Below are 60,948 nucleotides of genomic sequence, written 5' to 3'. Positions count from 1 at the left end.
CTCAGTTCCCCCCCTCCCCCGCCATCAAATGGATGGAAAGAGAGAAAGATGTAGTTCCCCACAGAAAACAGGTATTTCTTTTTTTTTTTTTAAATATTTTTATTTATTTCTAGGAGACAGAGAGAGAGAGACAGCATGAGCAGGGGAGGGTCAAAGAGAGAGGGAGTCACAGACTCTGAAACAGTCTCCAGGCTCTGAGCTGGCAGTCAGCATAGAGCCCGATGCAGGGCTCGAACCCACGAACCGCGAGATCATGTCCTAAGCGAAAGTCGGACGCTTAACCGACTAAGCCACCCAGGCGCCCCGAAAACAGGTATTTCTGGCAGAAGGGAAAAAGATTTGGAGGCAGGTGAAAATCGTAGATAAAGCTGTGTAAACATAGATAGCCTGGTGTACTTGGCTTCAGTGAGAAGGCTGGGCTTGGGCTGATGATGTGATGATGATATGTCAAGTCTTTAACAGTCCAGCAGGTAGGAGGGGAAGGGTAAGGCCAGAGGAGGAACTGTCTTCATTTGGGTTCATCCAGGTAAAGGCCAGAAACAAGGCAAGTAGTTTATTTGGGAGGTGAAGATAAACACTGGCAATGGGGCGAGGGTCTGGGGGAGGGGTGAGACAGAAAAGGGAAGGCAGCCAACAAAGGGTGTGCTGTCAGGTGAGCTCAAGCTGCAGAGCACTGAGCTAGATCTCTCACTGGAAGATGGGGAGGGGAGCCTATCTCAGAGTAGCCCACTGAAGGGCGAGGAAGTTGGGGCATTTATCCACCAAGGCCACCTGGTGAGGGCTGTCCCCGCAGGCTGATTCTCTAGCATGGCTGGACTGCTCTGCTGGTGGACACAGGTGAGTTCTGGAGCTTTGGAGAAAGCCCACAGGTACATGGATGCAGAGTATGGCTGTTGGGCTTCAAGCTGCCCTATGTGGGCAACACACCAGTGGTGTCTGCTGCAGAACTCATGATTAGGCCTCTACCATGTGCTCCACAAGTAACCTCTCTGAATCCTTCGAAAGCCCCTTGCTGCAACCCTCACCCTCCAAATTCACCGAGGAACCCCAGGAAGAGGCCTACAGCTGGCAAGGTGACTTGGACTCCAGAACACTGACTCTGGGGCCACTGCTTTCCCCACAAACACCCAGAAATCCAGCAGGGTATTCTAGTATCCACTGGGCCCTGCAGCTTCTCAGAGAAGGAAAGCAAGTGGCCAATTTGGTGCCTTCCAATGGCATGCCTTTGGCTATGGTCACTCTCTAGGGGCTCCCATTTTGGGTCCCTCAGGTGTCCACTGTGGTCAACAGGCACGACTTCCCTTCCAAGGCAGCAGCTTCTTGCAGACTGTCTTGTCAGGAATGTTTTTCTGCAGTTGCTAATGAATGGCCCTTAGTTTCCCAGGAAAGCCTCCCTCTTTTGAAGTGGCTTCAGATCTCCACTCTTGATTGCAATCTTCCCAGAGCTGATTTTGGCCACTTGGTTCTTGTTTCTGAAGTGTTGATGGATGTGAGAGGAGAGGAAAGTGAGAAGCAGCACATTTGGGGCTCAGCTCCCCTGTAGAAGCCGTGATTCCAGAGGCAGTGTTTGGGTTTGGGCTATCAGAACTGTAATAGACAAAAGAACTCTATCTTCTTTTCAGTTCTAAGCACAATTTACCCCCAGTTTGTGCCCTAATGTAAGCCACACTCATTCCTGCAGAAATCATGACTTGTCATGTAAAGATTGGCCACTGTTTCTTCCTGATTTGGGTTTACCACAGGCACAAAATTTTTTCTAGAAGGCTCACCCCTAATTTTTGAAATTAAAGCCTGTGGGAAAATGTGAACTGAGTTGGAGTTTAGATGTATGAAATTTTTAAGAAGTCACATGCACATGCTCACAGGCATATGAGCATTTAGGAAGCCCTTGCCAGGCACTATTTTGAGTGCTTTGCACATATTAGCTAACTTCATCCTCACCACATCCGATTAGATCAATGCTATCGTTCCATTCTGCAGATAAGAAAACTGAGGCCAAGAGGGGTTAAGTCACTTGCCCAAGTGAAGGGGGGATTTGAACTACAGCTTGGCCCCAGGGTATGTGACAAATATGCTGACACACGGAAACCCTTGCCTCTGCAGACACACACTGACCTTCCCCCGCCCCACACACCTGTCAACAGCATTCTCACACGCACGCGTACAAACACTCCTTTTTGCTGGCTCTCCCTGAGGCTCTGCACCCACTGTGAGTCCTGATACACAGGGGCAGGAGATACCTCCCTTCTTGCAGCCTCTCCTGGGAAGCTGGGACACTTGTCTCCTTGCTTAAAACCAAAAGCGCACCAATACCATCTTCTCATACCCTGCAAGCGACTCTGGCGCCACTGTCCATTCTGATCCCCTCATCACCTTGTGGTGCAGGTGGGGTCTGTCCCTCAAGTTCAAGTGAGGAAACCAAGACCACAGTCATCTTGGGAATAGTGGGCAGGTAACCCCAAGGTGCAGATTGTTCCTTTCTTTACAAGGGCCAAATCAGGGGCTAGGTGGCACTCCTGGCCTCTCCAGCAGTCCTAGACAGGTTGATGAAGGCCCTAATTAGGTAATGGCATTTTGGAGGGTCCAGCACAGCCCAGAGCAGCCATACCAACACCCTGGGTCAGGGGCTGAAGGATGACATCGCTTAAAAAACCCAGGTGTCCTGCCCATGCACCTGTGTGCCGTAACCCCTCACTCCCTAAGAACCCGGCAGGGCCCAGCCGCACAGAACAGTTTTCCATTTAATGGAACCCTGAGCAAGCGGCAAGGTGGCCAGCTCAGCAGCGGAGCTGTAAATCTCAACCTCCTCTCCCAACTCCTGAGTTTCTCCCTCACCCTTTGTGTGGCGGGCGGTTTTATGGGAAGACAAAAAATAAAAAAATAATAAAAAACAAAAAAATAAATTACTCAGGAATTTGTTTTTAATTAAGCAATAAGGCTCGATGGGGCCTGGCTGCTGCCTCATAAAGCCGCTCCCGGGGTGTGGGGAGGCATTTGGTCCAGATGAGTGCCTCAAATCAGCCTGGAATGTGATTAGATGATTACTCCCCGGAGTTAATACAAGATGATCTTCCCCAGAGTTGTCTTATTGCTATTATAAAAAGTCTGCAGGCAGGAGGGGAGCTCTGCTGCTTGGAGAAGATGAAAACACCGATTCTGGCTGTCAGGGCAGCCATCGGGGCTGAGTGCCTGAACCCCACACACACCTGCTCCAATGGTGGGGCCCACGGCTGGCCTGCAGGGCTGGGTGGATGCCAGCATCTTTCAAAATAAATGGGTCCCTGTGCGCAGGGAATAGAATGTTTCCATAGAGAAGCAAGGGGGCAAGAGGCAAGGAGATGTGACTCTGAGATACTTCCTCCTCTCCTGTCAGAAGCTACATACCATCATGTTCACCCCCAGGGCAGCTCAGTGCATCTCACTCATGCTACAGACACTAACCATATTTTCAGCCTCCTAAATCTCTCTCTCCTCTCCTTTCTCTTTCTCTGTAGCTTCCCAGGGGAGAGGATTCTCACTTTCTGAGTCATGCGCTGACCTATGACTGGATGTGCTGGATCTGGACAATAGACGAAGGAGAACAGAAAACTAACGACACGAGAGAAGTGAAGTTGGTCCACATAATAAAAAGCTGAGGTGGGAAAAGATGAGGAAGAAAAGGAACAGGCAGCTGCCTGGCTGTGTGTCAGGGAGAATTTGGAGGCCGGGAGACCAGAGTAGGGGAGGAAAAGAAACCTTGGAGAGCTGCCACGGTCTACTAGGAGGCGGAAATGAGCAGTGATGGAGAGAAGGAGTTTTGAACAGTTGCTGAACCGGAAGACTGTGTTTTCTCTTGTGACATTTCCTCAAGAGTCTGACTCTATATTTGGAAGTTCTCTAAAGTACTTCATGGCTGTGGCCATCTTTCTTTGACCGCCACACACACACAGACTGAGCCACGTGGGACCTCAGTTACATCTGGGTTACACTAACAAGGCTGAAGGCAAAACTGGAAGACCTAGGGATTGGAGGGTTAGACATAGGAATCCCTAGGACAAGGATTTGGACCTGCTTCTATACAGTGTAGACATGAATGCTACTGCAGGATGCAGCCAGAAGGAGGCGGAGGTAGACCCGGTGAGGTAAAGGTTCATTCGCACACATAAATAGCGAAGAGCAAAAGCTTTGGAGCTGGACAGCCCTGGATTAGACAGTCAGTTCTAGTACTTTCTAGGAGGATGGCTTGAGAACGTCACTTTTCTCGTGTGCAAAATGAGATTGAATATGACATTGATAGTGGAACTAACTTTGTTGGGATGTTTCCAGGCTCAAGTGGACAAGAGCCCTCAGCCCACTGCCGAGCACATAGAAAATGCCCAGCAAGTGCTCACTGGTATCACTATTGTTAACTGAAAGCTGCCCATGCCTTATGAGGATCCCACTCAAACACCATTTTTAAGGGGCTCCTAACTCAGGCCTGTAAGTCAGAGGTCACTTTCATGACCTCTAAGTCCACAAGATCTGTTCGGGACTCCCCTGAAGATGGATGGATTTCAGAGGAGTCTTCTCCTTGGTAACTGTGCTCTGGGATACTAAAGCAGAGGCTGGGGATAAAGAAGGAGGATTTTAGATGAGAAATTCACTATCTTTTCATGCTAGAGAAAAATATTAAATTGAAGCAATGGAAAAAGATTGTTTTGGCAATATTTGTGTGCCTAAAGATTGTTTAGCAAACACTAATGATATGAGGAGTGGATGTAACGATATTATCATTAAAAAACAGAATTCAAGGGACACCTGAGTGGCTCAGTAGATTAAACATCTGAATCTTGATTTTGGCTCATGGTTCATGAGCTCTGAGTCAGGCTCTGCGCTGTCAGTGCCCAGCCAGCTTGGGATTCTTGCACTCATTCATTGTCTCTCTCTCTCTCTCTCTCTCTCTCTTTCTTTCTCTCTCTCTGAAAATAAATAAATAAACTTAAAAAGTAGAATTTAAGGCAAATACACTTAAAATAGAATTTAAGGCAAAATGTTTTTTAAAAAAATGTCTTGGGGCACTTGGGTGGCTCAGGTGGTTGAACACCTGACTCTTGATCACAGCTCAGGATATGATCTTGCAGTTCATAAGTTTGAGCTCTGCATCAGGCTCTTCACTGAGAGCTCAGAACCTGCTTGGGATTCTCTCTCTCCCTCTCTCTACCCCTCTGCTGCTGGTGCTCTCTCTCTCTCAAAATAAATAAACAAACACTTAAAAAACTTTTAATTTTTGATTTTGATAAAATGCATAATAGATAACATTTGGAGAACATCAGCTAGGCTAATGAAAGGGGCTTCAAAAGAGAATGATTTGAATTTTGATGGGTTAAGAAAAATTGATAAAATAATTAAATGTTTTTGCAGAACTAACTCTTATGACCAAGTAACAAGAATCAAACATTAAATGAAGGAAATCCTACCGAGTGATCAGACATTGTGTCTGAAAACATATGCCTTCTCCAAACCAACATGACTCAAGATTTGTTCACTCTAAGAATGTTCAGGCAGTTATAAGCATAACCTACGTTTTGTTAAATGGAAGATAAACACTCTCATAATTTTATTTCATTTTTGAAAGTCAAGTCACTTTTTTTTTCCTTTTTTATTTTCTTATTGTGAGTTGACTCACTTTCAGGGATTTGTGTCTGAGAGTCGTCGTCCTCCGTTAACAAGGACCCCGTGCATGTATAATGAACCGAGGTATGGATGTTAGGTTTCTTTCTCCATCAGAAAATCTAAAGGGAAACAGGTCCCATAAACAGCAGACACATGCAAGCTCTTACAAATGCAACTGTGATGCCAGAGTCCAGAGATCCCTCTTACATAGAACAGCCTCTGCATATAGTGAGTGTGGCTGAGGCAGTTGGCCTCAGAATATTTCTGTGAGCACAGCTAACTCTAGCTGTGCTTCTAAGGGGAAACTCAAATCAACACAAACAAGTATTGAGCAACCACTGTGGGTGTGCACATGGGGAGTGAGCCCAAGGCCTTGATCCTCAGGGCCTCAGTTTCCAGGGAGGAAGGGTCACAGAAAGACTCAGGATGCTGAGTGACAGAGCAGGAATGGACTCAGCAGGGGTGCTGTGGGGTATAAAGAAAAGTAGATGTGCCTCAGCCTCAATATGGGATCCAGGGGCACCTTGCAGCCGGAGAGGGGTGGAGGGTTGGGGGAGGGGAGGACAGTCCTCCTGAGGCCTGAAGATAGGTGAAATTCACAGGGAAGAGTGTTCCAGAAAACAACAAAAATCCAGATATGAGAGAAAGACAGACCACCTGTAGGCAGGAAGCCGGAAGACTGCCCATTGAGAAAGAATGGATGCTGACAAAGAACCACTCCCAAATCCAGAATCAGACCTTTGGGCTTCAAAGCCTCTGAGGGCTCAGGGAGGAGCAGCTTTACCAGCCACAGGTATGTGTAGAAACCACAGCTTTCCCTGACTGTCCAAACCTGGCTACAGGGTCAAGGGTGGGGGTGGGGCGGCCACAGAGCCCTGCAGCCCCTGCCCCTGGGCTCCTCTTCCCCCAAGGGGCCTCACTGACCTCTGTGGCCCCTCTGTGCAGGGATGGAAGTAAAAAGGGCCAGGCTTACCCGCTGCACTCTGACCTGAGTAAGGATGCAGGCCAAAGCTCCAACATGGAAGTGAGATCTTCCCAAGAGCTGGGCAGGAACAAACGGGAACACAGATGCAGTCATCATGACGGTTGTCAGGTTGCCATCATGTGTCTGGAGCTGGCAATGAGCCAGACACTTGACAGAACTGCTACAGGACAATCTGCTTGAGTTGGTGGTTTTGCTATGTTCATTTCAGGTAGAGTTTCTCAAGAGTGGCACTGTCGACGTTTGGGCTGTAAAATGTTTTAATATGGGGGCTGTCCTGTGCATTGAAGGACATTTAACAGCATCCCTGGTCACCACCCACTAGAAGCCAGGAGCATCCCAAGTTGTAACCAAAATTGTCTCCAAACATTGTGCAACCTTCCTGGGAGCAAAATTGCCCACAGTTGAGAACCATGGATTTTAAGCATGAATCTCATGAAGAACATCTCCCGATTCTCCAAGAGACCCAGAAGACTGACCTACCCACAGAAGCATCAAGGTTGGTTTATATGATGAGAGATCCTATAATAATTCATGGGGGCTGTATTGTGGATTGAAAAAGAATCTCCATCATCTGCAAGTTTCCTTTCTAGACTGACAACTTAAAAAGGTGTCCCCTCTAGACTGGACACAACTTGGAAAGTGAAGTGAAGGTTAGATTTTGGCTGTCTCTCATCTCTGCTGAGCACTTTGTGCAGTGAACAACCTGCTCAACTGTATGCAATGACCTTGTAAGGAAAACTGCCTTCTGGGCTCAGAACTGGGAAATATTCCAAACCAAAGGCAAATAAATACATTCCGGTTTTAGTTAGATGCAGTGCTGCCCATTGGGAAAGCCTGTTCTATGCTTTACGTGATGAATTCAGGAAAAAATGTAAATTGAGCAAGAAAGCTTGATTCCAGATAGTCAAACGCTCTTTGGCCAAGTGAAATCCTGTCCCTAATTGACACTGACAGTAGCCAGAGACCCCATGTAACTAGTACTTATTTCAGGGAGGGGGTGGGGGAAGGGTACATGGGTTCAAGGCAGTCTCAATACCAGAGAATGAAAACCAGAAGGGACTCACTTTCTTAAACAGGAAACCAATACTTCAAAACCACTCCCTGGTCACAATGCAGACAGCTGCTGTGTGCTTGCATTGCCCTGGAACGCCTCTGGAGCACTAATCCACACACTCTGAGCGTGGCTGATCCCTCCCAGGGAGAAGCTGCAAATTCAGTGTTTGACCTCACACACAGTGCCCTGGGCTCGAGGTGCTGAGGAACCCCCAGCCCCTGACTGGGAGGGGCTACAAAGCTTTGAAAAGCCTGAATGGTGGAGACAAATCAGCTAAAAGAGATCAAAGTGGCTGGCTGGGGGAGGACAGGAGGAGGGAGAGATCCAAGGTAAGCCTTTGAGTGCTGTTTTGTTTGTTTTTTTGAACCTCCAAGATTTAATTTGATGAAGCATTTGGGAGTTTTTGTTGCAACTGGGGGGAGGGAGCTGTTGTTTGTTTTACAGTAAATATTTTAAAGTTTTGTTAACACACGTACACTCACACATACTCTTTAAAGGGCCCTTATGACGCTGGCTGTTTCAAGTTCTCTGTACTTTCTCCTACTAATACCAGACTTTCAGGACAGCCCTGTGAGCTGTTACAGCCTGTGAGAGGGAGCTTAGGAGAGGGGTCAGTGTGTCTCCATTTGGTGGACATTTTGTTGCCCCATAGTTCCTGCAGGGGCCTGGCCATAGGCTCCAGACAAAACCCTTGGGTACCAAATAGGCAATGCCTACTCTGGATGGCAAAGCAGTTGGGATGATGAAATACCCTGATCAACACGTCGGCAGGAGAAGGGGACATGGGTCCTGGGTACAGCTTAGTAGTGACTTTGATGGGAAATAGGAAGGGTCTTTGCCTTTGGGGTCTAGAATTGGGTTTTTTTGTTTTGTTTTGTTTTGTTTGTTGTTTCATTGCAATCAAAGGAAATCAAAGCACAGTGCGGTTCTAACTGGGAAGACATTCCTACATTTTGTCAAACCCAGAAGCAGCCATCCATTTCCTGAATCCCTATGGAATTTGTGGCTGGAGAAAATTAGAGCAATGGTGACATGATTGTTCTGTCTTCTGTCTCTAGCTGTGCTCCCCAGCCAGGAAAAATCAACACAGGGCCAGGTGGTTTGACCCGCCTCTGTAAGACCCTGGGGACCATGGGGACAGGAAAGCCACTAATAGTTTCCATGTCTCTTCCCAAAGCCACTCCTGACCTCCATCTATTTGTCTCTGATTGGAAGGTATTACTGAGCTGTCCCCACAGGATTCTGTCTTCTCCCTCTCTCCCCACTGCAGCGTCAGGGGTGGGGTGAGGGGTCAGGGCAGCATTAAGAACGAAGCTCATTTCAGAAATCTTGTTTCTCTTAACTCCAGTTACCCCTTTAGAAAGATTTTTGGCACGATATTTTCCCCGGGGGCCTTTGTAAGGCCGTTTCTAGGCCTAGATTGGTTTTGTTTTATTTGTTTCTTTCTAGCTCTATTTTATTTCATCTGGTGTGGGAGATTTTGTGTTTTGTTGTTATTGTTGTATGTCTTTGATTTTGCTGATTTTTTAAAAATTTATTCAGAGCTCTGATTATTAAGGTTTGGGTGAGGGAAACTGTGGCTCTTGGGAAATTCCCACTTGTTGACTTTGGAAAGGGGAGGGGAAGTTCTGACTCTGGCCTCCCAGTCAGGAAATGGGCTGAAGAATTCCTAGCACAATGTAAGAAAGACCTTTACCTAATGCATTTAGGGAAAGAACTCTTGACAATGGAAAGTTGAGCGTGCTTTCTTCTTTTTTTTTTTTTACTGCTCTCTAACAATAGGTAACTTGCAAGTTTTCCAGCATGATTTTCTTTTTTTTTTAGTTTAAAGTAATTATTTGTTTATTTCATTTGTTTTATTTTATTTTATTTTTTAGATTTACATCCAAGTTAGTTAGCATACAGAGCGATAATGATTTCAAGAGTAGAAAGCAGTGATTCATCCCCTACATATAACACCCAGTGCTCATCCCAACAAGTGTCTTCCCTAATGCCCCTTGGCCACTTAGCCCATCCCCCTACCCACAACCCCTCCAGCAACCCTCAGTTCTCTATATTTAAGAATCTCTTATGTCTTGCCCCACTCCCTCATTTCATATTATTTTTGCTTCCCTTATGTTCATCTGTTTTGTATCTTAAATTCCACATGAGTGAAGTCATATGATATTTGTCTTTCTCTGACTCATTTTGTTTAGCATAATACCCTCTAGTTCCATCCACATAGTTGCAAATGACAAGATCTCACTCTTTTTGATTGCCAAGTAATACTCCAGTGTGTGTGTGTGTCTATGTGTGTGTGTGTGTGTGTGTGTGTGTGTGTGTATACATACCATATCTTCTTTACCCATTCATCCATCAGTGGACATTTGGGCTCTTCCTGTACTTTCACTATTCTCGATACTGCTGCTATAACATTGGTGCATGTGCCCCTTTGAAACAGCATACCTGTATCCTTTGGATAAATACCTAGTAGTGCAATTGCTGGGTCATAGGGTAGTTTTACTTTTCATTTTCTAAGGAACCTCTGTACTGTTTTCCAGAGTCGCTGCACCAGTTTGCATTCCCATCAGCAATGCAAAAGTGTTCCTCTTTTTCCACATCCTTGCCAACATCTGTTGTTGCCTGAGTTGTTAATTTTAATCATTCTGACTGGTGTGAGGTAGTATCTCATTGTGGTTTTGATTTGATTTCCCTGATGATGAGTGATGTTGAGCATCTTTTCATGTGTCTTCTGTTAGCTGTCTGGATGTCTTCTTTGGAAAAGTGTCTATTCCAGAATGATTTTCTTTAATACCTAGATGGCCACCAAACCCCTAATCCCAGACTTGGCCATTTTTTAAAATCTAATACATTAAGCTTTTGCAACACAGACAAATTCCAATGTAATTGGCAACCATATGATGAACAAATGTAGGAAATACCCTACGTGTTAGGAGATTCTACATTACAGATTATGTAATTATGCATTTGACTAATATTTGTTTTCATTTTTAAATTCACGTTCTTTTAGGTTCCATGTGTTTTGGCAAATGTGTACAGTGCAACCACTAGCACAATCAGAATACACAAGCGCTTCCATCACCCCAAAAGTTACCCTCATTTTGCTCCTGTGTAGTAACCCCACACCTAACCTGAAACAATGCTGGTATGTTCTCCATCTTATAGTTTTGCCTTTTCAGAATGTCATTTAAATTGGAACATGCAGTATGGAGCCTCTGAGTCTGGGATTCTTCTAGCAGAATGCATTTGAGATCCATCCTTGTTACTGGGTCTGTAGTGGTTTGTTCCTTATTAGGACTGAGTTCCTTTTCATTTCACTGTATGAATATACATACTTTGTTCATCCACTCAGCACTTGAAGGACATTTGGGCCATTTCCAATTTTTGGTTTTTATGAGTAAAGCTGTTATATGCATTTGTTAACAGGTTTGGTGTGAACAAAAGTCTTTATTTCTCCTGAGTAAGTACAAGTGAGGTTGCTGGGCCATATGGTGAGAATATGTTCAACTTCTTCAGACATTGTCAAACTACTTCTCAAATGGTTGTACCATTTTGCAATGTGTTAGAGTTTTAGTTGATCTACATCCTCACCAGCACCTGGTATTATCATTTTTTGTTTTGGTTTGGTTTTAATAGCCATTCAAATAGGTGTGTAGTGGTATCTCATTATAATTTTAATTTGCATTTCCCTAATGTCTAATGATATTGATCATTTCCTACGGGTTTATTTGTCATCGATATATCTTTTTTGGTAAAGTATCTACTGGGATATTTTGACTATTTTTAAATTGAACAGTTTATTTCCTTTTTGTTCAGTTTTGGGAATTCCTTATATATTATATAAAAAGAATATATATGAATATGTATCTGTTTGTCAGATATGTGATTTGAAAATATATACCCCTATCCTGTCAGTTTTCTTTTTATTTTAAAAGTGTATCTCACAGAACAAAAGTTTAATTTTAATAAAGTCCAATTTTACCTTTTTTTCCTTTCTGGATCATGCTTTTGGTGACTATCTAAAGACTCTTTCCTTGACCCAAGTTCAAAGATTTTCCCTAATGTTTTCTTCTAAAACGATTATACTTGAGTGTCTTACATTTCAGTCACCAATCCATCGTTAGTAAATTTTTGGATAAAACGTGAGATCTATCTAGAAGTTCATTTTTTTTGCATATGGACATCTAGTTATTCCAGCACCATTTGTTAAAAACACTGTTTTTCCTCATCCTCTTTATGGAATCTAAGCAGGGAGGTTTGGTGAGGCATTTTTTGAAGATGCTGCTGCAGTTTGTCTCAAGAAACAGGAATAGAATGCATCATGAAAGGGGCGCCTGGGTGGCTTAGTCGGTTAAGTGTCTGACTTTCGCTTAGGTCATGATCTCACGGTTCATGGGTTCGAGCCCCACGTCGGGCTCTGTGCTGACTGCCAGCTCAGGGCCTGGAGCCTGTTTCAGAGTCTGTGTCTCCCTCTCTCTCTGACCCTTCCCTGCTCATGCTGTCTCTCTCTCTCTCCTAGAAATAAATAAAAACATTAAAAATTTAAAAAAAATGCATCATGAAAGAGATGATGAGTTTTCTGTTTCAAGAAAACTTCCAATAGCCAACACAATCTCGAAAAAGAAGAACAAAGTTGGGGCATCACACTCCCAGATTTTAAACTATACAAACTATAGTCATCAAAAGAGTATGGTATTGGCATAAGAACAGACACATAGATCAGTGGAACAGAATCAAGAGTGCAGCAATAAGCCCGCATATATATGACCAATTAATTTACAACAAAGGAGCCACAACATGCAATGGGGAAAAGGCAGTCTCTTTAATAAATGATGTAGGAAAACCAGACGGCCACATGCAAAAGAATGAAACTGGACCACTATCTTACACTATGTACAAAAATTAATTCAAAACACAATAAGGACTTGAACATGAGACCTGAAACCATCAAAGTCCTAGAAGGAAACAGGTGCTAAGCTCCCTGACATCGGTCTCGCTGATGATTTTTTGTTTCTGACACAAAAAGCAAAAGCAACAAAAGCAAAAATAAACAAGCAGGATTTTTTGTGGTGATCATAATATATACAAATACGGACTTACTCTATTGTATACTAGAAACTAACATAATATTCAATGTCAATAATATCTCAATTAAAAATAATATTAGAGTTAAAAAATAAATAAATAAAGGAGGCACCTGGGTGGCTCAGTCGGTTGAGTGTCCAACTTCGGCTCAGGTCATGATCTCATGGCTGGGGGATTCAAGCCCCATGTCAGGCTCTGTGCTGACAGCTCAGACCCTGGAGCTTGCTTTGCAGATTCTGTGTCTCCCTCTCTCTCTCTGCCCCTCCCCCACTCCTGATCAATCTCTCTCTCTCTCTCTTAAAAATAAACATTAAGAAATTAATTAAAAACTAAAAGGGAAATTTTCTATTTCTTTTAATTGAAACTAAAAAATTTTTTAAGATGTGAAGAGAGGGTGAATCAAAGCTCTTCAGTCACCTCAGCTGAAGAGGAGAGAGCTAAGGGTTTGGGAAACAGGCGATAAAGGGAGGGCAGAGCAGAGGCAGGACGTCTGGAGTCTGGGGTCTCTGGTGCCGGCAGTACCACCAGTACATCCTTCCAGGAAGCAGACAGCGAGACGGGAGCAGACATGCAAATGCATGAACTGGAGGGAAGACCAGAGAAGGATAAAGAAGAGGTTTCCAGAAAAGGTGGGGAGAGCCTATGGGCTACTCTGTCCTGAGACACCTGGACAAAGAGAGGGAGCTGGAAGAGCTGGGTAGAGAGTCTTAGAATGCAGAGCAGTTCCAGGAGAGCTTGGGTCAGGCCAATAGGGAAAACCCCAGCCAAGGCCGCCTGTTGGGAACTGAGTGTGTCCCCTCTAAAATTCCTATGTGGAGACCTAACCCCAGTGGGATGGGATTTGGTCCTTTGGGGGGTACACAGGCCACAAGGGCAGGGGCCCTCAGGAATGGGCTTCGGGCTCTTATGGGAAGAGGTCAGAGAGCTAGCAAGCTCACTCTCTCCCCTGTGTGAGGACACAGGAAAAGACTGTCTACAACCGAGAAGAGTGCTGATGCTGGGATCTCAGACTTCCAGCCTCCAGGAGGGTCAGAAATAAATTTTTATTGTTTAAGATCCCCTGTCTATAATCTGTTATGGCAGACCCACTAAGACGTTGCCCAGGGTCCCCATCTCACAGGAACAGATCATTACCAGGACCCTGCACATGCAGACATTGGCTGGGAGCAGCCCTCAGGAAGTAGAGCCTTGGCATGGAAGGAGTGAATTGAGAAAGACAGTCTACCATGACCCTTGAGCAGGAGGAGGAGGGGCATCAACATTCTGCACCCAGTTCCAGTATGTGTCTTTCTCCCTGACACACCCAAGAAATTCTCAGACACTAGCCCCGTGTCCCACAATTTTACTCAATTCGGACACCGTCTAGCCATAGACAGCATCAGATCCAATGGCGTGAGGGCTCAGTCCCACGAGATCACCCCTCCCACTGCAGACACCAGGCACGGGTCCAGGCTGTCACCTGTGCTCCTGGCTGATTGGTTGGGGATCGGAGGTTTCAATGAATCCCTCCTTGGTTTTGCTTAATTTGTTATTATAAATAACATTTTTCTAACATTCTTGCACACTTACTTTGGTGGGCACATGCCTTCATTTCTCTTGGATATACACTTAGGAGCAGCATTTCTAGGCCATGGGACAGCATATATTGAGCTCAGTAGAGCTTTCCAAAGTGGTTGTAGATGGTTTTCCAGATGGTTTTCCAAAGTGGTTATATCAAGTTATACTCCCTCCAGAACACACTTAGTCTATATCTTTGCCGACATTTGACATTGTCAACATTTATAATTTTAGAAATTCTGGTGGGTGTCAAGTTCAGATTTTAAAATTCAGTGCACTGGCCAAACAGAGAGGGCCTGTGAGCCTGCAGGCAGCTAGTATGAAACCTTTGCACCTACAGGCTATCCATGCCCTGCACAGGTACCATCCCTTACCCCCAACACACACCTGGAAGTCAGGCTCATCTTCTCCTTCTATGACCACTCATGGGGAGAACTGCTTAGTCCAGGGCTGATTGCCCTACACTGGTTCCCACTGCTTTGCCCCATATCCACCAGTGGTAATATTCCTGAATTATTGCACACATAGTCCATGGTGTATATTAGGTTATAATTATGATTTTCATCATCATCACCACTATTTGGATATGCACAAATGCAGAAGGTACAAAATCTAGAAGAAATAAAAGGATGTATTAGTTATCTGTTGTTGCATAACAAATTATCTCAAAATTGGGTGGCTTGAAATAATAAACACTTAGTGAATCACGTGGTTTCTGTGGGTCAGGAGTTGGGGAGGGCCTTAGCTGGATGGTTCTGCTCAAGGTCATTCAGAAGTTTGCAGTTAAGATGTCAATCTGGGCTACAGCCACCTCAGGGCTTCCCTAGGACTGGACAATCCCTTGTGTGGCTGGCAAGCTGGTGCTGGTGTTGGCAGGAGGGCCTCAGTCTCTTACCACACGACCTCTCCACATGGCTGCTTGGCCATCCTCATGACTAGGGAGAGTGAGTGACCCAAGAGAGCAAGGCGAGTTGCGTAATGCCATTTCCACAATATGGCGTCTGGTTGCTGGTTGCACAGGTGCATCTTTCCAGTGTGGGAGGGAACCAGACAAGGGTAGAAAATGCTACTCCCCCTCCCCTGGGTCCATGCCACGCATCTGCCCTTCCAGAGGCCACCACTCTGACCAGTTTCTCATGAATTCTGCCAGCAATAATTTTCACACACATGCAGGAGTTCACACATACAGACACACTTTTGCACCTTACTTTTTTTGCTCAATAGATCTTGGAAATCCTTCCACATCAGGATATTCTTCCCTTTTGACTGTGATAAGCCCGGCCACTGTATGGATGTGCCATAATTTATTTAACTAGCCCCCTGTTGATGGACATTTGGGCCATCCCATTATTTCCCTGCCGTAAGCAAAGCTGCAATGAATAAATAGGAGCATATATCCTTTTGCACAAATACAAAATAATGTCTAAGAATAAATTTCTAGGAGTGGACTAGCTGGACAGAGGATCTGTGCCTTTCTCAGTGTGATAGATGTCACCACATTGCCCACCATGCAAATTGGATATAATGATAAAGGTATGGATTTCATGAAGTTTTCAAGGGGAATGGCCAACAATGTGGGGCATCCTAGGCAGGTCAGCAAGTAATTCAAATGGAATATCAGCCACTCCCATCCTTTGAAGCTTTTCTTGGCTTTCTCAGCCAGAGAGCCTCCCTTGTCCCTCTCCCACAACACATGTTGGGCCTTTTTCTCTCTCTAGTTTGCATGCTCCTGGTCCCTAAAATTCCCATTCTTGCCTTAAATGCAGCAGATGAAGAATTCTTTGCCAGTCAGGCCCCAAAGGCTGAGTCCTTGGTGCCAAAACTGTGCTCCAAGATGTGTTATCCAACGAAGACAGTTCTCACCTGAGATGACCTCTGCCCTCTGCCCTGGGTGAGCGGCTCTCACTTCTCATGGATGAGTGTTTGCACAGCTCTGCCGCCTGCTTGGTTGTGAGCCTCCCGAGGGCAAAGGTAGAGCCTCCTTCATCTCGGGCTCCACTGCTCGGCAGTGACACAGCGTCCAAAGACTCTTTGCTGAATGAATGACCCAGAGGGAACTTTGTCACACCAGTGCTGTCAGAGGCCTCTTGCGTTACCCCATTCTGGAAACTAGGTGTGCCTAAATCATTCTGAATATTATCTTTAGATTCAACATTTATTTTATCCATCTGAAGCATTTTTCAAAGGACAATGTTTCTCTTCTCATTTTTCCTCATTTTTGCCTTTGGTCTGGTCAGGGCCTCATGAGGACACCAGTGATGGGAAGCGGGCACAATAATGCCTGCAAACGTGACAAGGATGTGTAGACTTGTCACACCTGGGCAAACACACACACACAAAAAGGGATAAATATTGACGCTGCAGAGGCAGGGATGTGGGGGAGGGGAAGCCAATGCTCTTTTGTGGTTTCAAATCCAATACTTGAGCAGTTCCAAATCCAGCAATCTGGAGAGAGTTTCTTATGAAATCAGTTTCTAAACCTTTCAGGGTCTCCTCTCTTAAAATCAATCTTCATAACTATTCAAATAGAAATCTTTCCCCAAATGTCCCACATTTCCATGGCTTTGAGACTCTGTCTCAGGTGTTTTATGTGTATTACTGATAAAGAAAGCAGCATGTAGAATCATGGGAATTGAGCCAATTTGAAGTTGAGTTCATGACCTGCCCATTATAAGTAGCACAACCACTGTTTCCTTTTTTTCCCTTTACTTGTTTCCCCAACTTTCTGTTTTCTTTTTTTTTTTAGTTTCTTTATTTTTGAGACAGAGGGAGAGCACAAGTGGGGGAAGGGCAGAGAGAGAGAGTGAGAGAGACAGAAAGCAGGAAGGAGACACAGAATCTGAAGCTGTCGGCCCAGAGCGAGACGTGGGGCTCAAACCCACAGACTGTGAGATCATGACCTGATCTGAAGTCAGATGCTTAACTGGGCCACCCAGGAGCCCTGCTGGTTTGAGTATTTTCAAACCATCAGAACAGTTGTAAGAAAGGCATGATGAACATCTGCAAGTCAGGGGTCTGCAAACTCTTGTCTGTGGCCTGTTTTTTCATGACCTGTGAGCTTTTATATTTTTAAGTAGCTAAAAAGAAACTCAAAAGGAGAAGGGCGTCTGCATGAGCATCCACTTCAGCTCAGGTCATGATCTCACAGTTTATGAGTTCGAGCCCCACATGGGGCTCTCTGCTCTCAGCACAGAACCTGCTTCGGGTCCTCTGCCTCCCTCTTTCTCTGCCCCTCTCCAGCTTGTGCTTGCTCTCTCTCTCTCTCTCTCTCTCTCTCTCTCTCTAAAAGAAATAAACATTTAAAAAGGTTTTTTTTTTTTTTTTTTAAAGAAAAAAGGAGAATAATGTTTCATAACACAGGAACCTGATAGGACAGCCAAACGTTAGGGTCCCTAGGTCAAGTCTGCCCACGGGCCTGCGCACTGTCCAGGGCTGCTCTCACTGCGCAACAGCAGAGCAGAACCCCTGCCGGGATCTTGGCTCACAGACACTACAATATTTACTATTTGACTCTGTACAGAAAAAGTCTGCTGACCTCCTACCTAGAGTCCTCACCTGTTAATACTCAGCCCCATTTGTTTCCGTCTCTCTTGCTGCAACACTTGTGTTGGTCTTGATACTTTGCCCTAAATGCTTTGTGCCTGCCTCACTTTCTTAGACCCAAAGTGGGGAAGGGCAGGTCCAGCCTGAGTAGAGATAAGATTAATATGAAGTATGAAGTATGTAGCATACAGTGCTTGGCACTTAGGCAAAACTTGAGAAAAAGATCTGAGATAAATTCCTGGCATTTTCCACTGAGGTGACTGCCGGAACTCCTAGCTTGAAAATCATAAGCCTTGGCAGTTTCCTGAAAGCCTGGCTTCTGAAGTCTGGAAGCCAGCTTTCCCTCAGAAAGGGCTTCTTACCCGAGGAGCAAAAAAAGCCTCAGGGAGACCTCATTTTTTCCACAGCTTGTGGCTTGGCTGAGTCAACTTCTGCCTTTCCCTGAGTCACGAGTTTTTCCTCGTATTTGGAGGAGCACGGCCCTCCACCCAGGTCCTCTCCACCCACAGCTGGTCCCTTTTGGGAAGGGGTGGACGACTAGCTGGTCAGAGTCTGTGCGACATCCAGGGGATTTCCCAGCACGCCACCCAGATCCACACAATGGCAGTGCTGGAAGAATGGACAGATGAGGAGATTGAGGCCCCAGTGGGCCCTGGACCAGCAATGAGACAACGATAGCTGGGGTCTCCCAACTCCGGGACTAATGGGTGTGTCTCTTCCCTCTGGTTTTGCAGAACCAGGGAAAGGCCTCCCTTCCTGGACACCTGCCCCATGCCAGGTGCAGTGCTGGGTGCCAGGCCACTATTGTAAACAAGAAAGCCTGCCTTCAAGGGCTTTCCAGCTCCCTTCCCATGGCTACCTCACTCCAGGCAGGGCCTACTTTCCCCAAGAAGCCCTTCTTGCTAGGATGTGGGGACCTGGTGCTGAAGCAGGCATGGAACATGGCCTTGAAGATTCACCTCGAAGTCCCCCTTCAGCACCACTGTCCCCTGGCAACCATCAGTGTGTACATCTGAGATGGCATTTCCCAGTGTCTCCATGTCCCAACCCACCTCCCTGGTTATAAGTCAGCCTCCGGGATCAGTGGGCCTTGTCTCCTTCTCCTCTGTACTGTATGGAGGCCTGCCTATACCCCCAGGGCTCATCAATTCAAGTGCTTATTCAACTGGAGGCACATAAATTGGTATAGTGGGGCAAGAGGGGAACCACAGAGAGAGGGGGGACTGCAGTGAACTGGGTCACATGCTCCATCTAAATCCTGAAGGTGAAAACCTGATTTTTATATGAAATCTTTCAATATGAAATGTTGGCAATGCAGTTTATAATGTTTAAATACGTTTATGAGGCCTTAGCTTCTGTCAGACGCTCAGTAAACACTGTCCTTGCTGAGAAGGTAACAGCAGAGAAGGTGGTGGAGGTGGGGATGTGGGCTCTCCAAGGCCACATTGGTGGCCTACCACCTCCACCCTCTTCTTTCTTTAGGCCTCTCCTTCCCTTCTCCTTCCCTGCCTCATCCCCTTCCCTTCTTAGTCCAAGTCCTGGCCTCACTCCTCTTGGGCTGGGAGAGGTACTTCCTCACCTCACAGGCTCCACGCACACCACCCAGGAGAGCAGGTCACCAGGTCACCACTGATCAGCTCACGCCTCCGTGCTCCAGCCTCCAGGCAGATCCAGTCTGGCTCCTGCTGCTGTCTCTTGCCTTGGTCCTGGCCCGCAGATTCTGCATGGGCCTGAGCCAGCTCCTCTCCAATGTGCCTAGGGTCTGCACTCTTTGGCAAGACAAACTGCATCAGACATTTACTGTGTTTCTACTAAGTGCTGAACTCTGTTCTCAGCACTGGAGACAAAGGAATGAAGAAAGTGAGTATAGTCCAGCCCATGGGGCTCACAGCCTAGGTGAGAGAGACCAGCCATGGACATGTAAACAAGTGATCTAATACAATGCCTTCGGGTTGGAGAAATACTTTACAAAGTAATAAAACTGGGTGAGGTAGTTGAGGGTGATGGGATGGAGGCAGGAAGCTGCTCTGGGTGGTCAAGGAAGTCTCTGAGGACATGGCAGTTTGAGCTGAGACTTGATCGCCAAAAATGCAGCCATGGGAAGATCTGGAGGCAAGGGAAGTGCAAAGGTCCAGAAGTGGCTTAACAGCCTTGAGGTGGGAACAGTCTTCGGGTTCTGAGGAACAGGAAGAAGCCAGTGTGAGATAAACTGCCAGGAGGGGACCAGCGGGAGGCTGAGACGGACCTCCTGAGTGGTGAGGCTGGGAATTTCTGTCCAGTGTCCTGGGCTGCACGCGAGGGCCTGGGCGGGGAGGTCCCTGCTGGTAATGTTGGAACGTGTGGTGGGTGAGTACATGGATCCCATTAAACTGGACTCGCTGTATGTTTAAAAGTTTCCACTATAAAAAAGTTTACATTTAAAATAGATTAAATGCTGCTGATTTTTAATATTATGGTTATTAATTTATCGGTGGCTGAGAGCAGATGACTGTGTCAGCTAGCAGCAGGGAGGCCAGCCCGAGGCAGCACACTGCACGATAATTCCGCCTCTCCCCTCCCTCCCCCAACTGTTCGGGTGCCCGCAGCTAGGACGCGTAAACAGCGGGGTGTGAGCAGCTAGGGTGCCGAGCTGCGGTGTGCGGCTTGCTGCAGGGGAAACTGGTAGCAGAGGACTGGGGAATTCAGACTGGAGAACCAGCCCCAGGAGATTCCAGAAAGTAAGTTCACGAAGGTCCGGCCGAATCTCGCTCGGGACACCCCGCCCGCGCACCCTTCCAGGGCACCCGGGAGGCGTCCAGGCTCCGCCCCCGCCCTGCGCGCCCGGGCTCCGATTGGTCGGGCCGCAGCGGGGGGCGTGTCCGGCTAGAGAGGGCCAGCAGTCGCGCAGGCCCCGGGGGCGCTGGAGGACCCAGACCCGGAGGGGAAAGCAGCGCTGGAGAGCGGACTGCAGGACAGCCGCTGGGCTGGGTGCAGGCGCACGGGGACCCAGCGGAGGAGGTAAGGGACCCCCAGCCCGGCCGGGGCGTGCGGAGCGAGCGGGTGCGTACCCGCCGCCTCCAGTCTCTCCGGGCCGCCCTGTCCAGGTGGCTCCGGGGCTCGGGAGCGCGGCCAGGGCCGTCTAGGACCCTGACCCCGAGCAGAGGCGCGGAGAAGGGCGCGTACTGCTGGTTGGGGGTGCCGGACAGGGATAGAGGCTCCAGGGAGAGAGGGGTGAGCTCAGGCAAGGGAGCTCGGCGGTCACAGCAAGATCCCCGGGCATGCACGACGGGTGAGCGGAGGAGATCCGGAGGCGCCAGCGGTCCTGCCCGTTGGGCGATAGGGATCTCCGCACGCCCGTTTTCCGGTGATGGTTCGGAGAGAAGTGGCCTGACGCCGTCGTCGTGGTCTCACTTCTTGGTCCCGGTTTTCGGGGTCTGCACAAGTGGATTGAGACCACTGTCCAATGGGGTGGGGGGGTGGGGGAGGGTGGCAGTGCTTTCCGAGTGGCCTAGGTCCTCTCTGGCCACTCTCACAGAGGAACAGTCTGGCCCCCGTAGCGTTGGAATTTGTGACTTCTGGTAGGAGTTGTCAAAGGAAATGGCTGGCTTAATCTCCCATTTCAGAGAAAGTCACTGAGGCAGGCCCATAGAGATGGCAATTCCTTCCCACCCTTGGAATGAGCTGGAATCTCTTTCCCTCTCTCTCTCCCTGAACACGGAAGAGTTAAGCAGGGGAGTGGTGTCATCAGCCCCTTTTGCAGGTGAGAAGATGAAGGTTCCAAAGGTTCCAAGGTTTAGAGTCACTCTGAAACTTGATCTCCACAGTCCAAAGAAAATACTCATTTGCAATCTGAGCAGAGCTGTTATCTCACCCCAGAGGGTCAAAAGCCAGCAAGGAGGGGAGGATCCTTGCTGGGGTCATTCTTGGCACACAGTTTCCACTTAGTACTGGGGTGTTCCTGGGCACACAATTTCCACTGGGGGCTGTTTAACTTCAGCCTGTGTCACCACCCGTCAGCCCCTGAACAGGAGGTGAGGCAGCCCAGCTGAGCTAAGGGACCTGCCTAGGCCACCCCAAGGGATCCCTGGGTTGGGGCTGGAGGGTGGGCAGAGGATCAGGCATCTGGAGAGGGGCCCTGCCCTCTGGACTTCAGGATTTATGATTCTGTCTTCCGTCAAGAACAAGAGCCTTCAGCAGCTCATGGTTATTTTTGGAGCTAGGCCCTTGGGTAGTAATTTTGATGATGGAGGTGTTACTTTCCCCAGTGGGGCTTTTGTGAGGATTAAGTGAGATAAGACTTATAATGTGCTTACTATTGTACCTGGTGAACCCGTAAGCTCCTAGTTAATGGCACCTCTGGTTTATTTTCCTTATTACTTTTTTTTTTTTTTTTTTTTTTTTTTTTTTTTTGAAGGGCCTCCAGGAAGCACAGGGCTGGACAAGGCTGAGGGGCGGCCCCTTCTGGAAGGAGAGAACATTTGGATCATGGCACTCTCCTCAGTGTATTTGGAGAAAAACTCAGACCCTCATTTTGGCCTCTGGACCTCCAGGACTGGCTTCTGCTGGCCCCTTTGACCTTACCTCATACCCCTCACTCCTTCCTCCATGGGTCAGATTCTTGAGCTGTTCCCAAGGCCCAGAACGTTCTTTCCTCCAGCCTTCGCATGACTGACTCTGTCACAGTATTAAGGCTGGTGCCAGGTTAACTTCCTCACCAGGCCTTGACTCACCCCCACCCCTGCTGTGCCAGGCAGGTCCTCTGCCTTTTTCTTCATGGCACTTAGCACTCAGAATCAGAAATTACCTGTTGATTTACTTACTAGTCTGGCTGCCCCACCAGGAAGTCCATTACTAAGGACCTGTCCCTAGTTCCTCGCTGTAACCTGGTGCAAAGCACAGTAGGACTGTGTCTGGCACATGGTAGGACTTACAGTACATATTTGGAAGGTGAAATCAAGGAGGTGTGGAAGCACAGTGGGCCTGCTTGGGGCTGGAGGGAAGGAGGGGCTGGTGATGAATCAGCCTGGCCCCAGTCAGAAGCCAAAGGATAGTCCAAAGGGGCAGTATCCAACCCCCCCTCTCTGTAATCTTGGCCGGGTACCTCCCTCTCTTACAAGCAGTGTCCCCAACTGTAACTCTAACAGAAAGGTGGAGCTGGTGTCCCTCCTAGGTCCTGCTTTCCAGGGTTCCCAGGGTGGGGCCCCAGAGATCTCCCTCAAATCACAAAGGCTGTTTCTGAGTGGAGGAAAGGAGAAAACAAGTTCCTTCAGGCCACAGCCCTGTGTCAGGTGAGTCCCCGGAGTAGGTGCGTTATGCATTTAGCAGCATGGGGTGGTACAGATCAGGGTTCTGCAAACCTTTTCTATACGGGGACAAATGTAAATATTTTAGGCTTTGCGACCAGCCTCTGTTGCCATGTTCCAATGAACTGTATTTAGAAAAGCCAGCAATGGGTCAGAGTTGAGGTAGGTTTGACAGACACCTCGCCTGTCATGCACAGAACCCTGGCCATCCAGCAACACTTGGGGCATGGTACCTTAGACCTCAGTGCTCACCGAGCACCTTCAGCCTAGCTCAGGTGGTGGGATCACTTGTGTTCAAGAGGGCCAGCCCAGGAGCCTGGTACCCTCCCAAACCTTCCAAAAAAAAAAAAGCAGGTCAATTCATTTCCCTGCTGTCAGACACTGACCCTTCAGGAGCATCCACCCTCTGTCAGTACCCTGGGTACAGAGGCAGCACAGGCACTATCCCAGGGCCAGAGGCTAGAGGCAGGAAGGTCCCAAGAGGACTGGGTCAGCTCTCTGCTGCCCTGTCCTAAAGGAGAGAGGTTCACTTCTTTGATGAGAACAGTAAAAAGGAGGATTCCCTATCTGCTTGGGTGAAAGGCTGCCATATTTACCACGAAAAATGTCTAGGCCATGTCAAACCAGGCTGTGACATTATGGTTGTGGGAAGGGTGGGCAGATATGGAGGGAACCCCAGGAGACAACAGTCTGCCCAGCCCCTCACTCAGCCTGGGACCCGCTATAGGCTCATGGAAGAGAAGGGCATGCGAGCCTTCTGGATACCCCAGTCAGCGTGTGGGATCAGCTCAGAGCCCAGATCCCTTTCACAATCACCTCCACCCTCCCTGGGCCACATTTTGTTGCCAGCAGCTAGACAGGGGCCATGAGGGCCTGGAGAGGGTCTGTGAGTCATCAGCTGGGGACGAGCAGTATGGGGGTCTTGCGTGAGGCATGCTGACACCCCCACAAGGGACAAGGAGACAGTGTTGTAGGCCCTCCTCTGCCTGAACCTCTCCCCTCCCTGGGTGCTTCCCTTCACTGCCTCCACACCCCCTACCTGGCATGGTCAGAGGGGGTACCTGGCTGGCCCCTTAGAACTCACCAAACCCCACGGGGCCAAGTGGGGGCCATCTGCTGTCTTCTGTCTTGGCACAAAGTCTGTCTGCCTCAGCTGCCAAATGTGTTAAGCCTCAGTTTGTGGTGGTAAGATTGGGTTTTCATCCAGTTCTGCCAGACAGCCTGACACACAGGTGTGCTTGGAGAGAACAGGCAGCACCCTTTGCTCAGGGCTTCTGGCCTCTCCTGTGTCCCTGGACCCTGACACTGTGTGGTCCCCGCCAGGTGACCCACTGCACATGCTGTAGGGCAGAGCCCACAGCCAGTAAGCTCAGAGCTCCTGATGCAGACACTGTCCTGTCCCTCTTTTCTTTTTGAGGACCTTAAATTTAGAGAAAGAAAATGAAGCTCAACTTCCCACTTCCTGGAATTGGCTGGTTTTGTGATTTTATCACTATGCTGCTGCTTTTTTTTTTTTTTTTAAATAAAAGAAAGAAAATATCATAAAGGTGAAGTCCGACTTGATCCCCCCCATTCCTCGTCACATCCACGTCACCCTTCCCCAGGCCACTTTCTCCTGACTTTGGTTTGGGTCCATCATTTTTTTTTTTTAACCTTTAACATTTTTAAGTGTACAGGTCAGTGGAATTAAGTATATTTCCATTGTTGTGAAACATCTCCTGGATTCTTTTCATCTTGCAAAACAAACTCTATACCCATTAAATAACAACTCTTCTTCCTTCCCCTCCCCCCAACCTGGGCAACCACTTTTCTACTTTCTGTCTCTATGAATTTTACTACATGGCAATGCTTCGTGTAAGTGGAACCAAACTATGTTTGCCTTTTTGTGACTGGCTTATTTCCCTGAGCACAAATGTCTGCAAGCTCCATCCATGTTGTAGCAGGATTTCCTTCCTTTCTATGGGAGTACGGTCTTCTGTTGCACATTCTGTTCAGCCATTTGTCCGTCGATGGACATTGGGTTCTTCCATGTCTTGACTGTTGTGACGACCACTTGGAGACCCTGCTTTCGTTCGTTCTGGTATCCACCCAGGAATGGGATTCCTGGATCATGTGGTATTTCTATTTTTGATTTCTTGAAGAACCCCCATACTCTTTTCCTTAGTGCTACACCAACTTACATTTCCAGCAACAGTGTGCTGGGGTTTCAACTTCTCCACATCCTTGCCAATACTTGTTATTGCCTGGGGTTTGGGGGCTTTTTTATTTTTTTAATAGAAGCCACCCTCATGAGTGTGAAGTTCCATCCTGTCCATCTTTATTCAGAAATCTAGTTCTTGAACACTTTTGAAACGCTGTGTGATATCTGCATATAAGTGTCACATACCACTCGGCAGGTTGCTTTTTCCACTCAGTGCTGGATGTCTGTTTTCACTCCATGTTGACCCACATAGATTGGGTGAGTCATAGTAACTGCTGACAGTCTTCCCTTGTACGAGTGGACCTGGTTATTTGACCCGTTCCCCTGCTGCTAGGCATCTCTCTTGTCTCCACTGCAGGTGCAATAGTCCCTGGTCTTGGTGGTCTCCCTCTATTGAGCTCTGAGCTTTTCCAGTGCAGCCCTCATCCAGCCCATCTCAGGGTCCCAGCATGCAGGCCAGGGGCCAGAGGGTGGCCCCTGGAATTTTGCCAGGTTGTCCACAGCAGGGACCCAGTGAGCAGTCCTGGCAGGACAGCCCCAGGGTGTCACCAATAATCAGCTAGATTTGCAACACACAGCCAAGGTTAGCAACATAAAAATAGTTGTTCTTTCATAAGGTGGTGTGGGCAGCACTTCTCAGGATGCCTTGTGGTCTGAAGGGGGCAGGTGGTATGTGACTCAGGGGGCCGAGCACCCGTCTTGTGCAACGTGTTCAGCCTGCACACGGGGCCTTGCTCTGGCTTCTCATAAGCGGTCTAACTTATAGAACTGCAGTGTGGTGACCCAGAAATACCACATGTGTGATCAGCTTGGCCAGGGTCATGCTCTGTGTGCCTGTACACATGGTGTTGGCAGTGAGATCAGCTCTTACCTGCTTCCTCTTCAGAAGTAACAGCTGACTCACACATGGTGGGCCCTCTGGGAGCTTTGGAAAGGTTCTTTCATTCACTAGCGACTTACAAAACACCTACTCAGCACTGTTCCAAGCACTGGGGACACTATAGCAAACAAGAAAAGGCTCCTACTCTCATGCAGCTTACAGCTGAGTGAGGGAAATAGGACACACGTAAGCTAATGATAGATAGACAAAATATTAAGTCCTGTAAAGAAAAAACAAAACAGGATAACATCTTAGAGAAAGGGTCACCAAACTTTTAGTGTGAAAGACCAGATACAGCCCGTGGTCTCTGTCACCACTCGTCATCCCTGACATTGGCAGCATGAAAGCAGCCACAGACAATTGTAAATGAATGAGAGTAACCGTGTTCCAATAAAACTTTATGTACAAAAAACAGGCCATGGGCCAGATTCGGCCCTCAGGCCATAGTTTGCCAACCTTGTCCTGGGTTTGGGGAGAAGCCACCTGAGCTTCAGAGACCCTTTCTGAAGAGAGATGAGAGCTGAGAGCCGAGTCACAGGAAGGAGGCAACATGGGACAGCCTACTTCAGGCAGGCATGATGGTGCCTTGCTCCAGATTCAATGGTGTAACTGTGTGGTGAGAGGTAGGCAGCCTCTGGCTCAGTGTGAGAGATAAAAATGGTGGAGCTTGCTTATGAGTTGAATGCTGAAGGTACAGGAAAGAGGAAATTCAAGGATGAGTCCTAGGTTAGGGTGAATGGTTCTGTTTATGGAAAAGAAGAAGAGCTGTAGGAAAAAGCTGGGTTTGTGTTGGGCATGTTGAATACAAGAACTGTCTTAGATGAATGGGTGAGAAATCGCATGGGCAGATGGACACCAGTGCCCATAGCTCAGAGAGAAGCCAGGACTAGAGGCTTGACCTGGGGAATCAGTAGGATTTGGGTGGTCTTCAAAGCCATGAGTCTGGAGGGTCAGGGGCCTACATAAAATCTGGGCCACCAACATTTTGTGCTTGGCAGAGGAGGACAGAGTGGGCCTCACACTCCATGGAGGAAGGCACTGTCTCCCAGGGTACAAGCTCTGGGCCCTCTGCTTACTGACAGAGCCTCAGTTTCCCTCCTGTCAGTGGGGGATTCTACCTCCTAGGATTGATGTGAGGGGTAAATAAGATAGTCATGTTTGACACAGAGAAAGCACTGAGCACATGATACCTGTGATGATGGCAGTGGGGACACTGAGCTCACCGCTGAGTGAGTAGGTTGCAGGTCTGTGATGGTTTGGCTTGACGGATGGGGGAGATAGTGATGGGTTAGGTATGCAGACACCTGTTGCCTGGCACTCAGTGTCCTGGTACATGTACTTGCACCCTTCCACCTGGGGCAGGCCCAAAGTGCCAGGTCCTTGGGGCCCCTGTAAGCCTGTGATGGGAGTTGGGGCTCAACTTGGGTGAACAGCATTGAGACATGTCCTACCTTGTATCCCAAAGCTCCCCAGAGAGTTGAGCCCCTACTGCCCACAGTGGTAACCTGGCTCAGCCACATATCCCATCCCCAGCTGGTTTCCTCATGCCCCTTACTGCGGAATCCCCCTTCATCTCTCTGAAGCTCCTTGTCTAAGAGTTGGCTTCTGGGACCCTGAGTGTGTTTGGTTGGGTTACAGTAGGGTAATGAGTGGTTTGTCTGGCTGGGTGGGTTCAGTGAGTTGGGGGTGGGGTGGGCAGAATGGCCCCACCACCATTCCCCCCACAACCCACCCCCCCCTCCACCACTCCTCCCACCTTCCACTCCCCCCCACCCCCTGGCTGTTCGCGGCAAGCTGCTGCCTCCCTCACCTGCTGCTCCTCCCACAGCCAGGCTGCCAGAGAAGATGGTGGATTACCTGGCCAACACGGAGATCAATAGCCAGCGCATCGCAGCGGTCGAGAGCTGCTTCGGGGCATCCGGGCAGCCTCTGGCCCTGCCGGGCCGGGTGCTGCTGGGTGAGGGCGTGCTGACCAAGGAGTGCCGCAAGAAGTCCAAACCGCGCATCTTCTTCCTCTTCAACGACATCCTGGTGTACGGCAGCATCGTGCTCAACAAGCGCAAGTACCGCAGCCAGCACATCATTCCGCTGGAGGAGGTGACACTGGAGCCGCTGCCTGAGACCCTGCAGGCCAAGAACCGCTGGATGATCAAGACCGCCAAGAAGTCTTTCGTGGTGTCGGCCGCCTCCACCACGGAGCGCCAGGAGTGGATCAGCCACATCGAAGAGTGCGTGCGTCGGCAGCTGATGGCCACGGGCCGCCAGCCCAGCACGGAGCACGCGGCGCCCTGGATCCCCGACAAGGCCACGGACATCTGCATGCGCTGCACGCAGACGCGCTTCTCGGCCCTCACGCGGCGCCACCACTGCCGCAAGTGCGGCTTCGTGGTCTGTGCCGAATGCTCCCGAGAGCGCTTCCTCCTGCCGCGTCTGTCACCCAAGCCCCTGCGTGTCTGCAGCCTCTGCTACCGCGAGCTGGCCACCCAGAAGCGGAAGGAGGAGGAGGAGGAGGAGCGGAGCGCGGGGTCGCCCCGGCAGCCGGCCTACCTGGCCGGGGCCGTCTGCGGAGCATCCAGCGGGGACGATGATGACTCTGACGAGGACAAGGAGGGCAGTGGGGACGGCGACTGGCCCAGCCAAGTGGAGTTCTACGCCTCCGGGGTCTCCTGGTCTTCCTTCCACAGCTGACCCGGATCTGCAGCTGTGTGGGAGGGTCTCCCCATCCCTGCTGCATCCAGTCAGACTCCATTGCCCGGGCCCCTGAGGGAACAGAGTTCCCAGGCTGCCCAGCAGCCCCCCGGGACCCTGCCCCATGGGTGGGAGGCTCAGTGGGAATGGCTCTTTCTCTCTGGGACCCCAGTGCCTTTGTGCTAGACATTGGCATCCTTCTGTTCCACTTCAGGTAATTCTCTTTCCTTAGCAAACCCAAACACTCCGGCCTCTTGAGAACAAATTTATTTCTCAGCGCTGTGAGCTGTAGCCCCAGATGACCCCTTGACCGAGACAACCCCAGGGTACCTGTCAGGACCAGAGGGAAGGTAGGACTGGAGGGAGGTCCCCTGTTGTCTGAGGACTTGCACCACAGCACCTGCCCTTGGGACAACCATACCCCCAGGGAAGACTGGGCGTCCTAGAAACCACGGTCTGCCCATGCACCTTGCTGACCGCCTTGCTGGCTGAGCCTCGTCAGGCCAGGCATGTGCACTTACCTTGAGCCAGACAAGAGAGCCGTGCTCAGGGGACCAACCAGGTTTGGTGCAGCCTGACTCCCACGGATCCAGGGCAGCCTGCCCAGGCCTCTGGCCCCATCTCACCTCTGTCCAGTTGTCCAAGTGTCTGATGCCTCTCAGTCCAGTCCTCCTCTCTTCCTGTGGCTGAGGAAGGCTGCGTTTTCTGTTAGGATTCTTAACTGCAAGTGACAGAAACTCCCCCCCCCCCCAAGACTGATTTAACAATAAAAAGAATGTTTATGGACTTGTGTGGTCAAAAAGTTCAGGAGGGTTTTGCTTCAGACAAGGTTCAGGGAGGGCTGAAACCATGCTAGGTGGCAAATGTCAACAATCGTGCACCACCCTGGGTGTTCCTGGGAACCCTGCAGCATAGTGGGTTCAGACATTCACACCACGTGGATGTGTTCTTGGCCGGTTCCCAAAGAAATGTCCCCATCCATCTGGGTACTCTGACCACAGCCCAACACTCTGACCATAGCCCTGTTCACTTGGTGTGAGTCATCTAAGTGGATGGACAGCGAGTAAACACAGAGCCCACTTGTCCAGTTCTGCCTGGGCCTTCTAGATTCAAAGGTCTCCCATGTGGCCTCCTGCCTGGCCTGCTCCTGGGGGCCGTGTCATTGAGTGGGAGAGTCCCAAGTGCAGTGATTGGCCTTGCTCAGAGTCAGTGTGTTGGGGCGGGAGCTTGAAGGCCAGCCTCCTGATGCCTGGCCTGCAGCTGGCCACAGGGTCATGGGTCCTTTGATGCATTTGCTTCTGTACAGTGGCAGAGGGGAAGGTCACTGTCAGCTAGAAGTAGTGACTCTGAGGCCAGGAGAGCATCCCCCAGCCCACATGGCACAGTAGGCTCTGACCAGGGTCAGAGATATCAAACCTTATTTTCTGAGCTCCAGGCCCTGGGTGAAGAATTGCCCTTTGGCCAGTTCTCAAATCCGTAGGTGCAGATAGAATCCTGAGGGTCTGGTTAGAATGCCACCTCTGGTTCAGCAGGTCGCTGGATCCCAGGAGCAGAAAGGCTCCAGCCCAATGAAGGAGGATAGAAGGGGTAAAGTGTGAGCACCAGGGCCTGCCTGGTGGCCTTTCTGCTCAGGCAGAGGGAGCAGGTGGGAGAGAGTCAGAGGTGCTTCTAAGAACTTGCTGGTTTTCAAGCCCTTGGCCTCCCTGAGCCACACAAAATGGTCCAGGTTGGTTCTGCCTGGGGAGAGGGCTCAAGGCAGGACACATCATAGGATGAGGGACAACTTCCTGAAAACAGATCAGATACCCTCTCATAGCCAGGCCAGGCAGCCCCACGCCTTCACCCCAGGGCTGTTGCTGAGGCAGGGGGTGCCCTACCTCCAGCTGCCCCCTAGGCTCTTCTGAAAAGGGGCTCACTGTCCACCAGGCTGCTGAGTTCTGCATTCTCCCTTCTACTTCCCCAGCAGGTGTGGTCCTTCAAGGCTCTGGAGTTGCCCCTAGTCAAGGCCACACAGCTGACCCTTGCCCTTGGCCACCACACCACCCCCACACATGCAGGAGGTCAGGAGTTCCCAGGCTGTATCGGTGCCTCTGCTCTTCACAATGTTTAGTTTCCCCAGAGTGAAGCTTGATGTCTGGCTGCAGGACTGGGTCTGCTGGGCCTGCGTCCCAGCCCTCACTTTCTCCTGGGGCTTTGCTTACAAGGCCTGGCAAGGACACAGGAACCGGCTGTCCTGCCAGCCACGTGCACCTGTCTACCGCCTGGGGATCCTTCCTCCCAGCTGCGCCTGGACTTCGAGTGCCTGCCAGAGGCTGCCCTTCAGCCCTGGGAGGGGCCTCCCTTGCCCTTCCTCCGAGGAGATGGAGGTGGGCAAGGGGAGGTTCTGAGGACCAGGCCCATGCCTATGAGGGGCACTGGAGCCCCCCACCGCCTCAACATTGCCTGAAGGGCCCTTGTGGCATCAGCCCTGACAGAAGTCGCTCCAGTGGAAAGTGAAGTCTCAGCAGTGACCTCAGGGCATTTGGAGACTGACTGACAGGCAGGCCCTGTAGAGTTTGACCTGCCCATGGGCAGGGATGCTGTGCTCTTGAAGGACTCTGAGGATACTGAGGGAGGCCTCTGCAGGCAGGAAGCTAGTGACCCTACCTGCAAGTTTTGACTATGGGAATTTTTAGATGCTGAGTTTTCTTAAATAGGGCCCACTTGCATGGGTGCTGGTCACAACTGCCAGAGGCAGGGAGCCAGGCAAGGGGTTGACAGGACCAGAGGACTCTTATCCCTCCTTGGTGATGGTGGGAGTAGTGGCACTGGTACTGATGGGGACAGCAGCTGCCACTTACTGAGACCCATCTGTGCACCAGTCTCAAAAAGGCAGAGCCGGGTTACCTAAGGCCATCCTGAGTCAGAAGGTGTGGCTTGAGTTCTGAGAGAAGGACAGACCAAGCCAGTGGCCAGAGCTCCCAGAACAGCTGTATGACCAGGGAGGGCTTCCTGGAGAAGGTGGTGTTTGGTTGAGCCTCAAGAAGTCATGATTTTATCAGAGATCCTAATCTCCATTAGGACTGGGATTCTGGGTTGTTTTATCAACTGCCCCTCCTGTCTCTGGCTCTGAACATTTGTTGCTTGAATGAATGAATCAAGTAAGAAATGGGGTTGAGGGTGTTGGAATAGAAGGGATGATGTTGAATTGGCCATTGAGCCTCACCTCTGGAGCCTCCAGTCAAGGTGCCAGATGAGAATTGTTGGCCTTGGCCTCTTTCTGGAGGGTTGAGGACCAGCCCCTCTCCCCAAACACTGACATCTGCCCTGTCAGCAGGGGCAGGAAGTTCCTTTCCACCCCCTCCGAGGCAGAGCTTTCTGGAGACATGATGTCAGACCAGTTTGCAGGAGGATGTTGGCAGGTTGGCATCAGAGGATTTCAGCTGGCTGGGCCTCTCCCCTGCCTCAGCCTGTTCTTGAGGACTCAGCCAGAAAGAGGAGACAGGGGATGTCAGGACCACTGCTGGGCTCAGCTACCGGGCAGACTAGGAGTGACTGCAAGCCTGACCCAGTTCTCAACCAGGATCCTGTGGCTCTCAGGCCATTCTTGCAAACCGAAGCAGCCACTTCCGCTGACCTGCCTCTGACTCCGCCTTGCAGGAAGTAGCCCTCCCGAGGGCTGTGGGCAAGGAAGAGGCCACCTCTGAGTCGGGCTTTCACACCTGACACCAGTAGGCTCTGGGCTGTCTTCCTGCTTGTCTCTGCACCTAGGCTCCCCTGTCTGAGAGGAGGGGGCCCAGCCCCTCCACATGTATGCTCTGCCTTAGCCCTGAGCAGACTCGGAGACTGTGCCGGGATTTCAGATCTTGGGGCTGAGTCCGTGAGGAGGAGGAGGGATTCTGTGTCACTAAACCCAACAGAGCTGGACCTCAGGCTTCTCTTCTCTCACTTTGCTGACTCTGAACCCAGCATCTGCCTTTGTTCATGAACTTGGGCCTCCCTGTGGACTGCAGTGCTGCTGCCACCTCTGCTCTGCAGCCTTCCTGGTTGTCCCAGAGCAGCATGGCTGTCCCATCCATGCTCCCAGAGCACCTGCAGACCCTGCTGTGGCTCCCAACCTCCATCTGTCATGAGGTGCCTCAGTAGGCCTGTGCCCATCAAAGCTGGCCTTGGAGTCCAGGCTGCTTGACGGCAGGGGGACCACTCATTCATCAGTCACCTACAGCCCTCACATCCTCAGCAGAGTTCTGTAGGTGCCTTTCTTTGGAGGTAGCCTTGTTACTTCCCCTAGCTCCTGAGGGATGATGGCAAGATACTGGGGTCACTGGGACCTCAAAGCCCCTGTGTCTGACTCCAACGGCTTCCCCTAAACAGCTGATCCTGTCTCTACTGGTGCCCGCACCTGGGCCTTTGAACCAGACACTGGGTGATCTCCTGACCCTTCCCTTTCCTGTCCCCCCTCCCACCTCTTGTGCCTTTCCAGGCAAGCCAGGCCCAAACTGAGGGAGTCTGTGGTGCACGGGGGCACCGAAGGAGCTTCTTTAGGGTCCTGGGAGGAGTAGTTCAGCCAAGACCACAGAGGTGGGCATGGGCCAGACCCCACAAAGTAGTCTTTATCCCAGTGGAGAGGGAGCCCGGTGCACACACGTGCATACACACATCCCTTCTGCCCCTCTCAGCCTGACTCCTACTTTCCCAGATTCCCCATGTCAAAGCCTGACTAGCTTTTGGAGCAGTGTGCAAGGGAGGAATAGGAAGTGAGGGCAGTTGTGGGGAGGGTGTCACACAAGGAGAGTGAAAACCCACAGAGTCTCTCCAGAACTCCCCGCATTTCCTCCACTATTTGGGTTGGGGATCTGAGGCCCCATGGGCAGGTGCACCCCTGACCACTCACAAGTCAAGCTGAGGGCCAGATGAGAGGCTGTGGCCAGAGCATTGCCCCATGTCCCTCCCAGAGTCCTGTCTCCTGCCAGCTCCCCTCACCACCGCAGAGCCCAGCTCCGACTGGAATATTCCAATGCAGAAAACAGAAAGGCAGGCAGGCAGGGAGGGAGAGAAGAGGGGTGGGGGAAGACCAAGCCAGACATTTCTGGGCAAAAACAAGGGGAAATTTCAATCCCTGGAGTGTCACTTCAGGGGGTCCGGCCAAATGTTCTGACCCCAATGAACAGACTTTCCAGAGAACGCTTTCTGCGCACAGTGGCTCTGAGCTGGGAGGGAGGGGAGTCAGGTGCCTGAAGCCAGTGCTGGTGCTGCCCATTCTTTCTCTGCACAGCCCGGCTTAACAGGACCCCTGGCTGGCCACAGCAACACCCAGGGCTGTGGAAACCCAGGGTTCCAGGATTCTGGAACCACACATACACAGACACACACAGACACACAGACACACACACACACACACACACCACCACCACCACCACAAGTTTCCCTTTGTGTCTACAAAAGGAAACTTTATGTGGTTTGCAAATTGCCAACATTCTTAAAATGCCAAAATGCCTTCCTTTGTATCCCAACCAAGCCTCCTGGGGCCCCCACCCCCACCCAGATGTAGATGAATCCTCTCAGCCTTGGGCCAAGCCGCCACTTGCTAATCTCTTTCTCCAGGCTTGGGCTGGAGTTGGTCTAAAAGAGTGGAGTCAAGGCAAAGGTGATCAGTGAGAGGGAGTCTGGGGGGTTGGGGAGGGTGCTGAGGTGCAGTCATCACCCCAGGCTCCCCACACCTTCTGTTCTGTACTCATGTCTTCACCATGAAACACCAGCCTGCTCACAACTCCTTGTCCCCTGCAGCTGCTGTGGGTTCACGGGGTGGTGGTTATAGATATGGATCTCTACTCCCAATTCCTGGCACAGAGCTCCTGAATACCTTGGAATTTCCCAGGTGACGAGAGTGACTTATGTCCTAAGGGAGCACTTGGTGGACAAGATCAAGCCACGTTTGGAAGCTTGGAACTTTCAGTCCCACCCCTCATTCTCCAGGAAGGGGAGAAGGACCAGAAACTGAGTTAATGATCAGTCACGATGAAGGTTCCATAAAAAACCCAGAAGTGCGGGCTCAGAGAGATTCTGGGCTGGTGAACTTGCAGAGGTGCTGGAAGGGTGGTGCGCTGGGGAGGTGGGGAAGCTCCACACCCCTTCCCACGCACCTTGCCCTGCATACCTCTTTACCTGGCTGGTGATCTGTATACTTTATCATATCCTTTATAATAAACCAGTAAATAAATGTACTTCACTGAGTCCTGTGAGCTGTTTTGGCAAATTATCAAGCCCAAGGAGAGGGTCATGGGAACCCTGATGCAGATGACACCCTGGGACTTGTGATCGGCGTCCGAAGTGGTGGCAGTCTTGTCTGTGGCGTCTGCACTCACTTCAGGGAGACAATGTCAGAACCGAATTGAATTGTAGGACACCCATCTGGTGTTGCAGAGAATTGCTTGGTGTGGGGTGTGGTAGTGCCATGAGAATGAACGCGGTCACAGGTGTGTTTCTCTCACACACACACTTCCTTACTTTTGTCCACAGGCTTTGGTACCACTGAGCTATCCACATCCTGGCTCTAGAAGTGGGCACAGTACCTGGGTCTGGATAATCAGCACAATCTGTAGGCCTGAGGGGACGTCTGAGGGCTGTGAGGATCCATGTCCACTTCTCCCACCTGCACAGGGAGGAGTGGTCCTGAGTCACACACAGCAGGGAGTCACAGCCCAGCTCTCAGGAGGACCCAGGGAAAGGGAATGGGGGCCCATATTTATCCCACAATGTGGCTGTGGCAAAGACACTGTGCAGATTTCAATTCAATTAGGGAGAAACCCACCCAATGATGAACAGCTCCAAGATATGAAAACAGAGCATTCAAAAGCACAATGGACAGAGTGATTGTTTCCTTTATTCAAGTCACAAACAATGCGACATCTCACTCAGGCAGCCTCACAAGCTGATTATCACATGAGTCAAAACTCTGAGGAACAAACATAATTCAGATGCAAACCTGATTTGGGGAAACAAAGCCCGTCCAGTCCCCGTCAAGTTAGGACAACAATGATGCAGAGAAACTGAGCTCTGCGAGGATGTACTTTCTGAGAGTCCTCCCCTGTTTGATTCAGGGTATTTTGCACATCGATCTCCTCTCCAAAGGTCAAGGAGTAAGCAGTTAGGAAAATCAATGTCTTCAGAGCAGTACAAGGAGGAAATTAGCATGGGGCAGGAAATGCAGTTCAGAAGTGGGGTCATTCAGCCATCTGGGGTACCCCTGGAACCTTAGGGTTTTTTTTTTATTAAAGTCTAACCTACATCCAGTAAAGTGAATAGATCTTAAGTGTTCAGCTCCATGAGACTCGACACACACACACACACACACACACACACACACACACACACGGGTGGCCACACACCCACACAAGCAGCACTCAGGCCAAGTACAGAGCATTTCCAGCACACAGAAGCCTCCCTCAGGCCCTTCCCAAGGGTCCCTGCCTCCAAGGGTGACTGGTGTTCATGTAAGTTTTCCCCGTTTTTCTTTAATTTCATATAAATAGAATCATATTCTAAGTTTTTGTTGTTGTTCAGACTTCTTTGCTCAAATTCCGTTGGTAGGACTCCCCATGTTGTTGCAGGCGTCTGTACTTGGTGTATTGCATTGTGGTGGAATATTCTATCTAGTGGGCCCTCCACACCTATGTGTCCTCCCTACTGTGGCTGGCCATTTGGGTCATTTCCAGTTTGGGGTTGTCACGAATTAAGCTGCCATGACCATTCCGTAGACATCTTTCCTGGATGAAGCACTCATTTGTGTCAGGGGCACGATCAGGGTGGCACTGCTGGGCCTCAGGACATAGGTACGTGTGGCTTTAGTACATGCTGCTTGCTCCCCAGTCCCCTGCAGTGGTTGAGCTGGTTTTCACCCCCCAGCAGATGCGGGCTACAGACCTCCATACCTCACCAGCCTCACCAGCACTATGTACTGCAGGGCTCTCACTGCAGTGACTCTGGGAGGTCACCTGGAACACAGATCTCAGACCCCAGCCTGCCACCAGAGCTCACCTCAGTGGGCCCATGGGAGGCGGCCTTTCCTTGTGCTTGGGAGAAGCTGGTGTGGGAGACTGAGGTGGTGTGGGTGTTGGGCCTGCATGTGAGATGGAAAAGGAAACCCTGGGGAAAACTGCCCACCAGCGTTACTTTTATTCATTCTTTCAGCAAGTGCTTACTGAGTACCTATAGACTGGGGAGACAGTTGTGGAGCAAACACACAAGAATCCCTCCCCGCGTGGAGCTCACACTTGTTAAGAAAGACCACAAGCACAACTGGAGTGTATATTATACTCTTTCATACCTCTGGGGTCTTTTCCAGCACTAGGAAGATTCCCAGCCAAGAGGGGCACACTATGGAGACACTCGTGTCTGCCCCTTGTTAGTTCAGCTCTGCTGACGAGCCTTTGTTCATTTGGTTTCTTAAGAATTGATCTCAACACATTCTCCTTGATGTGGATCCTGTAATAATGGAGTATGTGAGAAGGACTGAGTGTACAGATAGCAACACAGAGAGGGGGACGGTGAGGGCTGGGTGGCTACGATTTCAGATCCAGTGGCCAGACAAGGCATCACTGAAAAGGTGAATTTGAGTCAAGACCTGAAGGAACTGAGGCAGATATCTGGGAGAAGAAAGAACATTCCGGGCAGAGGAAGCAACAAGTGCAGACGCCCTGGGGTGGGGATGTCCCCAGGCTGGTGGAGGAGCACAGAAGAGGCCAGTGTGGCTGCAGAGTGAGGGAAGGGAGGAGCTGCTGGAGATGTCCAAGGGTGGGGAGATGGAGCAGGGCCCTGGAGGCATCGTAAAGACTTTGGCGTTGCAGGGAGTGAGATAACAGGAGTCATAACAGGAGGTGTTTCGGCAAAGAAACGGCATGCCTGACTCACCTTTTAGCAGGACCACTGGCTGCCATGAACTGGACTCACGGGGCAGGGAAGGGCAACCTGGGAGCCGCTGAGGAGGTGGGAGATGATGATGGCTCGCACCAGGCTCCACTCAGAGGAGCTAAGAGATTAAATACCAATATATTTGCAGGTGGGAGCAACAGAATCTGCCAGTGGATTGCATACACGGTGTGAGAGAAAGATGTCAGTGCAGCTGCAAGTGTGAAGCTCCTGGTTTCTGAGACAGAGAAGGCTGGGGCCAGCCAGCAACCTGTGGTAGTTGTCTGTTATGGGTTTTGAGTGGGGAGTGTGGGTATCAGGAGCTCAGTTTTGGCATGTAAAGTTGGAGGCTGAGTGCGAAATTGTGCAGGAAGGACTAGAGTGCAGCGGAGAGTCTGGGCTGACAAACACCGCTACACATTTGGAGAAACCCATGGGAGAGACCAGAGGCCAGAGCCGTGGAGGTGGAGACGGGGGAGCAAACTGCCAGGCTGGAGGAGGGCCTAGAGAGTGTGGCAGTGGCCAGCAGCAGGGACCAGCCATGCTAGACGCTGCCCACGGGTCATTGGGTGGCATGAAGACCAAGAACCAGCCTGTATTCATTAATATGGACATCATGTGAAGTGGCCGCCTACAATGTGGCTGCTGTGACAGGAGACCATTTAGTGGTAGGAGCAGAGGCATGCTGGAAAGGACCTGAAGAATGGGAGCCAAACTGGTGAGGTCATCTGAGGAATTATATATATATATATTCATTTTTGAGAGATAGAGCCCAAGCAGAGGAGGAGCAGAGAGAGGGAGACACAGAATCTGAAGCAGGTTCCAAGCTGTCAGCACAGAGCCTGATGTGGGGCTCAAACTCTCGAACTATGAGATCATGACCTGAGCCAAAGCCGGGTGCCCAGCCAACTGAACCACCCAGATGCCCCAAGAGGTGCTTTATTGGGATATAATTCACATCCCATGAAATCTCTCCATTCTTTAAAGTCTGCCATTCAGTGACTGCTAGTATATTCCCAAGATCGTGCACCCATTCCCACTGTCTAATTCCAGGAGATTTTCACCACTCCAGAGTAGAACCTCACAGCCATGAGCACTCACTGACCATTCTCCCCTCCCCCAGCCCCTGACAACCACCCATTTGCCTTCAGTTTCTATGGATTTGGCTATTCTGGACATTTCATACAAGTGGAATTATATAATATGTGGTCTTCTGTGCCTGGCTTCTCCCAGTTAGCATCTTCCCAAGTTCATCCCTGTGGTATCATGTATCACTATATAATTCCTTTTTATTGTGGAATAATATCCCATTGCATGTAATAGACAACATATATGCCACATTTTGTGCATCTGTTCATCAGTTGACAGACATCTAGGTTGTTAACACTTTTTGAATTCTTATGAAAAATGATGTTAATGGACATTCACATACAAGTTTTCAGTTCTCTGGGGTATATACTTAGGAGTGGAATTTCTGGGTCATATGGAACTCTATGTTTAATATTTTGAGGAACTGCCAAACTGTTGTCCAAAGTGGCTGCACCATTTTTTTCCCACCAGCAATGTATAAATGTTCCAATTTCTTCTTGACCTCATTAACACTTGCTATTGCCTTTTGTATTTTAGCCATCAGAGTAAGGGAGAAGCAGCATCTCATTGTGGTTTTGATGACTAATGATGTTGAGCACCTTCTCATGTGCTTATTGGCCATCTGGATATCTTTTTTGGAGAAATGTCTATTCAGATCCTTTGCCCATTTTTTTAATTGGGGTGATTGTCTCTTTGTTTTTGAGTTCCAAGGGCTCTTTATATATTCTAGATACTGGTCCCTTATTAGATACATGATTTGTAATGATTTTCTTCCATCCTATTATTTTCTTTTTTCACTTTCTTGATGGTGTTCTTTGAAACGCAAAAGTTTTTAATCTTGATGAAGTCCCATTTATCAATTTCTTTTTGTCATTTGTGTTTTGTCTCATGTGTAAGAAACCATTGACTCATACAAAGTCATATACAGTTATTCCCATGTTTTTATCTGAGAAGTTATCTATTTTGAGTTAAATTTTTATATGGTATGAGATAGGGGATTGCCAAGCTTCACTTTTTATACAGTTGTCCCAGAACCATCTGTCAAAAAGACAATTCTTCCCCATGGAATTGTCCTAGTGCCCTTGTTGAAATTTTTGTTGTTTTTTAATATGGAAGAAATAATGCATGTGTGCATGCTTATGGGTCAAACTGTACAGAGTGGGAAATGCTGATGAAGGGGCAGTAGGAGAAAGGCTGGAGCAGCAGCCTTCAGAGGGGGAGGAGTGCCCAGAGGAGGCTGGCATAAGTCAAGGGCAAGGTCAGGTTGTAGTAACAGGAGATGCGTGGGCAATGAACGTTCTCTCCCAAACGCTTCCTTTTCCGTAGTGAAACAGGCACTATATCCGCACTGCAGAGAAGGCAGAGGAGGAGGGATGGGAGCTGGGAGAAGAGATTAGCAAGAGCGGAAGTGGGCTGGGAAAATAGAGGATACTTGCCACTACACTGCCATCCCCTCTGAGCTCAGCGATGATGAACCAAAAGTGAGACCAGTCTGTGTGGTTAGGTGTTCTTTAGGCAGGTGTGGGGGTAGGGGTGTGTGGGGAGAGTGGAGGGATCCAAGGCCTCTGAGGGCTGCCTGTGCCAGCGAAGAAGGACAAGGCTGGTCCTTTTTTTTTTTTTTTTTAAGTTTATTTGAGAGAGAGTGAGCAAGGGATGGCAGTAGGCAAGAGAGAGAATCCAAAGCAGTACAGAGCCTGATGTGGGGCTCGATCCCAAACCCATGAGATCACGACCTGAGCGTTAGCAATTCACATCGAGAATTGCATGCTAAAGGCTAAAGTGACAGAGCCAACCAGGCACCCCTGGACAAGGCTGGTTGTTAGTGGCTGCAGCAAGCAGCGCTCTTGCTGAATATGGTCAGGTAGAAGGTCGTTAGCCACATACCAGGCCAGATTGTAATCCCAACACAGGGAGAAAATCCCTGTACCCCTAAATCTAATTAGAGAGGGTGAGGAGGGAGTCACCAGTAAGTCCTCAACTTTCCAGTGCCCCATCTTTCTCAGTGGGCATGGGCTGCCACAACAGAGTACCAAAGACTGGGTACTTATCAACAATGGACTTGTACTTAATGTAAACAATGTTGCTCACTGTCTGGAAGCTAGAAGCCCAAGATGAAAGTGCCAATGTGGTTGCATTCTGGTGAAAGCTCTTGGCTTGCAGACAGCTGTCTTTCCACTGTGTCTTTACAGAGAGATAGTGAGTGCGGTCTCTGACTGATATCTCTTCTCATAAGGGCATTAATCCAATCATGGGTGTCCCAGCCATGGTGTCATCTAACTGTGATTACCTCTCAAATGCCCCGCCTCTAAATGCCATCACATTGGGGGTTAAGGCTCCAGCATATGAATTTGGGGAGCACAAAATTCAGTCCACAACACCATCCAACCTTCTCTTGACCTCTAACAAGGACCTCAAGCAAACCCAGATCCTGAACTGCAGAACAGGGAGATGTCCATATCACTGGAACCCAAGTGGAAAAGAAAAATCTTTCATCTTTACATTTTCTGTTATGTATTTTAGAGAGTTGTGAAGCCTGATATGGTAACCACTGGCCACATGTGGCTTGACATGTGGCTAGTCACAAAGGACATGTGCTATAAGTATAAAAACTGTACACCAGATTTCAAAGACTTAATATTTTAAAAGAAGGAAAATATCTCAATAATTGTTTATGTCAATTACATCTTGAAATGATAAGATTTGGTATATTTGGTTAAGTTACATTATTAAATGAATTTCATCTTTTTCTTCTTGCTTTTTAAATATGTGTTTACTAGAAAATCTAAAGTGATACATGTGGCTCACATTTGTGGCTTGCGTTAGATTCTGTTGGCGAGACACTAGAGAGAAGACCCCACATCCAGAACGGTTCCCAGCATGGCTGGCCCTCCTGCTGGAGTCCGTGGGGCACAAGTGTCACCCGTCGGGGGTGGAGCATTAGGAGTTCATGTTACAGTGGGGACATGACTCAGAGGAGGTAGGGCCCCCGGAGCACACTCATGAAAGCTCAGCCTTGAGTCCAGTCCAGGAGGCATTAGATAGTCTCTCTGGGCTGGTCCTTGTGTGGTTTAGGGACAGGTAAAGCATTCACACTTTATAACACTAGAACTTCACAGGCAAAGATGCCCACATGCAGGGCTTCTTGTCTGCTGCACTGCTTCCTCTGAACCATACCCTCACTGCTTTGGAAGCCTGGAGGGTCACCAGCACCAGTTAGAATTTGTCTTTTTCTTTATTCTCCCCAAGCACATGAGTATGAAACTGCTGTAAGGTAAACAATGTGTATGGAGCAGTTCTACTGAATTTCATATACCCATCTCCACTTACTACTTATTAAAACTGGCTATTAGTATTCCATTATATTACCCACATAGGCAGTTTGACTGAGTCCCTGTTGCTCAGCACTGGGGCTGGTTCCCTTTTCGCCTGCTGCTGTAAACAGCAGGGCTATGAATATCCTTATCCGTTTTCCATTTGAATTATTCTATTGTAATGTTTTCCCTGAAGTGAAATTTGTTGGCTGGAAAGTGTATACAATTTTATGGTTCCCATGACTTTTTTTTCTTCAAGTCACTCTCCCAAAAAACTGTATCACCAAGTATTTTCTCCAGTGCTCTGTGTGTGCATGCATGCGTGCATGTGTGTGTGTTGTTATCTTGTGGTGCTGATAGTTATGGGTTTGATCATTTGTATTTATTTTTACCAATTAATCATTATGTAACAGGTGCTGCCTAGATATTATCCTAGCATTTGCTTAATTGCAAGTGAGAATGAGTAAAGTCCTTCCCTTAAAACTCATACAAATTAAGTAAATAGCCACTCCCTCTGTAGTTTAGAGAAACACTTTTCAGCTCCTTCTGTGTGCTAGCATTTGGGGGATCCACAGCAGCCCCAAAGCTACAATCCAGCTGGCTGGGCCCAAACCACACCTCCTGACCCATGATTATCAAGTAGTCTGAGAAGCCTCCTCCAGCTAATAAAGTCATTTATCTCCTCCCAACAAACTGAAAAAGTATCAGACAGTCCCCTTTCCCTGTGTGGTTTAGATGAATCCTGGCATTTCTTAATTGCCATATGTTGATTGTTCAGGATTGAGACACATTCTGGTTTATATGCAAAAAGACTGCAGGAGACATGGCTGATGTTCTGTTCATGGCTTATTAAAACCTCAGGAAGACCGTACCCCCCTCCCAAGGGGAACTCATAAACCCGTATCCTGGTGGAGCCACGACCCAGCGTCAGGTGACCCAAGAAGGCTGGGAGGGAAACTGACAGAAGGCTATGCCTACTTGACCACTAGATGGCACCTCTCAATAACTAATGGGGAGAGGACCACTTCCTTCCAAACCTCCAGCCCGTTTGTCAGCCTCCCCACCACACATTACAACACACTCTAGTCGTGTTTACTTCCAAGCCAGACATCTCAAAAAAAAAAAAAAAAAAAAAAAAAAGGCAGAAAAATTAAAAAGTTCATTCTAGCTAAAAATATACCATCTGCCTGTGAAAAATCTTGCTCGGTGCTGTCATGTCAACACCCAAAGCAGGTTAATAACCGGCCCAGAACAGATGGTTTCTTTTTATAATTACTGGGTCCTCCCACCAAGGCTTCCTCCTCAGCTGCCTCCTCACCCTGCTGGCAGCTCCTAGTGCTTCCTGGCCACCCGGCTGTCACTGCCCAGCCAGCGACCGCCGTAGGCGGCCAGCCCACTGCCAGCCCTCTGCTCAGGACCAGGGGGCTTTCAACACCACTTGGGAAGATGGCCACCAGGAGGCCACCCCAGCCTTGTCAACCCCACTACCAAAGAAAAACTAATCAGGCTAAGATGTTGGTAATCACTCAACAAATAAATAAGTAAACACTTATTATCCTATTTCTGGGTGAGGATGCAATGAGATGTGCATCCCCAAACCCTGTTCTGGGGAAAGCAGATTATTAACACTGACTGTCTAGAAAAAATTTTTGCTGAATATAACAGCTTTAAAAAATATTGCATTGGTGGGGCGCCTGGGTGGCTTAGTCGGTTAAGCGTCCGACTTTCGCTTGGGTCATGATCTCGCGGTTCGTGGGTTCGAGCCCCGCGTCGGGATCTGTGCTGACTGCCAGCTCAGAGCCTGGAGCCTGTTACAGTCTGTGACTCCCTCTCTCTCTGACCCTTCCCTGCTCACGTTGTCTCTCTCTCTCTCCTAGAAATAAATAAAACATTAAAAAAATATATATATTGCATTGGGGTACCTGGGTGAATCAGTTTAAGTGTCTGACTTTGGCTCAGGTCATGATATCTGGGTTTGTGAGTTCCAGCCCCGCATCAGGCTCTGTGCTGACAGCTCAGAGCCTGGAGCCTGCTTCAGATTCAGTGTCTCCCTCTCTCTCTGCCCCTCCCCTGCTAGTACTCTGTCTCTGTCTCTCTGTCTCTCTGTCAAATAAATAAAAAACATTTTAAAATTTTTAAAAAATATATTGCATACTTTTTAAAAAAAATTTTTAAGAGACAGAGAGATCACAGATGAACAAGCAGGGGACTAGCAAAGAGAAAGAGATTGAGAGAGAGAGAGAGAGAGAGAGAGAGAGAGAGAGAATCCCAAGCAGGCTGCATGCTCAGTGCGAAGCCAGATGCAGAGCTCAGTCTCACAACCTTAGGATCATAACCTGAGCCAAAATCAAGAGTTGGACACAGACTGAGCCACTTAGGTGCCCCTATTGCATACTTTTTAATACACTAATTTCACTTCAAGGAATCTATCTGAAAGACTATCTATCATAAATGTAAAATACAAAAAGAATGTTAACACAAAAATGTTCGCTGTAGCAATGAAAACCAAACCAGGGATATGGTTAAGCGTGATAGAATATTATACAGCCATTATACATATTCATAAGGAATTTCACAAATGTTATTTAATGTTAATTGGTAAAAGTGTTCAAAGAGGCCTAAATAGTAAGAATGCAAATATGTTGGAAATACGCACACATAACATTAAGAGGTTTGCATGAAACATACCAAATTTGTTAAGGGTGATATTCTAAGGGGTACCTAGGTGGCTCAGTCAGTTAAGCATCTTTTGTTTTCTTTTTAATGTTTATTTATTTCTGCAGGAGAGAGAGATAGAGCATGAGCAGAGGAGAGGCAGATAGAGAGGGAGACACAGAATCTGAAGCAGGCTCCAGGCTCTGAGTTAGCACAGAGCCCAACCCAGGGCTTGAAGTCACAAGCTGTGAGATCATGACTTGAGCCAAAGTCAAACACTTAACTGACTCAGCCACCCAGGTGTCCCATGAGCATCTAACTCTTGATTTCATGATCTCATGGGTTCCTGGGATTGAGCCCTGCCATCAGGCTCTGTGCTGATAGCACAGATCCTGCTTGGGATTCTCTCTCTCTCTTTCTCTCTCTCTCTCTCTCAAAATAAACATTAAAAAGAGAGAAAGAGAGAGATTCTGGGTGGTAAAATCTGTAGTGATTTCATTATCCTTTTCTGGATTTTTCTAAGCTTTCATTAATAAACACTGACAGATGAAAGGAAATGAATGGTTTTCAAAGACTATTTAAAAATAGAGTTAAGGAATGCCCTGGGGAGGGAACTGGGGGGCTGGGGGGTCCATGCAGGAGGAAGCCTTGCTTTTCCATTTGTACTCTCTGGTGTCTTCTAAGTTTTGTACTAGGATGGTATTATTTATTCAAAAATAAATAAATGCAGATTTTTGCATAGAAGACACAGAAATCAGAATACTAAAACCACAGGAGCTGAGAGGAGAGCCTGAAGGGAAAGTGCTTTCGCCTCTTATGGGAGTCAGGACTCGAGGTCTGGCCTGCCCTCTTGGGCTCAAAGCCCAACACGGATCACTCCCTGACCCAGCTAGTCACAGGTGACTTCATTCAGCAAGGCCTGCTCCATCTGACCCAAAACTGGTGAGGAGTTGGGTCAGTGCTTTTCCCAGGAATAAAGGCAGGCAGGCAGGGGCGGGGAGGGGGGGGGGGTCACTTCAGTGGATGTCAGTACAGGGCTTCTTACCTAGGACCCCTGTGTCCCGTGGACCCACCCAACATATAAACAACGCATGGGTGAGGCTTCCCCCAATTCCCCAGTCACCCTCTATGAGTTAGAAGAAACATCTAAATGGCCCCCTTGTCCTGCACCCCATCAGCTCAAACAGGACATCAATGATCAGTGGCTTCATCAACTCCAGAGGCCCCTGTCATTCTTTAGAGCCACAAATCCAGCATTCCCCTGCACTCCAAGTGTATGACTCTGGATGTTAGAGATGCTTTACACAAAATATGTGAGAAGAGGCCTGTTGGGAAAACATTTATTGTAATTTGATAACACCTAGGGATGTTATGGTTCCGAATGCAAAGTGAATATAGTATTAGGGGGAATTTAGGGTGGACACATTTCCTAGATTCTAGCAATTCATAAAAGTATTTTTTTTTTTTACTTTTTACTGAAAGTATTTAATTTAAAAAGCAAATCTCGGGCACCTGGGTGGCTCAGTCGGTTTAGTGTCACACTTCGGCTCAGGTCATGATCTTGCGATCTGTGAGTTCAAGCCCCGCATCAAGGCTCTGGGCTGACACCTCAGAGTCTGGAGCCTGCTTCAGATTCTGTGTCTCCCTCTCTCTCTGCCCCTCCCTTGCTCATACTCTATCTCTTTCTGTCTCTCAAAAATAAATAAACATTAAAAAATTTTTTTTAATAAAAAGCAAACCTCAAGAACTACCACGAATTTTCAGATGGCGAGAATAAGCCCCTGGGAGGGTGAGAGCCCAGGTGTGCCAAGTGGGAGGACTGGGTGCCTCGATGTCGTGGCTTCACTCAACATGCCGACTGCCCCTGTGTGGGGCCACTCGGAAGTCACTGGTCAGAGAAGAGGCACGTGAGGGAAATGTGATTCCTTCATGGGCCAGCTCCCAGGTCCTGAGACCCGGGGCCCCAGGGGAGGAACTGGTCCTCTAACAGGTGCTTAGGACAGATGCCCTCTAACAGGTGCTTAGGACAGGACTCCTTCACAGGTGAGGAGGCAGAACATGAGGGCCTTCCACCACACTCCAGTGTAAGAGTGGACCTAGAAAGCTGTCACCAATGTCACTCTTCACCAGCCTCCCAGCCAAAGGGTGGTCAGTGCATATTAGCACACACGACCCCAAAGCACAACATCTTCATAAATCATCTCCAGAACATGATAGAGTGCAGCAGTAGCCCCTCCGGCAGATTTCATTCCATATAAGGTAATACACTGATGTGGGGCTTTCCCACCCCCCAGTCCCCTTCTGTGAGTCCAAATCACGTACATGAGACCCCCGCATCCCAGGAGAAACGACCTAGTCATCGTACTGGACTTCGGCCTGGAGCTCCTTGGTAACATAGTTCACCAGCATGGCCAGCAGCTGCTGCTGCAGGGCCTCACTGCCCATGACCAGTGTGGTGAGCTGCACAGCGTCCGTCCACTCCAGGTGCCTGACGATGGCAGTGGCTTGATTAAAGAGCTTCTGCTGCTCGGCGGGTGGCAGCTCCATTATGATCTGCGGAACTGGCTTAAACTGTCCGCTTGTCATCCAGGCACCTAATAGACCCCCGACAGCCCCCCCTGGAAAACAAGGGAAGCTTCAATTAGTTGGGCCGTATCTGTGAATGATGGCCTCAGGTTCTCGCGGAGAGCATGTCCACCACTGTGATGAGTAGGCACATTCTGGGTTGGCCGGAACGAGCTCAGCTCCATGCCCGCCTCTACCCCACGGTGCGGGGGGCAGAGGTTTATGTGGTCTTCAGTCCATTTGGCTCAGATAATTGACACCCAAGTCTGTCCTTCCTGAAGCTCTGCACGAAGCAGTTCCCACCTCACAGCTGTGCTAACTAAAATCTTTTCCAGGGGCCGAAGGTTCGATGCTTCCCACAGAAATCTCTCTCATCTTAAAGGAGAGAGCTGGGAAGCAAGTGAGTTTTCAAGGAGAATCATCTCAGTGGTGAGACAGAATTTTCTCCATCGTGTGTCTAACATGCTCTTTGCCCCTGAACCTTGGAAATTTCCAGTGAAATCATGTGCTTAAAAGGACCCTGGGGACAGATAAGGAGACCTTTACTCTTGAAACAACTGTTTTTCATGCAACCCCTCCAGAGTTGTATAATAATAAATATCAGATTTAACTTATTCAACTATTTCTCTTTCAGTGGCCCCCAAAGGGCATAACCATTATTTTTAAATGTAAATTTATGATTAAATTTAAGGTGCGTGATTTGGGGACTTGATACCCTTATGTCAACGGAAAGTTCTGTCTAATCAGGTAGGATGCAGGTTTGTTACAGCAAGGTGCCCTGGGGCAGAGATCTCAAACCCTAGTGCCTTCAGGGGCCAGGAAGGGGGTTGAGAGAAGTGAGGAAGGCTGGGCGAGCCTGTGGGTGATGGGGAGCTGATTCCCTGTCTAAAGGGACAGTGGCTACTCCTTGCCAGCCCATTGGTACCACGCAGAATACCAGATTTGTATCTTTAAAAGGTCCCATGATTTTTAAATATCAGTGATCAGGTATTTAAAAGATGTTGCCCAGCTAGCCGGATATAGTGACTCTCTTCTAACAAGTAGAGTGTGGAAACAGGAAACAGTAGCTTCACAGTGGAGAAATCTGGCAAATACCACTTTAACCAGGTAAGCAAGGTAGATGTCACCAGGGAGGCCCTGTGGATGTCACGTGTCCCTGAAATGGCACTAGGAGATAGGCACGCCACCTCCCTCCGTGGTCCATAACCCTGGGCTAATCGTGAGAAAGTCATCAGGCAGACCCAAACGGATAGGCATTCTACAAATACCTGACCAATACTCCTCAAAGCTACCCAGACCATGAAAGACCAGCAAAGTCTGAGAAACTGTCACAGACCAGAGGAGACTAAGGAGACCTGAGGATGAAATGCAGTGTGATATCTTGAGCTGGATTTGGGGACAGGAAAAGTTCATTAATGCAAAAACTGCCAAAATCCAAATAAAGTCTGGAGAATAGTTAATAGTTATGTATCAGTGTTGGCTTCTTAGTTTTGACAAATGTACCATGGTAATACAAGATGTTAATGTTAGGGGAACAGAAACTGGGTGAGGGATGTACAGGAATTCTCTGCATGGTCCTGCCTACCTCTCTGTAAATCTACTACTGTTCCAAAAATAAAAGGTTTATCTGAAAGAACACAGCCCAGGTCAGGGAAGACCCATATGTAGGCTGGACCCCACCAACATGCTATAAACCTGCACCCCCTCAAGAAGCCAAGGATGAGGGTCTCTGGATGCACACCCTCCCTTGGGGCAGAGACCAGGCCAGCTTCGAGCCCTGGAGCCTGAGCACCGTCCCTGGACAGGCTCTCCTTCTGCTCCTAAGGCAGGGAGGGTTCCGGGGAGGGAAAACCAGTAATTTACAAGTTTTACTGAACTTTTCCCCATGACACCCGTGAAGTGCTTAGAGTCGACAAGAGTTGCACACATCTGCACTAAACCTTTATGAGAACATCAATATTTGATTTAGAGCAGCACTTAATGCAAAAAGTCGCCAGGAATATTGACCAGAAAATTACTAACTCTTTGGAGAAGAGAAAATTCCTTTGTTTTCTGGGTAAAATGATACTCTAACCCACAAGTAGGGGCTGCGAGTAGCGAATCCCCTGGGTTCTCTTTGCAGACATCCTGTTTTCCTCCAGCTTTTACATAATCCGAATAAAATATATGCTCCCACAATGGCATCTGGGAGCAGCTATATGATAAACGATCCCATCAAGCCTGTCCCTGAGCACATTAGATGGGGTGGGACAAAGATATAGAATGTCACTGAGGAAAGAGGCAATGGCTTGGTCTTTCCCCTCACTTCTTGGATGGGGGGAAACTGAAGTCAGGACTCGCTAATTCACAGTTTGGAAAGGGAATTGTATAGGCAGAAGGTCTGGGACCACCCACATGCTGATTTACTCCCCAGTGTGACCTCAGCTTCATGAAATGTCCTCAGATTTGCCCACCCTGCTACGGAATGGCAGAGCAGAGCAAGAAGCCATGCCGGGGAACTGGGAAACAAGCCAATCTGGGAGACACGCAGCTGCCTCTCCAGCCCATACCTGTGTACAGACAGGATTCCCACCAGACTGTGAGCACTCCGATGTCCCCGGCACAGCCTGCCCAGCACAAGGCAGGCATTCGGTTAAGTATTTGCTGAGCCCAATGCAGTAGACCATGTCTTTATCTGATGCCCCTGTGTTTCAGGGTCCATCGGAGGCAGCTCAAGGGAGGCACATTCCAGCCTCTCCTCAAGTCAGGCCTGCACAGCAGCCAGCTCACTGATGCCACCCTCGTCTACAGTTCAGGCCACACAGGAATTCTTCCTTCCTATTCCTAAGCCAAAGGAAGCAACTTCATCCTATCTCTAAGGAACGATGGGAAAATCAGCTGAACCTCCATTCATTGCCAGAAACCAGCTCTCAAATTGAAGCAGGCAGCAGAAGAAAGGGGCAAGGATGGCCACCCTAGTATAGTTTGTTGCTGTTTCTGCATTAGATTGTTTGCTTTCAGAATGGGGCAGTCTCTCTGAATGGGCTAGTAGGTGCTCAGCAAATCCCAGCCTCCTCCCTGGTTCCCTTCTGCAGTGACATACACTGGTGACGGGGTCAGGAGACCATCCAAGGGACCAGGACACCCCGATATCTTCAAACTCTAGGCCACACCCCTGAGGGGAGAGGCATTCTCCAGGTCTGCAGGACATACATGCCATTTGCAAGAATGCCCTGCACTTCTGAGACATTCACACTCAGGGGCTGGCGTTTTCAATAGGATACATTATGTACACAAAGATCATTTCACAGAAGCAACCTTGACTCAACAAATATCTCACACAGGACAGACTCTTATGAGGTCTCAGCGTCTCAAAGTCCTTTTCCACCACACCCACTAGGCTGGCCGCCCCTGCGAGGGACTCGCACTTACCAACAGCTAGTCCGGGTGGGCCTCCAACTAAGCCCCCGATGAAGGCCACGGCCCCCGTGACCAGGGCGCCCCTCCCAGAGTGCTTGACGGCCGCCTTCATCTTCCTCTCCTCAGAGATGGAGCAGAGCAGCTTCATGATATCTCCTACCATGACGGGCATCTTGGCAAGCCTCAAAGGAAGCATTTTAGAGGGTGACTTTCACTGGGTGTCAGAATATTTCCACCCAAATGTTACTCTCCCTAGAGTTTTGAGGAAGAGTCCTCATTTTCCAGTAGAGAAGAGTAGCTCCACCATAGGCATGACAGACAGCACTCTGTCATGTGAAACGTTGTCACAGACAAAGCAGGGTAGCCTTTAGTTAAAAAGCAAACACAATCAGCAGAATGGGTGAAAGGTCTTCTCTGCCCTCTGCATAACTTCTGATTTATGACAGATTAAGGAGCAACCCCAGCCACAGACTCCACCAGTTCATCACAAGTGAGGCAAGTCTGACCTCTCTTGCATCAGCGGCCTTCCTGCTGCCTCAGGCATCCCCAGTGCACAAGCCTGGCAGGATGCAGAAGGTCCTGGCCTCGAGCCCTCTTTTGTGTGACAGTGAAACTGAGCTCATGCCAAGCCAGTAAAGGGTATAAGTACTGGGCTGTGTGACCACACTGGCCTCATGCCCACATTTGCCCGCTGAGTGACCCTGAGCAGACTGTCATATTCCTCACCTGTAAAACGGAGACAAACCACCTACAAGCTGGATTCTTGAAAGGTCTAAGTAGAATGGATGCAAAGTGCCTGGTGCAAGTCTGGAACATGGCAGGCCCTCAGACATGATGGCTCTAAATGGACATTCTGCTACTGATACACACCACTTGCTTTTCTATAGGCAACAACTCTTAAAGCCAATCCAGTTCTGCATGTGGGGTATTAAAAGCAGAGACAGGGTGACACGGTGATATGAAATGACCAGAAAATAAAATATGCCAAAAAAATTCCAGGGGGTTGCATATGTTTGGACAGACAGACAGATGGGCCTTTGGAACAATGACCTTAGAAAAATTCTCTGAGGGCAGGAACTTGTTCGCCACACTGGGGAAGCTGGCAGGCAGGGCAAGGGCAGGGCGGGCTCCGCCCCAGGGATGGGTGCGAATCGAGAGCCACAACGCTGACACCGATGGGTCACCTGCCTGGGCTGGGGAGTAAAATCAAAATGGCCACAAGCTGGTGCTTCTCCTTCTGGCTTCCGCTGAACCCAAGGTCAGTGGGGACTTCCTTTCCATCACTCCTTTTCATTCAGGGCTGATACATGGTACAGTCGCTAAAAGAACTTGACAAAGTTTGGGGCAGACCCTGTTGCTCAATATCTTTTGGTTGCATCTTTTTGTGACCCAAGGATAATCCAGAACCAGCCTCTAATATAAAATTACCCTCTCAATCCTGGAAGAGGATTTTGAGTTCTTAGAATGAGTCTGTGGACCTGCTGGATCACCAGGCAGGTTTCAGAATTTCTGTGCAGTCCCTGGGGAGCTAAGAAGTCTCCTGTGTTTTGGCCTCTGCAATATTCTTAATTAAGATCAGTGATTTTCCACAAGGGTGTAGGAACCACTGTACCTTGCTAAGTACAGCCAGTAGCACTGGGCTGCGATCATACATTTCGAACAAGCCTCCAGCTGGTCTTCGAACCCCACTTCGGATAGCAAGACTCTAAGAGAGCGTGACCCAGGACATCTGATAACTGTTGCTTACTCCTCGAGCTCAGAAATTGCAAACAAGCATCCCCCAAATGTGTCTGTTTGGCCAAGTGGGGAACAGAGGCAATGGAGGGCAGGCCCTGCAGGGCTGCTCAGGTGTGCCGTTCCTGCACTGGCTGCATGTGTCCTGGACTTGCCAAAGCACCTCCTGGCCTCCAAGCACCTTTGCTCACTACTGGCAACCACTTGCAGACAGAGTACATGCTACCTTCTCCTCCTTGGAAGACAGCTCACTTGAGGGATAAGACTTGTCCATTCACAAGTATCATAATAATAAAATAGCACTACAACAGCAAATGGACTGCACCTAACAGAAGTTTACTAAAAAATGAGGCGATGGAGGGTGGGACTCGATTTACCCAGTAGCCACGGTCCTGTGAAGCTATGAAAACAAACTGAGTTTTATTTCGAATACTCATTTATTTCAAATATTGATAACCAAAGCATTTAATTTCATGGTAAAACCTTTCAAAAGCTAAAAACACTCCTGTAAGACATCTAGTCATTGTGTAGTTTATATCTGGTTTATATCTAGCTTTTTATCTATCACTTATGCTGGGGAAAAGGGAGACAAAGCTCTCGTCCTAGGAAAGCCCCTCTGGAGGCTGCAGTGAGCTTCCCATTTCCAAGCACATGAAGACCGCAAGCATGGTCCATAAGGATGGCCTCCTGGCCAGTGCACGCTGCCATGACCTGCAGTCTTGAAACTGTTTCCGCACAGCAAGAAAACACAAAAACGAGGCAGGAAACAGCCACTTCACACTCTATTGTCCATTAAAAAAACCCTAGCTTCGGACCTGCTCTGAATGACTTTATGTATATAAACCCACAGGGGCTAATAAGGCATCATTGTGCAAATGCTGCCCCCAGCCTCCACTGTGCCCAGGCGGATGAGCACAAGGCCCAGGCCCAGGGCTCTGCAGAACGGGTGGACCAGCAGGGGTCACAGTGTGTGGGAGGGCAGGGGAGGAAGTGGCCCAGCTCCAGCTGGGCTCAATGGTTCTACACCACAGGAAGAGGTGGCAGTGTGGCTGCTTCAATTCAAGAGAAAGCTGGCTTAATTTCCTTGCAGGAATCATTTTAGAAGCTAGAGCATCAATAGACTCTTGTGGAAGAAAGGTTTGTAACCCCATCTCCTGAGTCCTTGCTAAAAAGCCCAGCCTCCCGACTTCTCCAGGCTTGCCAGATTGCGGGAGGAAGCAGCCCTGCTCCTTCTCCCACTCCACGTTTGCCTTTGTCTGTAAGCAACTGGGAAGTGAGTCAGGAGGGAGGAGGGAGGAAGAGGACTGTGATGGGGACAGACCTCAGAGGGTGAGAATGGGGCCTCCTCTCCCATATCACACCTATTTCAGAATCAGATTTGTCCACGAAACAGGTTCTGGTCACAGAAAGCCCATCTGCCAGCCACAGGGAAGGCAAATGCCAACTTGCAGCCCTGGTTTCTTGCACGCACCAGGCTGGTCTGCTGATTACAGCAAGGTTCTGGGAAAGGGGGAGATGAGCCCATCCCCAAGACTGTAGCTCGGCTTTCTGAGATGGACCAGATTGTGAGAGAGGAGAGAGAGGAGGGCTTCAGAGTTAACACAGACCTCCATGCACCCTGTTTAAAAAAAAAAAAGAATTAGAAAAGCGGAGCGTCTTAAGGGCCCAGAGTGATCTTGCTCACCTGCATCTTAAGTACTTTCTACTTGTCTGTTGGAATTTATAAAACCCCACTGTATGCACTGGCTCTTGTTAACCTGGTCTTCCCACCTCTGTATGCCCTGGTGCAAAGGTCACATGTGGATCCCACCTGCATTGTCAGATTAGCCCATAGACTTTTTAAAAACCCAGCTGATTGCCAGTATTTAAAGATCTAATTTCACAGACATCTGATTTCGGATTTCTCTTGAAAAATCAAAAGAGCAGGGCGCCTGGGTTGCTGAGTTGGTAAGCATCCAGCTCTTGACTTCGGCTTAGGTCATGATGTCACGGTTCTCAGTTTGAGCCCCCAGTGGGGCTTCACACTATCATTAAGGAGCGGGCTTGGGATTCTCTCGCCCTTTCCCTCTTCCACTCCACTGTTCATGATCTTTCGCTTTCAAAATAAATAAATAAACTTTAAAAAGAAAAGAAAAAGAAAAATCAAAAGAGCGAGTCACCCTGGACTATCTTCCTGTACCACGGAGGCCAAAGGGAAGCAGGTACTGCCTTCTCTGTCATAGTCCGGGACAGATACCTACCTCGCCCATAAAAGGGCGCTCTGCAAGCTCTCAAAGTCTGTTTCTCTTTTTAAAGGCTAAAGAAGCTACCTGTCCCCACCAAACTAATTCGCCCCTCCTAAATCATTAGTATCCATTCCTGATTGTGTCCAGACTTTCCCCATAGGGCGAGTCCAGGGGTGCTGACTCACCCGGTATCCTAACTAGGACTCTGTCCTGCATATATAACACCTGCTCCCCACCCACGCACCTGGGGGGCACTGAGGAGGGTGATACCCGCACACCGGGTTACAGAGGAGGACACATAAACGTGGCTAACTGAGGAGGCCACACACACACACACACACACACACCACACCACACCACACCCAGTCACTGCGTGGCGCACCGCTGGGTGCGAGGGCCCGCAGTCAGAGGGCCCGGGAGTCAGGCAGCCCGGAGTCTAATGCCAGCTCGGCTGCTACTGCTTACTTCGGTTGTGACGTCAGCCTCTCCGTGCCTCAGTGTCTTCATACGGAAAATGAACACCCAAGCACCGTGCTGGCTGGGCCCGGCAGCCGCAGGCCTCCCGGCCGCGCGCCCCGGGCGCCCGGCCTCACCCGCGCGGCGCCGGCGCACGGAGGCCCATCCCCCGCTGGGAGGCGGCCCGCCGCGCGCGCCGCCGCCGGGAGACCCAGATCCGCGCGTCTCCGGCCCCCGCGTCCCCGGCCCCGCCGGCAGCCCCGCTTCTCCCTCCCGCCTTCCGGCTCGCCCGCACGGGGGCCTTCCGGTCGCCACTCACCCCGGCGCAGCGGAGCGCTCCCGCCGAGCTCCCGCCGCCTGCCTAGCCCAGGCTCGCCGCGGCGCCCCTCCTCCTCCGGGGCCTCGGGCAGGCTGGAGTCGCCGTGGTCCCCAAGCTACGCTCCGTCGCGTCCGCGTTTTAGATGGACTCGGCACCCTGCACCTCCCTCAAGCCCGGAGAGGCCTCCTGGGATCCTCTTTCCCTTTCGCCCTTGATTCAGGATCTCTGACCCTTAGGGGTAGGGACGTTCCTGCCTCCTCCCAGCAATCATGGAGAGAACCCAGCAACCATAGGAAGCCAAAGGTGCTGAATTAATGTTCGGTGAATGTATGGGCCAAAGTCCAACGTAAGCTGGAGGCCGGTGCTGGCACCAGGAGCCTCTGGGTCTGGGGGTTGAAAGGCTAAGCAGCTGGCTTTACCTCCAAGGGAAGGGGGAGACGAGACTGCTGGGAGGGTGCAGAGGTGGGGACGGGGTGCAGGGAGTACTTTAGAGGAAGTATGGAGAAGAGGCCCCCCGCCCCCAGCACACACTCATACACTCACAAGGGCTGGCCTGGAACCATCTCAAATCTGGGAAAGGCTCTGGTGGCCGTCCATGGACTGTGCCACTTAATCCTGACAGTAGTCCCGCCTCCTAGGTGTGGTTGCCACTGCCCTATTACAGCTGGGAGAAGCCAGGGAGAGGTCGGTCTGCCCAAGGCCACCCAGGTAGGGTGTGTCAGAGTCGGAACTGTAACCCGGGTCTCCGCGGCTCAAAGACCTTGCTGAACCCAGCGCTCTGCCTGGCTTTCCAGGCTACTGTAGACACGGAGAGGATGGGCGTCATTCACACTGCCAGTCATCTTGTTTCTTTCTCTTGTTTTTCCTCTCTTGAGTGGGAAAGCACACACATATGTATACACCACGTATTTACACACATAGATACAGATATAAATACCACTTATGCACACACAGATTACACATATACGTACACATATATATACCATATATTTAAACAGACATATATACTATAGTATATACATGCCCCGATAAGGTGTTTAAAAAAAATCTGTATTTGCTGACTTTAAAAAGCTGTACATATTAATGTATATAAGTCGATGAGTTGGGGGATAAGTATACACCATCATCACAATCTACACCATAAACATATCAGTCACTTCAGAAGTTTCTTCCCGCTCTTTATTATTATTATTATTATTATTATTATGTGTGTGTTGAGAACACTTAGCATAAGATTTACCCTCTTTAGTATACATTTAGTATACGTACAATATTATCAGCTGTAGGCAGTGTGCTGCATAGATTCCTAGCATGTATTTATCTTACAGAATTGAAACTTTGTACTCTTTAACTATCATCATTTTGTTACTTCCATTTCCCTTTTGTCCTCAGGGGAGAAAGGGCCTTAAGCATTAACCAGGGTTCGGGGGCCGTGATGAAATAGCCCCAACCACTTCTCAGTAGGAGCTTTTGCTTGAGTTTGGGTGACATTCAACAATGAAAGTTAACTGAGGCTAAGAATAGCTCAACCTTCTCTAGGCTCTGACCTGGGGGAGATTCTCCAGTTTCCTCCGCGGGCAGCTCCCTCTGGCGGCTCATTAAAGAAATTGGGCTGTTGACTCCTTCCCCAGAGGTGGTAAGGGGGTAAGGAGAGGCAGGGAGATGAAAGAAACTTCAAGGTCAGGGCCCTCTTGAGAAGAGGAGGTGAGCTTTAGAAGTCCTGCAAACTTTGAACCTGTCAGCAACCTAGGACCTTCATTCTGATATGAATGGTTGCACACACAGAAGCCCATAAATGTAACAGATAATACCACAGTCTCCTAGTGTCAACTAGGCCTCCTGTAGCGTTGGTTCTGTGAAGGGGGTACACAGTGGGGTCGCCATCATGGTGACTGTGCCCTGGCCCAGCATACAGATAGTGCTCTCATAATGCTTACAGTCCTAATATCTGGCTGGGTGACCTTGGGAAAGTCATTCAACTTCTCTATGCCTCAGTTTCCTCATTTGGGAAATGACAACAATAATAGTGCCTGTCTCATAGGATTATACTGAAGAGTAAAGGAGGTAATGTATAGGGATCAAGATTATTCTTGTTTATATCATAAGGTGTGAAAATGAAAATCATCTCCAGGGTGCCAAATGTGAGCCTCATGTGCCCAGAGAGGCAAGAAATCTGATTCCACCCCAAGCCTTCACAATCCACCATTTTCCAGAAGGGTCCAAGAATCCCATAGCATCCTGGCTTGCATCATAGAGCTGGCTTTGGACTATGATCCACCCATTCACCAAACGTTAACTTAGCATCTTTGGCTCCCCAAGGTTGCTGGACTGTCACCATGACTGCTGAGGGAAGGGAGGACTGTCCCTAGGCCAGAGGGTCAGAGATCCTGAATCAAGGGCCAAAGGGAGAGAGGATCCCCAGGAGGCCCCTCCGGGCTTGAGGGAGGTGTAAGGTGCAAGGTGCAAGGTCCATCTAAAATGTGTGAGGGCTGCGGTAGAGGGCAGGGGATGGGTGTGAAGGAGCGCAGCCTGAGGGCCATGGGGCCCCCTGAAGCCAGCACCTTGTTCCCCCCACCTTTCCACAGTTCGAGTTAGCCAGCTTCTACCTTATATTGCTTTTTCAGGATAAACCCATCTGGACCCAGGGCCGGACAGTTCCATATACACACATGTAAACCCCTGCAACCTCTTAATTAAAGCATATGAGTAAACTTGATATCATTTTGAAAACTAAAATCTTAAGGTCAGTGTTCTTTTTATTTTTTATTCATTTTTAATTTTTATTTCTTATGTTTCTTAAGTAATCTCTATGCCCAACATGGAGCTTGAACTCAGCCCCGAGATCAAGAGTCACATGCTCCACCAATGAGCCTTCTTTCTATTTTAAATTACCTAGAGGCACCATAGTCTTGTGCTTAGGGATTCTCAGTGGTCTGGATCCAGCCTTGCAACCATAGAGCCAGGTTTTGGGTCAGGAGGGATTCTAACCGCATATGGTGGGCCTAGGACACTCTTCCTTCCTTTGCTTGGGGATGAAGGATGTCTCCCTTGCCCCCAGACTTTTCCCCAAGATGCATGCCATTCCTTTCATGTAGGAAACGTTCAGCACTGCTGTACCAGATGGACTGAGTAATTTGCTAGGGCCCTATAACAAAGCACCACAAAGTGGTGGGTGTGTGGGTGGGTCCAAGCTCCCTCTGAAGTCTGTGAGGGACAATCACTCCGGGCCTCTTCTCAGCTTCTGGTGGGGCCGTCAGCCCTCAGCATTTGTGGGTTTGCAGCTAGTGCCCTGCATCTGTCATCACTTGGCATCCTCCCTGTGTGTCTGTGCCCGTGCCCCAACTTCCTTCTTTGTATGAGGACACCAGTCGTATTGGATCAAAGGCCCACCCTAAAGACCTCATCTTAACCTGATGACATCTCCAAAGACTCTATTTTCAAATAAGGTCACATTTACAAGTACCAAGGGTAGGACTACAAAGTCTTTTTGGGGTGATACAATTCAACCCAAAACACCAGGTATCCAGCAAATGGCAGCCATGATGATAGCATCTGAATATGCACATGGTATGTGCTGGCACAATGAAAGTAAGAGGCTCGGCTCATGCCTGTGTCAAAGTTGTTGTGTGCAGAGGGGCCATCAAGCTGCCCTTCTTTGGTCTTGGGGGGGCTTAATTCTGAAAGGACTGCTGTGGGCAAGGTGGTTTGGGGACTGGTAAGGGAGCTGGTCCCGGGCTTTGTCACTGTGCTTCTAAATATTTAACTCATCTTCTTCCTTAGTATTTACATCCTTCAGATATTTGGAGATGGCTATCGTGTCCCTTCAGCCATGACTCAGCACTTCTCTACGTATTTGCCGTGGTGCTGAGTGTGTTGTTGTTGTTGTTGTTATTTTTATTATTTCCCCCCTGCACACTCCCTTGTTCCCTTAGCCACCATCATGGTTCTGTGAATTTCCTCCAGTTGCCAGCCCTGCAAGTGCCAAGTTACTGGGAGGGAGCATCAGCAGTCAGTAGTCAGGTGACAAGGGATGGCTCACAGGCCCTCTGGCCTCCTACACCTCTGTAATTTTTGTCAGTTTCCCCAAAGCCACATCAAATAAATAGGCAAGCTAAGGAAAAACAGCGTGCTTATGGTGCAAATGCAGTTTCCAGACAAATCCCCTGCCCCTGCTCCCATCCAGACAGTCCCCAGGTTCCTCAGCTACTAAATGAGAAGAATCCTTGCTCTCAACACCGTAGGGCTGCTGTGAGGACTTCGGGAGGAACAGAGCAAAGAGCCTCCATGTCAGCTACAAGGCTGGGATGCCTGCCTACCAGCAGTGCCTTCAAAACATGATTGGATCTCTGCAGAATGTTCCAGGGGTCTGCTGCTCTAAAAGCTAGAAATTCTAAGTTAAAATTTACAAAATGAACTTGATAAAACTGAGATTCACCCTAAAATCTGTTTGTGGAAAGAATAGAGAGATGCCCTACTTCAAAATCTACCATCAGATTTTAGTTTTCCAAATAAAGTGTGGAACTCAGAGCCGGATGGGCCCTTGGAGACATGTTGCAGATGGCCCTGAGGGGGCTTTGGAAGGTTATGCTGCTATAAAAGATTTGGAAAAAAAAATCCACCTTGTCTTCTATTTCAGATCTCACTGAAGAGTTCTTCTGTACCTGGAAGCCTTATTTTCACTGTGAGAAGAGTGATTTTCAATGGTTCTGTTGAACATGCAATTCTCATGCAAGTATTTCTATAATTATCCTGTTTCAGTTATAATACAGTTTCTGGAACAATAGGACTTTTATTGTATTGCCATATCTGTTATAATAGATATTTTATTACAGAAAATGATGGTAGAGTCACTATTATGATTCTGAAGTTTTTATTTCAAATTGCTCATAGGATGGAAATTCTTTCTCCCAAGTAGTTTTTACTTTAATGCTGCTTTGGTTGTTTTTTGGGTTTCGTTTTAAACTTTGATGTGTTTGTGATTTTGTTCCATGACAGAAGGTGGATGGTTTTGGAGGTGGGTAGGGGGGTTGTTTTGCTCCAAGTATAGACTGTGGCTAAGTTACCCCTGGCATCTGTGTGTCTGTTGTTAGTTTCTGGTACACACAGTTTCTTTAACATGTCAGATACATTGTCTTATGCACACATGCTTTAGTCTGCTCAGGTGGCCAGAACAAATTACCATAGACTGGGGTGCTTACACAACATGCCTCACAGTTCTGGAGCTTGCAAGTCCAAGGTCAAGGTGCTGGCAAAGCAGGTTCCATTCAGAGATCTTTTGGTTGGCAGGCCTTCCATCTCAGTGATGGCCTCTTCTCTGCGTTTGTGGTAGGGAGCAGGGATCAAGTCTCTGGTGTCTCTTATGAGAACACTAACACCAGGGTCCCATGCTTATGACATCACTGAA

The 60,948-nt window shown here is 49.0% G+C and overlaps 2 protein-coding genes across 5 annotated transcripts; one reads left to right on the top strand and one right to left on the bottom strand.

Annotated features, from left to right (window-relative positions):
* Window positions 1-7,918: 7,918 nt before the first annotated feature.
* PLEKHF1 (pleckstrin homology and FYVE domain containing 1) lies at window positions 7,919-29,655 on the top strand. Of its 2 annotated transcripts, none has more exons than XM_039231935.1 (2): window positions 7,919-7,999; window positions 28,046-29,655. In XM_039231935.1, the coding sequence occupies exon 2, from the start codon at window positions 28,063-28,065 to the stop codon at window positions 28,903-28,905; it is 843 nt and encodes a 280-aa protein (XP_039087866.1). In that variant the 5' UTR covers window positions 7,919-7,999; window positions 28,046-28,062; the 3' UTR covers window positions 28,906-29,655. The 2 variants fall into 2 exon arrangements, with proteins under 2 accessions (XP_039087866.1, XP_039087865.1); XM_039231934.1 differs by lacking the exon at window positions 7,919-7,999 and adding an exon at window positions 20,778-20,852.
* Window positions 29,656-46,859: 17,204 nt separating this feature from the next.
* CUNH19orf12 (chromosome unknown C19orf12 homolog) lies at window positions 46,860-56,118 on the bottom strand. Of its 3 annotated transcripts, none has more exons than XM_039231900.1 (3): window positions 56,088-56,118; window positions 50,823-50,992; window positions 46,860-47,464 (listed from the first exon to the last, which is right to left on the bottom strand). In XM_039231900.1, exons 1-3 carry the CDS (start codon window positions 56,105-56,107, stop codon window positions 47,199-47,201), a joined length of 456 nt encoding a protein of 151 aa, XP_039087831.1. In that variant the 5' UTR covers window positions 56,108-56,118; the 3' UTR covers window positions 46,860-47,198. The 3 variants fall into 3 exon arrangements, with proteins under 3 accessions (XP_039087831.1, XP_039087830.1, XP_039087829.1); XM_039231899.1 differs by lacking the exon at window positions 56,088-56,118 and adding an exon at window positions 55,545-55,725; XM_039231898.1 differs by lacking the exon at window positions 56,088-56,118 and adding an exon at window positions 55,235-55,362.
* Window positions 56,119-60,948: the final 4,830 nt, after the last annotated feature.

The sequence above is a fragment of the Hyaena hyaena genome, unplaced genomic scaffold, assembly GCF_003009895.1.
Source record: "Hyaena hyaena isolate Hyena2069 unplaced genomic scaffold, ASM300989v1 scaffold_61, whole genome shotgun sequence".
NCBI classification, from domain to species: domain Eukaryota; kingdom Metazoa; phylum Chordata; class Mammalia; order Carnivora; family Hyaenidae; genus Hyaena; species Hyaena hyaena.
Note: the sequence above shows the minus strand (reverse complement) of the source record. Positions and strands in the feature narration are given on the sequence as shown.

Excerpts from the sequence above, each read along its gene's own strand:
- CUNH19orf12 (XM_039231900.1), bottom strand. The coding sequence starts at position 56,107 with ATGGTTCCAGGCCAGCCCTT. Across the intron at positions 50,993-56,087 it reads ATGGTTCCAGGCCAGCCCTT|GCTTGCCAAGATGCCCGTCA; the intron begins GTGAGTGTATGA and ends GCTTCCTTTGAG. Across the intron at positions 47,465-50,822 it reads CCCACCCGGACTAGCTGTTG|GGGGGGCTGTCGGGGGTCTA; the intron begins GTAAGTGCGAGT and ends CTTGTTTTCCAG.
- PLEKHF1 (XM_039231935.1), top strand. The coding sequence starts at position 28,063 with ATGGTGGATTACCTGGCCAACACGGAGATCAATAGCCAGCGCATCGCA.